This window comes from Trachemys scripta, chromosome 9 (assembly GCF_013100865.1).
Source record: "Trachemys scripta elegans isolate TJP31775 chromosome 9, CAS_Tse_1.0, whole genome shotgun sequence".
Lineage (NCBI taxonomy): Eukaryota > Metazoa > Chordata > Testudines > Emydidae > Trachemys > Trachemys scripta.
Genome location: NC_048306.1, coordinates 98,017,514 through 98,088,639, shown reverse-complemented (window position 1 = coordinate 98,088,639; position 71,126 = coordinate 98,017,514). Strand labels below are relative to the sequence as shown.

At 54.8% G+C, this 71,126-nt stretch overlaps 1 long non-coding RNA gene across 1 annotated transcript; it reads right to left on the bottom strand.

Annotated features, from left to right (window-relative positions):
- Positions 1-37,742: 37,742 nt before the first annotated feature.
- LOC117882694 lies at positions 37,743-44,925 on the bottom strand. The gene is made up of 2 exons (XR_004647088.1): positions 41,171-44,925; positions 37,743-39,042 (listed from the first exon to the last, which is right to left on the bottom strand). It is a non-coding gene; the product is annotated as an uncharacterized LOC117882694 (long non-coding RNA).
- Between the last annotated feature and the right edge of the window lie 26,201 nt (positions 44,926-71,126).

Genomic DNA, 71,126 nt, shown 5'->3' with positions numbered 1-71,126 from the left:
GGAAGAGAAATGGATGAGAGGAGCCAGGTGTATTCTTTGGCGCAATCCTGTTTATTTACAAGGAATGGACACAGAGGCTTTTTTCCCTGTATGCAGCAGGCAGTTTCCTTGCTCAGAAATCCCTGTGCCTACCCCTCCAGCCCATCTGTGCCCCCAAACAACTCCATCCCTCTGGCTTTCTCTGCCAGGGCTGTGCCTCCCTAACACCTAGCTTGCCAAGCAATCCTTAGCCCTGTGTTTGCAACCAGCTCCAGAGAAGCCCCTCAGAATGCATGGCTTAGCCCTGCTTAGGCTTTGCCATGTGGCCTACTTCCTTGGGCGGTGGCTTCTGTTGTGTCTGGCTATCTCCCTCCATGAAGGTGCTTAATTGCTCCTTTCCTTTAGCCTGGAAGAAGGGTGCTTAACACACCCATCAGCTGTAATGAAGTCTGTGATTGTCTGTAGCTCAAAGACCCACATGATGGCAGCCGTTAACTCCTTCCAGCAAAACAATATCATCTGATATGACACCAGCGCATGGGTAGGCCAGATTTTAGCAACTCCATTGGCCTGAAGCAAGAGGCCCATGTTTCTGGGCACCGCATTTCAAGAAAGATGTGGAGAAATTAGAGCGGGTCCAGAGAAGAGCAACAAGAATGATTAAAGGTCTTGAGAACATGACCTATGAAGGAAGGCTGAAAGAATTGGGTTTGTTTAGTTTGGAAAAGAGAAGACTGAGAGGGAATATGATAGCAGTTTTCAGGTATCTAAAAGGGTGTCATAAGGAGGAGGGAGAAAACTTGTTCACCTCAGCCTCTAAGGATAGAACAAGAAGCAATGGGTTTAAACTGCAGCAAGGGAGGTCTAGGTTGGACATTAGGAAAAAGTTCCTAACTGTCAGGGTGGTTAAACACTGGAATAAATTGCCTAGGGAGGTTGTGGAATCTCCATGTCCGGAGATCTTTAAGAGTAGGTTAGATAAATGTCTATCCGGGATGGTCTAGACAGTATTTGGTCCTGCCATGAGGGCAGGGGACTGGACTCGATGACCTCTCGAGGTCCCTTCCAGTCCTAGAATCTATGAAAAGTTATGCCTTCTAACTGCAGAACATCCAGAGAAGGGGGATCTGCTCTCCCTTGTCTGACATCTATCCAGCAGTTCAGCTCTTTCACTTCACACGTTACCATAGGCCCAAAACATACAGCAACTAAGCACAGGGAACTCTGGGAGGCAGGGGGGGCCTCCCAAAAAGAGGGTGACAGAGGGAGGTAGTGGCTGTGATTACTGCGAGGAAGGGCAGCGGCGGGGTTTCCTTTTGACCAGGGAGCGCTGAGATTGGTGGCGGTTCCCGGCTACAGGTCAGTGGCTGGGATGCCTCTGTCTCCTGCATCTGTGAGCTCACGTTTGAGGCTGATAATTGCAGGGAAAGGAGTGGGAGCTGGGGGTGTGGGGGGGAGAGCCATTGATACTGCTGTTTATTTTGTGCATTTCAGTGGGCTAAAAGAATGCAATTGGCGTGGCCAGTCTTTCGCCTCACATGCTAGTGGCTGCCAGGGCATTCACATGCACACCGTCAGCTCTTCAAGGCAGAACTGCCCCAGCTATCTCTATACAATGGGGCCCCGATAGCGTGACCAGATGTCCCGATTTGATAGAGACAGTCCCCATATTTGGAGCTTTTTCTTAGATAGGCACCTATTACCCCCCACCCCCTGTCCTGATTTTTCACACTTGCTGTCTGGTCACCCTAGGCCCTGAGCTCAGCTAAGTCCTGTAGGTGCTTCCCATAAGTAAGTAAATCAATAATTATTAACTTCAGGGGAAGGCAGAACTTTACCAAAAAAAACCCCTGTTAACTGATTTTTTTTTATAGTAACGAAAAAAATATTTCTCTCCCTGTTTGATTTCGTATAACCCCCATTTCTTGTTTCAGCCAACACGGAAAGCGTTGGATCTGTACAGGCATCCTTGAAGGGTGTTGACTTTTCCTGAAAAGGCCATGTCCAGAACCCAAATAGACTGAGCTTTATTCTCTCAAGACAGATTTTCCAGATCTCAAGTCATTCTTGTAGCTCTTTTCTGAACCTTCTTCCAACATCCTCTTTGAAGTGTGGACAGCAGAACGGGACACAGTATTCAGTCACTGTATTATCTCTGTCTGCGGCATTACACAACCTCTCTGCTCCTACCTGATATTCTCCTGTTTGTAATCCAAGGATCACATTTGCCCTCTTACCTACAGCATCTCTCCGCACTGGGCGTTCACGTTCAATTGGTTACCGACCATTCCGCCAAGTCCTTTTCAGCGTCACTAATCAGAGTTCCCAAGACAGCATGTTGCTGTCACTGGACAGCTGGGGTGATATCGTGGGAAGCTGTTAGTTCATGGATCTGAGAGACTCTCACCAATGGATCCCCAGGAGTTAGTGACATCCACCCTGATCGAATTGGCCCTGTTCTCCACTTGATGAGGTAACTCCCTTCTCTTCATGTGTCATTATATAATGCCTGCAGCTGTCATTTTCACTCCATGCATCTGAAGAAGTGAGTTTTTTACCCATGAAAGCTTATGCCCAAATAAATCTGTTAGTCTTTAAGTTGCCACCAGATTCCTTGTTGTTTTTGTGGATACAGACTAACACAGCTACCCCTCTGATACTTATCAAATAGTTCCACATCATAGATGTTCTCGGGCAATTCCTGCCTTCAGTAGACAGCCCAATACAATCGAGTACTCAGAGAATGGCGTGCTTTTCCTCTCCCCTTGTTTCCATGCTCATAGGCTTGCTTGAGAACATGCTGAGGGATCCACCCACACGGCAGGTGTACACGCACGGCTTCATCCTTGTAACTCACTTGGATTTTCATATTTTGCTGAAAGGAAAATCATTTTGTGGTTGCCAAGGTACAATCAATCAGCATTAAGGGGGAGAAATGACCTTCATTACCGCACGTCTCTCTCTGCAGGGCTGAGCCAGGAATTTGGGGAGAACGTTGGCTATTTCAGAACAAGTCTTCAGACGCCATGGCAACCGTCATTTCACTAATCAAGGCCAGCTGCAGGATGAAGGCACTTTTGCACCAGCCAGGGGAGCTATTTGTTTTTAGGTATCTATCAGCTTGAATCCAGACCACGTTTGGTTGCCAGCCTTTTGCAGCCGGTTCACCTTGCTCTGTGATCTTGTCCGCTCAGCAGGACCGGGCCAGCTCTCCACTTGGAAAGGAGACCTCCCAAGGAAAAGCCAGGTGTGCTGCAGGTGAGGGTCTGTTGTCTGGTTCAGGGTTGACTCAATGGACCACTCTAGCAAGGTGCTGGCTCTCCACTGAGACCTCTTGATGAGTTGTGATGATTGAAAAGTCCATGGCAATTTTCATAAGAGATGGGTGGGGATCTGTCCTCCAAGGGTCTGGCACCTGCAAATTCCATCTTGGTTAATAACATTCTGCCTCCCTGTATTCCACTCCCAGTTTCCCACAGATTCTTTTTAAACTCCTGTCCATCACTGCGCCATGACTGCGTGCTGCTAGACAGAAGTGGCTGCAGGTCGGTCATGAAATGGTGTGTGCGCACTTAGATGTATGTACGTGAGCATTTGGGGACTCTCATACTGAAAAGCGCTATAGAAATTAGCTATCCACTGCTATTGCTACAGGATAAACCTTGGTGTAGGCCATAAACTAGCCAACCGCCAGGGGTCAGGAAGAAAATTCCCGTCGACAGGTTATTCCATAATTGCCCACGAGATGGATTCCTGCACCTGTCTGTGAAGCAGCTGCTGCTGGCCACGGTCAGACTCATGGACAGGATGGACCCCTGGTCTGAGCAGTTCCGGAAACTTCTACAGTCCTATGATTATTGGCTGTGCCTTTAATTGTGTTTTTGATCCTGCACATTCCTCATTATGTCCCGAGGCTCCCCCGATGCCCACATCAAATCCTGCCTCCTTCCCCCATTTTCAAAGCCCTACATTTTAGCCCCAATCCTTTTGAAGCCAGGACTCTTTTTGAGAGCCTGATGGAGAAAGGTGTTTAGGGATGTAGAGAGACCAGGTGGGTGAGGTATTATCTTTCATTGGACCAACTCCTGGATGGAAGCAGTTAACAGATAAGAGCGCCATCTACTGGCCACTTAACAGACCCCATCAACTCTGTTCCTCGGTCAGTTGGAGAATTTTCTGATCAGATACTCATTGCTTTGCAAGTGAGCTAGCTACTTCTGCAGGCCTCCCATTCCCTCGAGACCCAGCGAGCGGGGAACAAGCGGCGGTGAAATCCTTCCCTTGGGCTTACATTTACCTCCATTGCAAGAACCTTGACGCGCTCCAATGATTTCGGTGTGGTTTCTCCGAGAAGTCTCATTAGCCTGGTATAAAAACACCCTGCCTTAGCCTGGTACCTCATCCAACAGACCTGACATTAACCAGCAGGAAGCCCTCGGCCTGATGCAATTTATTGCCCAAGCCATAATGAGGTTTGGATTGACTCACCTAAAGCAGCACCGGCTTCGGAACGCGTCTAAACAGAATGCATCTTTCATGGCATGTCACCCAACGGCTCGGGGCAATTTATTGGGCTCTGCCCAGTCTGATCCAAACCTTCTTTATCACCAATAAAAAGATAGAAATAAATCAAGCAACAAAAAGCCAGAGGCCACCCTGAAGTTCAAAGCCAATTTGCATACACCAGCCCAACCCACTGGTTTCTGGCTCCTACCTGAGGGCAGCCTCTTTGGATTTATTGTTATAAATGTCTACGCTCACCTAGCCCGGGCACCGATGGGAAATATTCCTCCTCCCCCAAATCACCTCTTAGTACCCATTTGACGGCTTGGAAGGTCTCAGAGGCTTTCGGCTCGGATGAAGCACCACAGATATAATTCTTCCCCACCTCATTTGTGAAGGGGGCCAGGCAAGGGGATAATAAACGCCTGCGATCTGCTTCCATTTGCCAGGCAATTACTCAAGCGCCAAATCAACAAAACAAAGGAAACAAAACGCAGCAGCAAATAAAACATATAATAATAAAAAAAAAAGAGACGTCGAGACATTTATAGCCCAATTTGTGCTCTGGCACTTTTCTCCCCATTGTTTTATACGAGCGTGCGGGAACGTGCGCAGACCTCTAAGCCAGGATCTGGGCGCAGGGCTCGAGGAGGAAGGGAGGCTGCTGGAGGGAGCAGAGAGGCTCTCATCTTTCCTGGCGGTTGTTCGCCCCAGGCGATGATTTAATGCTATCATTGCACGGCATAAAGGCGTCTGAATTTGTGCAGTGAATTTGCTGATCGCCTCCTGCCTGCTGCTTTGCAGGGTTTTTTTACAGCTGGCTTCCCGTCCTGATCCCCAGCACCCTGACTGGTTAACTCGAGAACCGGGGGGTGGTGGCTCATTATTTGTATAAGGAACAGCTTGGGGTGCTCTCGCACTGCTGAGCATTTCCTACTACTGCAGCCTACCCCAAATCTACAGTGTCCAATTACAGGAATCCCAACAGGAATGGGCAGGGAAAGAAGCAGAGAACAAGAACGCTCTGGAATCCGATTTAACAAACTACTTCCCACCACCCAGTCGCTACACTGCATGCTACAGCCCCTGTGAGCTTCGCAGCAACACCTGGCTAGAAGGCCACTCCCCCGACGCAATCTCCTACCCGTTGTGCTCAAGGAGAATCTCCATAGCAGTGCAGGGCCTGTGACACATGGCTGAGCATGTAGAGACTACAGGGACCCAGGCCACTGTGGTTGGGGTGAATGCAAAACTCGAGTGAAGTCTACACTACAAAATTAAGTCAACCAAAGTTACGTCAATGTCGCGCCACTGCAGAAGTCAAATCGGTTTTACACATCCACACTACGGTCCCTGGGAGCCCGGGTTCAGCTGATTAGCCACAACAACCCCCAAATCACTGCTTCCCAGGATACAGTCCCCCATCTTTGTTCCCAGATGTATATGTTTACACTTCCCATATTAAAATCCATATTGTTTGCTGGCACCCTGTTTAACTAGGGATCCAGATCGCTCTGAATCAGTGACCTGTTCTCTTCAGTATTTCCCACTCCTCCAGGTTTTGGGTCATCTGCACACTTTGTCACTGATGGTTTTGTTTTCTGCCAAGTCATTGATAAACATGTGAACTAGCATAGGGCCAAGGACCAAGCCTTGCAGCTCCTGCTCGATGACGATTCCCCATGTACAATTACATTTTGAGAGCTATCGGTCAGCCAGTTTTTAATCCATTTCATGTGGGCCCTGTTCATTTTATATTGGTCTAGTTTTTTAATCAAAATGTCATGTGGTACCAAGTCAAACCCCTTACAGAACTCCAAGTATATTATACCAACACTATTACCTTTACCAACCACATTTATAATCTCATCAAAGACATATATTGGTAGATCTTGCCAAACTATTTTCCATAAACCCATGTTGGCTTGCATTAATTTCAGTACCCTCCTTTAATTCTTTATTAATCGACTTCTGTGTCAGCTTCTCCATTATCTTGCCCAGGATCAATGTCAGACTGACAGGCCTGTAATTACCCTGGTTTACCCTTTTTTAAAATTAGCACAACATTAGCTTTGTTCCAGTCTTCTGGAACTTCCCCGGTGCTCTGAGACTTGTTGAAAATCAGTGTTTACAGTCCAGTGAGCTCCTTAGAAGCCAACTCTTTTAAAAGTCTTGGTTTCAAGTTATCTGGCCCTGGTGATTTGAAAATATCGGACTTTACAGGATGTTAAGCAGAAGCCACTAGAGATACTAGTGGAATGGAAAGAGTGTTATCACCATATGATGAGACTATTTCATGTTTTTTCCCAAAACACAGCACAGAAATATTTATTGAGCACATCGACCTTTTTTACATTATTATTGATAATTCTGCCATTCTACTTCCACAGACCAATACCACTTTCAGGATCTTTTTTGTTCCTAATATATTTAAAAAACTCCATATTGTCTTCAGCTTTGCAGGCCATAGAGTTCTCCTTAGGTCCCTTTGCTTCCCTGATCAATTTTCTACAATTCCTAAATTCTGATTTGTATTTGTATCTATCAGCTTCCCCTTTCTTCTATTTGTTATTTGTTTTTTTATAACTGCCTTCACTTCCCCTCTAAACCAGGTCTTTTTTTTAACCAGCACAGCCTTCTTCCTCAATTGTGGGATTGTAGCTTTTGGGGTATATAGGAACGTATTCTTAAATTATTCCCAATGATCAGTCACACTTTCCTGATCAATATTGCCTCCCAGTTGATTTGGTTCATGGTTTATGATTAGATCCCTGGAAACCTCCCAATATGGATTCATAGAAGTTTCTGACTTTGTTTTGCTCAGCCCACTTAGCAGTGACTCATAACTTCACTCAGTAATTCATAAATTCCAGAGCTAGAAGGGACCACTGTGATATCTTCCTCTTGCTTCTTTTTCATTTCTGGAGGGCATTTTTCTGTGATTGGTAAAGGAGTAAGTACTGCATCTAGGAAACCTGTGAGCAGCACCTCCTGTCTACACTCTTGCTGCAACTTTTCTGCAGTATCCCCCTAGCGCCTATGATTCATCTAGCCTGTCAGGCAACCCTGCCATCCAGTCATTCACTCTGTTTATCTGTATGGATTGACTCACATGGGTCCCAGGGACCTGTCATTCCATGCTTTCCTCTCACGAGCCAAGTGAAGAACAAGCAAGCCAAGGCTGAAACCATGTGAACTTCCCATCAGACCAGCATGTGTCTCTGAGAGCAGCCTGTGTCTTATATGTTTCAAGGGGGGATAGCTCAGTGGTTTGAGCATTGGCCTGCTAAACCCAGGGTTGTGAGTTCAATCCCTAAGGGGGCCATTTAGGGAACTAAGGTAAAGATCTGTCTGGGTATGCATCCTGCTTTAAGCAGGAGATTGGACTAGATGACTTCCTGAGGTCCCTTCCAACCCTGATCTTCTATAATTTAAGAAAAAGGTGCAAGAATCCCCCATTTAGAATTATGGAATAACCTGCTCAGGGGGTAGTTTCTTCATAGCCCTGTCAGATATTGGTTCATTTATACCCCAAATGTGAGGGCTTATGTACCTTAGATATTTTCCTCCTAGTCTGTGTGAATGTTGTTCAGACAAGTGTCTAACCCTTTTTAAAGTCCTGCTAAGTGCTTGGCCTTAATGACATCTTAACGATCATAGAAATGTGGGGCTGGAAGGGACCATCTAGCCCAGCCCTACACACTGAGGCAGAACCAAGCCTATATAGACCATCCCTGGGCCGCAGGCGTTTGTCCAACTTGTTCTTTTACAACCCTCCAGTGATGGGGATTGCACAACAATTCATCCCTCGGAAGCCGGTTCCAGAGCTTAACTACCCTCATGGTTAGAGCATTTTCTCCAATATCTAACCTATCTCCCCCTAGCTGCAAACTAAGCCAATTCCTTCTTGTCCTACCTTCCTGGAGAACAACTGATCACCCTCCTCTTGATAACCACCATTTATACATTTGAAGACTTATCAGCCCCCCACCCCCTCGGTCTTCTCTTCTTTCCTCATAGGTCATGTTTTCTAAACCTCTTATTTTTGTTAGTTCTCTCTAGACCTGCTCCAGTTTGTCTACCTTTTTCTTAAAGTGTGTCCAGTGTGGGGCACCACAGGACTTCCGCTGAAGCCTCACCAGGGCTGAGCAGAACAGTGACCCCATGTCTTACAGACAACACCCCTCTTTATACACCCCAGAATGACATTAGTTTTTTTCACCACAGCATCACACTGTTGACTCATCCAGTTTGTGATCCTCTATAGCGCCTAGGTCCCCTGCTGCCTAGCCAGCCACTACCCCATTTTGTATTGGGGTAGCTGATTTTTTCTTTGCTACACGCAGTCCTTCCCACTTGGCTTTCACTGAATTTCATCTGAGCGATTTCAGACCAATTCTCCCCTTTATCGAGGTCTTTTTGAATTCTAATCCTGTCCTCCACAGTGCTTCACCCCCCACTCAGCTTGTGGCAAGGACGGCGTGTCCCAGGCTAACGAGGCATTGTGGAAGAGGGGCGTCTCTCATTAGCAATGAGAAAAGGGGTGGCTTTGTTTCACAGAGCAGCACCTTGCTCTTGTATGAGAAGGGGGTATGTAGGAGCACCCAGGAGTCCTTCCCTCTGCTATTCTCTTATACCTCCGCCCTCTCTCTCCTTTGTCCCCTAATTGGGTAGCTCGAATGCTACCAGCCTTGAGTTATTCTCACTGCCCGACTGTGGACTCCCTTTATATTCCCACTGAAACAGGGGAGGGGAGGCAGAACTGAACCCAAGATCCCAGGCGGGGCATGCACCATGGAGCTATACAGAGAGTGCTCTCTTTCGCTTGTTTTCTAACCAACTAGTCTTTAAGCCACCTAGCACCAGTTTGCTTTCCTGGCTCCAGCTGCCTGGTTTGCTCTGAGCGATTGCAGTTAATCAAGCACTTGCACCTGCTCAGGGAGGCCAAGTAACAGCAAAAGCCAAGACTTGCTGCAGGCAACCCCAGCATCCCCTCCACTCATACCTACCCTCACAGCAGCTTCTCACAGCCTGCAGCCCCTCCCTCCTTTTATAGCCCCTCTCATTGCATTACTTGTCTCTAGCTCCACCCAGCCCCAGGCCTCCCTAATCCCCCAGCAGTCCCTGAGGGCACACACCTGATGGCTCAGCTCCAGGAGGGAGTGTGTTAACCCTCCCCTGGCCAGCCAGCCAACAGGGTACACTGCCTCCCTCTCAATACAGGAGACCAGCCGGGAATCCTGCGGCTGATAATGGGGTGATGGCTCGTGGATGGGGCGCATTGGATGCTGGTGGCATTTGTCCAATTATCTGTTTTGTGGATGCTGATTTCTGCTGTTCGACCAGCCCTAGCGTTTGTCAAGTAGCTGCTCCTTGGCTCACTGTACAAGCCAACTAGGTGGGGTAGGACCGGCAGGCCCTGGCCAGGAAGAGGTGGGGAGGGGACTGAGGGCGTCCGCAGGGAGGAGCCCAGGACTGGAAAAGCAGGGGAGAGGGGAGACTGCAAGTCGGGACTGAGGGACATTGGTGGAGCTGTGGGGGGGAAGCCCAGAGCTGGACCAGCAGGGGGTGCTGTGGGCTGGGAGTGAGGGGCATCAGCAGAGCTGGGGGGGTGTCCAGGACTGGAATAGCAGGGGGGCTGTGTGGGATAGGATGGAGAGGCAGCAGCAGAGTTTTGTTTCCCTGCGGGAGTCACGTCAGTCTCACTGTGCCTCAGTTTCCCCATCTGTATCACAGACATAATCCATTCTCAGAGCTGTGGTTAGAAGGAAATCTCCACACACATACACCAGGAGACTACATCTCCCCAGAGACATTTCCTCACAGGCTCAGAACAGTAACCCCCATCCCCCACTCCTCCCTGGGGGAGGGGGAGCGGGAGGAGGGAAGGGAGGCTTCAGGAAAGGACTCCGATTCTGCACGAGCCTGTTGAACTCACTGATAGCAGGGAAACAGCTGCTACCTACGCTGTGCCTGGCACACAGGGCTGAGCAGCAGCAAACAGCGCTGGCCCCAAGGCATGAAGGGGGGTGGATCAGCGGGATTCTCTTCTCCTCCATGTGACCTTCAGCACAAGTGAAATGAAGTGGTAGGTCTCAGTCAGGGCCTAACATTAGTGGCCAGCTTTTCTATAGGTCCTGAGTGTCATAGTTCAAGGCAACTGCCCCTAGAGTCCCCCTCTACGGTCCGGCCAGGGCACCCACTCTAGGCTCCCCAGCCATCACCTCTCTTGGGTGGAAAGATGCATCTCTCCCCCTCCTGAGCGGGGTATTTCCAGGCTGCCCAGTCCCATGACTATGCTGTGATATCCCCAGCAAAAGCCGGACTGCCTCAGCAGGCATGCATCGCTTCTCTCCTCAGAGCCAGTGCACGGGGTAATGGCACCCAGCCCTTTCTAAGCAAGCACATTTATTCTTAAGGTAAAAGCATTGCAGAGGAAACATATTAAAACAATGAGAACCTGCACGTCAGTTCATAAGCTTACCAGAGATCACCCCGTTCCAACAAGGGCTCGGGTTGGTGACTAGTTCCAGACGCAGGGGGGTTGCCTGTTGTCCCAAGTTCATCACCGCTTCAGCTCAGAACACAGCCCCTCCTGGCTCTGAGAATCACTCTTTTCACCCGTTTGGGTCTTTGAAGACGCCGTGAATAGGTCATCAGCCAGACAAGGGATTTCTGCCCAAGGCGCAGCTTCCAGAGGATGGACCCTTTGCATTCCCCTCCTCCCACGTATTTCCTAGGAATCCCCCTATTTCGCTTGTCTCCCACTGCAATTCAACGCCAGCGGCTGGCCAGCATCAGCTGACTCGGGCTCAAGCGACAGGGTTGTTGTCAAATGCGGGGTAGACATTTAGGCTCAGTCTGGAGCCCCAGATCTGGGATCCTCCCTCTCCAGTCCAAGTAGTTACATTGCGATTTTACAGCCCAGGACCCAGAGAGTCCTCTGAAGTGCATAACACACCCAGGGTTGGCATTAGCCATTCTTGCTCCTTAAAGCCGTTACTTCCAATCCCACATAGACAGTTACAACTGACACCACTGGGTGGGTCACACCCCAAAGCACCTGGCTGGGTCATTGGAAGTGGGACTCAAACCCGGGACCTCCGGTGCTTGATGCACGAGCCTGCGCTAGAAGGATCAGCTCGGTTAGCCCCGCCTGTAGCAGACCCATCAATCTCTAGCAGGCCTAGCCATTAGCAGGCAGTAGAGTGGCACACCATGCAGGCATGGCTTACAGACTCCCCATGGCCAGGGAAGTGCTGGCAGAGGCTTTCCAGTTCAATTCCCCTTACGGGCAGCAACTTATAACACTGGTGCCCCTGGCCAAGTCATCGGGAGCAAGGATCAAACCTGAGCTGAGCCTGCCACAGCCTTGACTGAGACAGACGAGTCTGTTAGTGGAGGCTCATGTGTTAAGAGATCACTGCTGCCATTATACATTTTGAATACAATGAACTTCTAAAATACTTACCGCAATTCAATAAGGTTAAACGGGCATCTTGCTGGACTGCTTTGTAGCTAGAAGAAGCAGTTGCCTGCCCTGAGCACTTGATTCTCCAGGTAGACGGGGCCTCGCTCCGACCACTAGGCAGCACAGGCTCCCATTGCAAATGCCCCAGCCAAGACGCGTAAGCGTTTGATGGGCTCAGTTCCCGAAGAACCACGCAGCACAATGGCCTCCTGGAAGGATGTTGATCAATTGGAGCGGATGCCGAGAAGAGCCCCGGGGATAATGAAAAACCTGGAAAACGTGTCTGAAAGCGATTGAGCTCCTGGAGTGTCTCTGTTTAATTTATGAAAGAGAAGCTGAAGGGGTGATTTGATTCCAGCCTACAAGCACCTGCGTGGGGACCAGATATTTGCTAATGGGCTCGTCAGGCTAACAGGGAAAGGTCTAACAGCATCCAGTGGCGGGCAGTTGGAGCTAGACAACTTCAGACTGGAAATAAGACGTACATTTTTAACAGTGAGGGACATTAACCAGTGAAACAATTGACCAAGGGTTGTGGTGAGTTCTCCACCACGGATCATTTTTAAATCACGATGTGGATTTAAAGCGAGAGGTGGATGCTTCTTCTAAAAGATCGGCTGCAGGAATTGTTTTGGGGGCCGGTGTCCGGCCTGGGTTACACAGGTCAGACTAGCTGCTCACAGTGGTCCCTTCTGGCCTTGGAATCGATGAATGGAAGAATTGTCACCCCAGAGGACAGCGGCCTCTCTGAAAAGCTGGGGAAACTGAGTCACGGAGCAGTCAGGAGACTGACCCAAAGGTCACACAGCAGCGTGGTGGCCGGAGCTGGGTATGGTGGCCTGACTCCTGCCGCACTCTTCTTGTTTTCGAACGAAAACAAAAGTGCCAGAGCCAGTCACCCCGCTGTGCAAATATGGCCGCTCCCTCGTCCTCCAGTTCTCCTGCCCTGCCTGCGCTCCTGGGGGAGGCGAGAGGCAGGGGCTTGAGGGCATTTGCATCATAACCACAAGGGCTCGACCCACCAGAGATCTGCTAAAATGGACACAACCCCAGCACTCCATAGACAGAGGATCTGGGCCCTGAACTGCCAGTCCCCAGAGTCACCACCCCAGAAGGGGCAGCTCTGGGCTGCACCTTGGAGTCGTGGGCCGGGAAAGACGGGTTAAAGAAGCCAGCACAGGACAAAGCCTCCGTCCGCTGCAGCCAGGAGTTGTCAGGGGCTAGGCTGGGCAGAGGCAGCAGGGGGTTCATCAGGCGCCCTGCGAGGTGTGAAATCCAATCTCTGTTGTGCGCGCGGGGGGCTGGTGCCTCCGAGGGAGCCGTGGGCTGCCCCAGCGCTCTGCCGAGCGGCAAATCAGAGCCCCTGCCAGGCCGGGGAAGTTGCCATGGAGGCGGGAGGTGTCACTTAAAGGCTATAACTCGGTTCTCTCTGCCAGCAGCACGGCAGGCGGGATGTCCACAGGACACCTCCCCGGCGGGTTTGTTTGGGCAGTGCTCATGCCTACCGGTGCTGCCCAGAGCCTGGCTGGGGGTGGGCAGGCGCTGGGCACGTTTCCTTTCAGCTCTGCCCATGCCCCTCAATCCCAGTCCTGCACCTAGCTCTGTGATGCCACTCGGTCCCAGTCCAGCAGGTTCCTGATACACAGCTCTGCCGACGCCCCTCAATCCCGATCTGCAGCCCCCCCGCCCTTCCCCCCCCCCCCCCCCACTGCTCTGCCAACACCCCTGAATTCAAGCCTGCAACCTCACATCCCAACCCCCACTACGGCAGTCCTGGATTCCCCCCCACCCCAGGTCTGTTGATGCCCCTCAGTCTTAACCCACAGCCCCTCTTCCACGCCAGCCTGGGACCCTCCCCCCACCCGTGCTCCTTAATCTTGACATGACTCCCCTTGCTAGTCTAGTCTTTCCTCCTCAGCCCAGCGAACCTGTCAGCCCGACGCTGATCCTGGACAAACTAATGGAACAACTGATCTGAGACTCGATTAATAAAGAATTAAAGGAGAGTAATATCATGAAATGCCAAGCCGCATAGGCTTATGGAAAACAGATCCTGTCAAACAAACGTGAGATCTTTTTTCGATGAGCTCACAAGCCAACAGTGTTGATGTGATAAACTTCTGTACGGCATTTTGATTCGGACAGTAGTACAATACAACATCAACCCGGCTCCCACGAGCTGGATTAAAAGCTGGCTAACCAACAGGTCTCCAGTGTAACTATACACCAGGAACCATCATCAAGCGGGTGTGTTTCTAGTGGGGTCCTGCAGGGATCAATTCTCGGCCCTATGCTACTTAACAGTCTTGTCAACGTCCTGGCAGAAAACCTAAAGTCATCCCTGATAGAGTTTGCAGGGGACACAGAGATAGGGGAAGTGAGAAATAATGAAGACAGGTCACTGATTCAAAGCAATCTGGATCGCTTGGTCAGCTGGGTTCAAGCAAACAATATGGGTTGTAATAGGGCTAAGTGCAAATGTCTACATCTAGGGGCAAAGAACATAGCCATACTTATAGGACAGGGCACTCTGTCCTGGGGAGCAGGGACTGGGGTCATGGTGGATAACCAGCTCAAGCTCCTAGTGCAATGTTGTGGCCAAACAGGACTAATGCAATCAGGGCCGACGAGAGGAGGGGGAAGCCGGTACAAATTACCGGGGCCTGGCGGTCCGGAAGGGGGCCCAGGGCCCGGCTTCCCCCCCTCTCATCGGCCCTGTTTAGCCAGTCCACCCTTGCTGGGGGGCCCGAAAAAATTCAGGGCCCAACTCCCCCTCCCCTTGTTGGCCCTGTTTAGCCGGTCCGCCCTTGGTGGGGGGCCCGAAAAAATTCAGGGCCCGGCTCCCCCTCCTCTTGTTGGCCCTGTTTAGCTGGTCCGCCCTTGCTGGGGGGCCCGAAAAATTTTTTTCACCGGGGCCCAAACCCGCTCTCGGCGGCCCTGAATGCGATCCTTGGATGTATAAATGGGGGAATTTTGAGTAAGAGTAAGGACAATGTATTACCTCTGTATTTGGTGCGATTGCTACTGGACTACTGTATTCAGGTCTGGTGTCCACAAATCAAGCAGGACGTTGAGAAATTAGAGAGGGTTCAGAGAAGAGCCACAAGACGGATTGAAGGGTTAGACAACCTGCCTTAGCAATAGACTCACAGAGCTCAATCTATTTGGCTTATCAAAGAGAAGGTTAAGGGGTGACTTGATCACTGTCTATAGGTATCTATGTGGGGAACAGATATTTGAGAATAATGGGCTCTTCTATCCAGCAAACAAAGGTCTAATGAGAACGGTGGCTGGAAGCTGAAGCTAGCCAGATTCAGACTGGAAATAAAGTGCAGTATTTTAACAATGCAGGGAAATAGCCACTGGACCAAATTTGCGAGCGGTGTGGTAGATTCTCCATCACTGGCTGTTTGTCAGTTTCAGATGGGATGTTTTTCCCAGTGATCTGCCCAAGAGCAAATGGAAAGGAACTGTCCCAGGGCCTGTGTTGTGCAGGAGGTGAGCCGAGATGGTCGCTCTGGGCCCTTCTGGCCTTGGAATCGATAAATCTGTTCAGCCGGTCATGCAGCCCTGCTGCCTTCCTGGTCCTAAGGGCTCCAGAGCGTATCACTCGAAGGCATCAAAGTCAGGGATCTAATGCAAATCCAGGAACTCGCATGTCACAAGCAGACTGTGCAGTGATCTTCAGGAAGGGTTCGGGTCAGTCATCCACAATGCCTGTATTATATATAATGAAATGCAAAGTCAGGAAATGCTGCAGGTGAAGGTGAACCCCACTCCCACAACTCTATCCCCTCCCGCATGTGCATTTTACGGGAACACTCCAATGGCCAGACCAGAGGGGCCATCTCACAGTGGCCAACACCAGATGCGACAGAGGCAGGTGCTGGCTACCCCCTAGTGGACAATTGGGGAATAACCTGCCCATAAGGTTGGTTGGCTAATGCCCTGAAAGGAAAGGTTTCAGAGTAACAGCCGTGTTAGTCTGTATCCGCAAAAAGAAGAACAGGAGTACTTGTGGCACCTTAGAGACTAACAAATTTATTAGAGCATAAGCTTTCGTGGACTACAGCCCACTTCTTCGGATGCATCCGAAGAAGTGGGTTTTAGCCCACGAAAGCTTATGCTCTAATAAATTTGTTAGTCTCTAAGGTGCCACAAGTACTCCTGTTCTTCTTTTTTTGAAAGGAGAGGGGGTTTATATACCTTGTCCTGGAAGGACAGCTGGCATGGGAGCCATGTTTCCCAGGCTGGGCGTGCAACTGGCACCATGTGTCTTTGGGCCCATGAAAATGATGATGTCTAGGGCTGCAGATTTGACACCGCAGTTTTGAATCAAAAACCACGGCGCCATCAGGGTCCTGGGCTTGGTGATTTCTGAGATCAAATGCCAGGGCAGATGAAATTCAACGATACCTCTTTAAAATCCTAGGCCAGCCTCCTTCTCCTCACCCCACTGAGGGGGCACCCGCTGCCACCTCACCCTTAATCCCAGCCTGGGGCAGAGGGGAGGGCCTGGATGGGGTCGGGGTGGGGGGTAGTTGGAGAGCAAGAGCCTGCCCCAGCTTCGCTCTCAATCTCCAGTGACAATTCCTGTCCTAGAGGGATGGACCTGGCTCCCCCCTTCACACTTAGCAGCCTGGCATACAGGTCACAGACAGAGGGGTGGACGGGCCTGCAACGCCTCTCAATCATATTTAGCCTGGCCACACTCACCTCCACCCCCAGGCCAGACCTAAGCAGTGAGGTGACTCCATGAGCCAGGTTGCAATGCCCAGAGTGGGGGGCCGGACCCAGACCTGCAGGATCCATTTATTAAAATCACAGACCCAAAAACAAGTCCCGGGCAGATGGGAAAATTACAGTATCCCTGAGAGTTCTCCCGCTGTCACACACCTGCAGCCCTGCCCATGACCAGCCCACCGCCAGCAGCAGAACCGTTCTCTGCTGTGGGAGCAAAGTCTGCAAACGAAGTCACATTTCTCTCGCCAGCAGGAACAAGCTGCGATTATTAGATGAGCGAACGCAGCTCCCCGGCCCTGGAGGACTGGATCCAGAGCGCTTTGTTCACCAGCCTTTCAGCCTCTGGAGGTTTTTCGCCTTCCTCCGCAGCATGGGGCAGGGATCTCTAGCAGGAGGGTTTCTGCCGATTGAAGTCACCTAAAACAGGATTGGGGACTTCAACAGCAGAGTCCAGGGAAGGGGTAGGGACGGTTTTATGGCCTGCAGCATGCAGGGGGTCAGACCAGATGATCATAATGGTCCCTTCTGACCTTAAAGTCTATGAGTCTATGAGTCTATGCCAGCGTCTGTCACAGCCCACCTCACTGGACTGATCATGCCCAGTCATTCATCCCGGCCTGCAGCAGAGCCCCTGTCCTGGGGGCTGGATGGGGGTCATTGCACACAGAGGTTCGAGGTGCCGGCCTCTGTCGTTTATAGTGACATTTACATGAGGAGACAGCCCCAGGCCTGGCCGCTAGATTAGCTGCCACAGGCCCCCTTTGGTGACACCCACGGGGTTCAGGAGCAGGGTGACCAGCCGAGGGCAATTCCCTGACTTGCAGGGCATGGGTGGTCTGAGCATAGGCTGCCCACAGCCGAGGCCAAGCGGGGCTGCGATGGGGTCCAGCAGGGGCGAATGCCACAGCCGCACTGCACTGCTGAGCAGACTCCCGGCCAGGGCAGAGAGGTGCCCTGCCTCTGGGATCATCAGGGTAGGGCAGGGCCCAAGCCGGGATGTGGATTTGAACAGCCCCAATGGCTGGATCCAGGGTTCCCAGCCAAAGGGTCCTGCTGCCACATGCAGATCCAGTTCGGGGTTCCCCTACGGTAGCCGGCGCTGATCAGCCCCAGCCGCCCGACAGTCAGGACGTGCTCCTCTCTCAGAGCTCTGAGCACCTGAGTGGTGGCTGGGAAAAGGGCCTTGCATCCTGACTGAGGGGTGGCACTGCCAGGGCTCCACAGGGAACCCACTGGGCTCCACACAAAATGCCCCCATATTGTCCGACCTGGCGGCTCCCCCAGCGAGCGCGAGACACACCCATCGAGCTGGCCAGGCGGGAGGGGCAGTTTGTCTCCCAGAGGAACACTCGCTGGAGAGGCAGCGTCACCGTCCTGCCGCCGGCACCCTGGCCTAGTGCATACGTAGTCCCGCAGACACGGCTCATGCAGGATCTCGTCACGGCAGTGGGGTCGGGTCAGCGTTCAGAGGGGAGACCCGACCAGACTGCCTGGGAGGCTGCAAGGCATGGGGAGATGTTAGGAGACTGTTGGGGACGTTAGGGTGCGTGAGAGGGTGTCTTTCAGATGAGACCTGTCGACGAGGTCCTGCCCACACATGGTCGCTAGCAAGCCTGTGGCACTTCCTGCCTGAGCTGATCACTCTGTTTCCTGGCCCAATGCTAGCAGGATGCTGCCTCCCTCCGTTCCCCTTACAGCTGACATTGGATACAGTGTCCTGGGAGTGCCCGACCGCAAAAGGGCAGAGTCGTGGGGACGCTGGGCGTGCAGCAAAGACCAATTCTGGTTGCTCGTGTCTAATTCCCTTTGGATTCCTCCTTCGTTGCAGCAGCAAGCTCCAGGGGGTGGGGACTTGGGCCAGTGGTGCCTTTCCAAACGCATATGCCTGGCCTGCTGGCAGCCTGCCCCCCCAGCACCCATCAGCGATGGTCTCGAGATGAATTCACTGTTGTCCTTGTCACCGCTCTGGAGATCTCCCCACAGAACCAAACGGGGGGCGGTGGTAATATTTAAGATGCAATAGACGTTCAGAGGCGCACACTAATTAATAGCTCCAGTCCCTTCCAGCCATGGATCTCACAGCACCTCTGTTAGACAGGGCTGCTCTCTGTTTCACATAGGGGGATACTGAGGCACAGGGAGGTTAGCTGACTTACCCAAGGTTGCAAGACACAGCTAGTCTGTGGCAAAGGCGGGGCTGGAAACAAGGTGGTTCCCCGTCTCTCAGCCCTGCTTTGCATCAATTCACTCATGCTGCCCAGAGGCAGGGGGCGGGATGGGGAGAAATGGATGCAAGACCCTACCACTGCTTCGAATTAAAACCTCGATTAGAACTGTAGCATCACATTCCTGTATTAGAAACCCAGCTCTGTTTCCGTGCCGGGCGGGAGGTTAGGAACACAGGGATACTAGCAGCCAAGTCCTGTGCAATTAGTCCAATAGCAGCATTTAGCATTGAGGAGAGAGGAGCGAGAGATTTCAGGTTGCACCTGGGGGAGCTGAGTTTGCAGCCTTTTCCACTCACGCTCACCCTGCTCCGAGACAGGGTAGCAAGCAGGCGCCAGAGACCCGCGGATGATCCAACTCCCGCCTCGTGTGGGAGCTCAGTGCGTTGCTTTCGGCTCAAGCCTGCCTTCTCCAGCCCCTGCCTTCACCAGCCCCTGCCTCCTCCCCAAGCCCCTTCCCCTGCCTGATGGCAAAGGATGGCCCCAGATTACAGGGTCCCCCACCCTGGCTCCCATTTTCTCCTTCCAAAAGAAAAGCTCTTGGGGGGAGACCCCTGCCGGAGCCAGTAGCCCATTGGGTAGGGTCCCCCCAGCACTGCCATTTCTGGGTGCCTCCTAACTTCAATGCATTGCTCAGCACAACATCCCTAGGGGACAGGGCAGATTTACAGCTGGGGCCCAGAGAGACGAAGGCCCAGCTCCCCGAGGGGAGTTAGGCTCCTGACTTCCTTCGCAATCAATGGGAGTTAGGAGCCTAAATATCTTTGTGGATTTGAACCTAAGTGACTTGGCCAAGGTCACAAAGGGAATCTGTGGCAGAGCAAGGACTAGACCCCAGTTCTCTTGAAATGCACGATACTGCCCTAACCACTGGGCAATCCAGCCGCTTTCTACTCAGGCCAATGATCCTTCACGCCTCCCTTCCAAGGCACCTCAGAAATAGGAATGAATTTAGCATCACAACCCCGTGGGCAGATTGAGCTGATTTCCACTGTACAGATGGGGAAACTGAGGCACAGAGCGAGTGGCAGGGGGCCATGCCTGGCTTAAGGTCACAGAGCGAGGCTATGGCAGAGCTGGACAGAGATCCCCAGGGTCCTTGCTTCAACCACCCCACTTCCTCTCTGGGAGAACCACCTCTGCCGCAGAAGGAGGACATGTCTCAGCACAATGAGATTTGAGCTCACAGCAATTTTTCATGTCAGGAGTGACCTTCAGAGAGTGGCCAGAGACATCAGCACAGAGCTGGGCTTTGACGTGACTTATCGCTGGGCCTGGCTCTTGGCTGGGCCGAGTGGAGCTGGGTGTGCTTCACCTGGGGGCGTATGTCGCCTCCCCACGCCGGCTGCTCCCAGGCCGAGCTCCGGGTTGCTGCGTCATCAGGCAAAGATCCCCTTGCTGCCCTGAGAATCTCCTGGTGCACGTGTGGCAGACGCTCAGTGGGGAGGGGCGAATTTGCCGAGACGAAGCCGTTCTCATTTCTCGTCAGGGCACTGTCACAGCTGCAGGGAGGATCCAGGGCTTGTGAGGCCTGGTCTAACCATTACACAACACTGCCTTCCCCGTGTCAGTCAGATCACTAGGATTATTATTTAGTAATTTCTAGTCTAGTAGCACCCAGAGGCCCCAGCCAAGCACCTCAGGGCCCCGTTGTGCTGGGTGCTGCACAGACACGCAGTGAGGATGTGTCTACACTGCAGTCTGGAGGTGTAGACTTGTGTCTGGGCAGCCCCCAACACACTGGGGCCTTGCGCTGTAACTACACCACCCCCCTTAATTGCTTCTGCATACTGAGCAGAGAGAAAAATCTGATCCGAAAGGCAATCAAATGACAACAATGAAACCACAATGTGTTACAGACTGACACCCTTTCGCCAACCACCAATTCTGCCCGCTGAAATGCAGCCCTCTCTGGGGTGGAGCATGACTGCTCTTTAACAGCCAACAGCAACATACTGAAGGAAGAAGAATCTTGTACTTGGAGGGGGATGTTAGGGAGGCAGAATAGGGTGAGCCAAGCTGAACAAGTTCCTCAAAGGATGACTTTCGGATTGGAGCAAGTGGGATTCTTGGCAGGATGGTGACCAAGTGCTGATTTCAATGCAGCTCCTCTGGTAACTGGTGGGAACACCTGGTACAGGCAGCAGGCGAGAGGGGGCCAGGTCTCTGTTCTTAGCCGGATACACCAGGGAATTTCTTCAGAGGGAAAGGTTTCCTTTAACCCTGAGAGATTAATCTCAGCCTTTTCCCTACAGAGACCCCGACCCCCTTCCAGCCACTCCTCTTCAGAGGGGATCCACAAGCGTTTGCACCGTTGTTCCCTTGGCACTTTAAAGGATACGTGCACACGGATACTCCCAGTCAGTTCCAGTGGCTGGCTCAACCTGAGGCCAGAGACAGGGAATGGGAGCTGGCTCAGGGCTCCCAGGTAACGGGGACGCCAGCCCAGAGCTGAGACCCGCCGCTTCGAGTGCAGCTGTGGTCAGGAGAGGGAGTGCAAAGAAGTGGGACCTCCTTCCCCAGCATCCCTAGCACAGCTGATCTGCACTGCAACTGAGCAGGGGGGATAGCTCAGTGGTTTGAGCATTGGGCTGCTAAACCCAGGGTTGTGAGTTCAATCCTTCAGGGGGCCATTTAGGGAACTGGCGCAAAAATCTGTCTGGGGATTGGTCCTGCTTTGAGCAGGGGGTTGGACTAGATGACCTCCTGAGGTCCCTTCCAACCTTGATATTCTATGAAACCCCAGCCGGGTACAACTCCACATGGAGGCTAGCAGGAACAGGGTCCTTCCCCCCAGCAGGCCCAGGGCTGTGGGGCAATCTGCCCCCCACAGTGAGACCATCCTTCCCACAGGGTTTCCCAAAGACCAACCCTGCTGGGGACCCAAGGGCGCGAAGGAGAACAGGCAGCCTTTTGTCCTAGTCTCTGCTGGTGCCTACAACCCACATGGAGCTGCTGTCTAGGGTCGGATCTGGCCCTCTCACCTGTCTAGTGCGTTGACTCCTTGGGGTGTGCAGGATGGGGGCAAGCCAGGCTCTCAGGGCGGGTCACTAGCCTCCCGCTGCAGGCAGCGAGCTGATGGAAGACAGGGAATCAGAGCATTTTATTGCTCTCTCTGCTTCGAATGCCATTTCCAGCCCCGCCCTCTGCTGGGGAACGCGCCAAGGCGCTCAGCCCCGCCCGGGAGTCCTGCCAGCACAGGCAGGAAATAGGACAAGCTCCACGGACAGCGGTCAGCGATGGCCAGGCCTCCGGGGAGTGGAGAGGGACACGTGTCACAAAGCACCTGCGCTGAGCTGGCCTCAGACAGCGGCTGGACTCTCCCATCCCTGCTGTGCACCCTGGCGGCTTCTGGTCTGGGCCCCTCCTGCAGTACAAAGGGGTCCAAAAGCAGCTGGATCCCCGCAGCAGGTGGTGCGGGACCCACAACACCCTGGCTGTGGGGAAGGGGCTGTGTCCATGGATGGAGGGGGCGGCTAAGAATCAAGGCCACTGGGTTCAAATTTAGTCCCCCGATGGGTCTTCAGGGGCTCGATTTTCCCCGGCATCCGGTCCCTGCTCCAGCCTGCACAGTGGGATACGCCCCCTGCAGAGGCTGGGCCGGGGTCTCACGAGCTGGCCAGGCTCCATCCTCGTGATCAGACCGAGCTGTAACAGACAGGACTCCAGTCGCTTCGGGCTGCGGTTGTGTAGGTCCAGGCCCGTGGTGTTCAGCAGCAGGGAGTCAGGCACTGGCCTGGGAGCCAGAAAATTGGCCTGGGTGCTCTGGTGGCGTTTCGCACGCCAGACACCGAGCAGAGGCCTGGGGCAGCTGCTAACGAACCTGCACCACAACCACAACCACACTGGCTGCTCGATAGCACGGCGATGGGGAGATCCGATCCAATCCACCAGGGGGTTAAAACCCCTCACAACTGCCCTGTCTGCAGGGTGGAGGCTCCGGACTAGGATCTCGTGCGGCTAGCTGCTCTAGGATGTCCCCTACTGGTTGCATTTGTGCACGATTCCCCACCCCATTAAATCGCCCGTTGCTGTCTGCCGCGTCTTAGCTCCCAGCTAAGCCCTGCACCAGCAAGACATGTTTCTATCTTTAAGCCCCAGTTCAGCTCTCATGCTGCGTTAACGATCAAAGGGTGGGTTATCCGAGCCTCCTTTCCGAGCCGTCGAGCCAGCGTGCAGGATTCTCTGAGCTCACCAGCCAGCATTCAGAAGACATTAAGCTTTTCTGGTGCCTTTCGTCTAGCCGCCTCCAAAAGCAGTTTGCAAACGATTTGTGGCAATCGGTCACGCGCCACTGGAATGCAGGCACTTCTGGGGAGGAGCGCAGCACGGCAGCCGTTTAACGGCACGCCGCAACGCTGAGAAGCAGCTTGAGCTGGGAAGAGTCGGATACGCTGCCCAGCGAATTTATGGAGGCAAATAGGTTACGTCCCCCGGCGCCTTAAATCAAAGCACTTAAGCACAATTGTGAGGCCGAGACAACGCCGAATGTTACTGATCGTGGCTGCGACGTGTGAGTAGCCACACGGCACTCGAGTCCCACAGTCCTGCCCCTGCATGCACTGGGCTCACTGGGTCAGTCTCCTCTTGGGCTGGTAACGAGCTAGTGCTCAATGCCATGGTGATGGGCACTACACTCGAAGTATCTTAGATAGCTAGTCCTGCTCAGGGCTCGAGACGGGATCTGCCCCAGACCTTGGAATTGGAAACTGGCTGGAGCAAAGAGGAATCACCCGACTCTTGCTAAAAAGCCGGCCATGGTTCACAAAGCATCAGGCCCTTGGGCTTACATCTCGTCTGAGAGGCGGCACCGCCTGCCCCCCCCCAGCTGCATAGCGCCCCCTTGCACCACACCTGGGCATTGCTTTTAGTCCTCCTGACACCCTCCTGTCTCCCCCACCCCACCCCCGCGGTCCCTCAGGGCCCCGCACCCACGGACCGACCGGACCTGATGCTGATTAGAGGCTCACACACTTGCCTGCTTCTGAAGGCCAAGCTCATTGCATGTGCCAGGGGACGTCTTCTGCTGCTCCATTGGTGTCCCTCAAGCAACCTGTGTGCCTCCCCCTCGAATTCAGGGACTCCCCGCAAACCCCACCCCCGTCCCCTCCCAGGCTAGGGGCTGCCTTCCTCCCCAGGCCAGGCCCCCCATTCTCAATGCCATGCTGGGGATCTCTGTGCACCCCATTCCCCTGCTGGGGTCCCCTGTTACCCCACAAACACACACCAGGAGTTCCATGTGGCCCCCATAGCAGGATCTCCCATTCTCCCCCTCAGGCCAGGGAGCCTGTGTGCCCCCCATTCTCCCCATGCCAGGGGCTCAGTGCGTCTCCCTTCTCCCAAACCAGGGTCTCCCATCCCCCCAACCAGGGGTTCTGTGTGCCCCCCATTCCTCCATACCAGGGTCCTCCCTTTTTCCCCTCTGCCAGGTGCTCAGTGCCCCCCCATTCCAGGGCCTCCCATTCCCCCATGCCAGGAGCACGCTGCACACCCCCTTTCTCCCCATCCCACCCCCGCCCCCATTCTTAGTCTCCGTTCTTTCTTCTTTCCTCTCTCACTCAGGGGGTCACGATTGTTAAACGATTGGGAGGAAGGAGGAGGCTGAGGGGGTGTTACACCGGGAGGTATCAATAGCTGCCCTCAGCCAACAATTGCCGAGGTGGTGGAACGGGGGTGGAGCGTTCCACTGACCGGCTGTCGGGGGCTCCATCTGTCTGCCCGGTTCTTCCCTTTCCGTTTGTCCGGTTTGTACCCAGCCCCACAGGGCTCGGGCCAAGAACATCCCATGGGATTTTGCAATGGCCCAGGACAAGAGACGACCCCCTACCCCCCGCGTTTCTCTCACATCCTGGCACGGACACAGCGACCCCACTGCAGCTCCGGAGGCGAGCCGAAGGAGTCCAGCCTGTGCTGCCTGCAGGATGCAGTGTTTCCAGGAGGCCGGCGCTGCCTGGTGTGACACCCGCTGGCACTGGGCATATGGATTTAACAGGCTCTGGGCCGGCAGTGGCCGTTTTCTCGGCTCTCGTGTCATTATCTCCTGGGATTTTCTGCATTTGCTCCATGGCGTTATTTCCCTTCCCTGCTAGGATGCAATAATCCGTGCCTGGGCACTTGCTTTGTTCCCCTCCTTGCCTGGACCTTTCCTTTTATTTCAAAACAGTGCCAAAAAAAATAAATCACCTTCCACTCTGGATCCTCCCGAAGCGGCTGATTCCTGATGGAGATTTCAATTTGAAAGGAAAGATGCCTGTGACGTGCTGGGGAACATGGCCTCCGTACAGAACTAGGATTGTTCTTCAGTGTTTATGTTAGAGAGGCCCCCGGGCACTGGGGAACCATTGTGCTGCAGAAGTGAAGAGCCAGGCCCTGCCCACTGGTGGGAACAACGGAGCCACAAAAGTATTCATGGCCCGGTCAAGTCCCGTGGGCTGCTGTGAGAGGAGGACTTGGCCCTCAGCACCTAGCTTCCCTGACTTTCGTTGGCCTTTAGAGTGGAGGGTGAACACCCATCAGCAGCGAGGAGATGGAACATGCCGAGGACGTGAGTATCGTGTCTAGGGACAGCAAAACTGGGACATCTGGAATGATCCTGCGCCCACAAAACTGGACAGCCAGCGGTGTGTCGTGAGCACCTGGACAGCTCCCTTAAACAAGGGACGATCCTGGGCAGCCGTCACCCTCACTTGCGTCTTTAGCAGCTGGGCCGCACCACCCCTAACAGCCTTTGACAGCCGCCGGCTCACAAAGTTACTCCTCTGCGCTGTGAACGCAGAGATCCAGGGTTCAAGCCCTGCCCATAACCCCTAAGGAGGCTGTTGGAGCAGCAGCCGTGGTGGGGTGGAGTCTGTTCACACTGCGAGGGTGCTATGCAGACCGTCGATTACATCAGCAGGGCCAGGGACTAGAACCCAGGACACGGCACTCTCAGCGACTGGCTTCTCCATGTCAGCGCCTGCTGCCGGCCGGCGGGAACAAGCCCCCACCTCGCTGCTGTGCTCTCGGGAAGGGATGTGAGGTTTCCTTGCCATGCCCAGAGCAGCGATCGCAGTGTGGGGAGGGGGCAGCCCCTGCCTACGTCCTGGTTTAACTGCCCTGTGCCCCCTGCTCTGGGATCCCTCTTTCTGTGTGTGACACCAAAGCCATGGTTGGGTCGGTGCCAGTGTACACAGGCAGGTAATAGAGAAGGCGCCATCTACTGGCACACGGGGAGATATAACATGGTCAGGGCCCGGGAACAGCTGCGTCTCTGCCCGCTGAGCCAGCCAGTCCCCCAGAGCAGGCCTGGGTCGTCCGTGCACCAACCAGCGGCTTCAGCATCTGCCTCACGCCCGTGGCACCACATCCCCTTCTCCTGTCCCTCGCACGGGGCTCAAGGTGCGGCGTGGCCACCGCACGGTTGGGGGGGGGGTTGCAGGCCAACGCCCCCCGTGACAGGAACGAGGCTGTGGGTGGGGCTGTGACACCCCAGGCCCTGCCCAATCCACCATGGCTGCCATTAGGTGCCGGCCAGCCCACCTCCAGCTGATTTATAGCGTCACGGGCAAGGCACTCTGGGTAATTGCGCTGTATAAAGGACCCAAAGCAGTAGCCTGACCTCCCCTACCACTAGGAGGCGCTCCAGGGAGATGAAACATGGCAGATGGAGCTGGCTCCAAATGCAACCTTAGGGCCAGGGAGGCTGGAGCCTGGGGGCTGCACTGAAGTTACATGGGTGCCTCCCTCGGGGTGTGAAAAATCCTTTTTTCCCCAGGCTCTCTGCAGACACAGGCAGGCATCAGTTACACTCTGCTCTTGTTTTCAAGCTTGTCTTTGCATCTGCGAGGAATGGAAACAATTGTCTATGAAATAAGCGCTGAGCTATCGAGTTCCTCCGGTGTCTCCGGGAGCGGGAGAGACTGCAGAGTGGAGAAAAGAGCGAACAATATACATCTGGGCCAAGGCCCAGCGAAGGAGGCAAGGGCTGCCTGTTATTATCCAGGCAGGAAAAGCATCATTTAGTTGTTACTATGATTTATTATTTGCATGGCGGTGCCAGGATGCACAAGGGACTGACGGGAGGTGAGCACCACGGAACGGAGGACAGAAGCGAAGCTGCCAGTGGCAAAAATGGGGGGGGGCTCCTGGGAGCTGGGTATCCCAGGAGAGAGGTAGGATGCAGCACCCTCAGACCTTCATCCTGCTGTAGGGAGGAGGAGGATGGACAAGACTCATTCTCACTGGTCAGAGCTAGGTCTCCATGGTAACTCCTCCGAGGGAAAGGGTGACCCCACCTGGAGCCAGCCCAAAGGGCAGAAACAGAGCTGCCATGTACCCCCCCCAGAGTCTCCCATGCTCACACACCCCAATCCTGGGCCTCACATGCACACCCCCACACCCCCTCAAGTTCTGGGTTTCCCATTCACACACATACCATTATCCAGGATCTCCCAAGCACATAGCCCCCCCAGTCCAGGGCTATGCACACAATGCCCCCCCCCAATCCAGGGTGTCCCATGCACCTAGGGCCTCCCACATCCCCCCAGCAGCTGTAACCCATTGACTGTGTGTGCTGCATGTCACAAACAGACAGTACCCAGGCTGTTCCGAGCAAGCCCTAGCCAGGGGGCTGATGCAGAATGAAACAGAGCGCGGGTGCAGGGAAGCAGAGCCCGTTACAGAAAAACGCCTGTCCATTGACAGTCCCAGTTGGGGGCAGCCATCCTCAGCGCTGTGCTGGGGGGGGGGGGTGAGAGAGAGCCACATGCACCCCAAGGCCCGGGTCTCTCCAGCCTGGGACGGGGAGCTGCACTGAGCAGGCGCTGAGCTGAAGCTCAGCAGGAAGGAAGGAAGCGACCTGTTAAAAGCAGCCATGGAGCAAAACCAGAATCTTTCATCCCAGTGGGTCTCCAGCTTTTCCCTGCCGGGGTCTGCTCTCCCGCGTGGCTGGGATCTAGCCGGAACATCCCGCCTCCCCCAGCACTATGGGACGGGCAGGGTGGTTGTGAGTGACCCCGACACCTGTTCACGACCCCAGGTCGAGCACCCCGACTTAGCCAATAAAACAGAGACTGGCTCTGAACTGCCCCTGGTTTGGGGTCTGTAAAGCCACCGCTCCAACCAAGCCCCTTAGGGCACACGCCTGTCTGTAGGGCCCCACGGGGGCGCGGGCGGGGGGGGGGGGGGGCGGTGGACATGGATCCCAGCCTCCACCTGGCCAGGAAATGGCTTGTGCCCCCAGCTGGCATTCAAGTGGTCCTCATTGCCCACTAGCTGGGCGCACCATCATGGCGCTTTGGTTCCCTCTAGTGGAGACACGTCAAAACTACATCGGCCCAGGGAAAGGCTGGGTTCAGCAGAGGCCCCACATAGGCACGGGTCTCTCCCCAAGAACGAGCCGTGGTGGGGCTTGCCCCGCAGTGGTCCTGGCTACGATAGCCCAGTCCTGGGCTCCCATCCCAGGGATGGCACAAGCCGCATACCCCTGCCCAGGAACAGCCTCCACTCTTGGGACCTGACGCTGCCCTGTCCGGGGATGGATGGACACAGCCGTGAACTGCCCAGTCTGGAGACGGACGCCGCCACGATCCACCCTGCCCACTCCCCTGTGGTCACCGCATGCTCCATCTGCACCTCATTATGGAGTCTCAATCAGTGCCAGCTCCCTGGGCTGTCCCGGCTCCCGACATACTGGGGCCCCTTTTCACAACATCCCTTGCGTGGGATCCTGCCGTGCTGGTAAATGGCCAACGCCTAGGAAGGGGCCTAGATTACCTAACCTGCCTGAGGCTAAAACCTGCCTCCTGGGATGTGCCCATGCCATTAGCTGCGCCCTGCAGCTAACCCGACGCTGCTCACAAGCCCCTGCGGCGCACCAGGCCTCTCTGAGAGTCTGGAATGGCAGGGAAAGCGCTGTGAGGACGTACCCCCGGCCCCGGCCCCCCGCCTGTCTCTGGGGAGGGGCACAGCAAGCTGCTCACATTGGCCAATGTCCCCGGGCAACTCTGCAAAGCCTCCGCCCCAGCCTCTTCTGGAAGCAGGGTCTGTGCTAGACGGGCCTCTGTGCGGACTCACGCCCTGGCACCCGTCTCAGAGAATACCCCAAGGAGAAGGGCTTGCCCCTTCCCGCTCTGATCCCTTTCCCACGGCAATAAGCTGAGGCGCAGAAGGCAATGGTTCCTCAGCCCTCTGAGCGACACGCCAGATGGGCACAGGGGTGGGCAGAGTGCCTCCTAAACCAGCACCTCTTTAACCGTCTGTGCCCCAGCAGCAGGGCCACCTTTGAATGGGCCAGGGGCCGGGGGCTCCAGCCCTAAAACCATGAGCTTCTAGCACCAACTGGACCTTTTGGTACCTCAGCGGAGCCGAACCCTCCTGAAAATTCCAGGCTTAGTGGCCGATCAGCAAACAAGTCTAGTATTGCTACCAGCGAATGGAGCTAATCTCTTAGCTGACAGGCTAGAGGGTGGCTCACGGGTTTAGTGCTGAAGCCCCCGTGTTCAAACCCCACTGACGGCTCATGTGGGAGGTGGTCACTGACAAACTGGAGAATTGGTCCGAATTCAACAGGACGACATTCAACAAAGACAAGTGCAAAGTACTGCGCTTAGGAAGGCCCCATCAAATGCACAGCCACAAAATGGGGAAGAACTGGCTAGGTGGTGGTACTGCTGAAAAGGAGCTGGGGTTATGGTGGGTCCCAAATTGGATCTGAGTCAACTAGACGATGCAGTTGTGAAAAAGGCTGATATCAATCTGGGGTGTATTAACAGGAGCGTTGTAGGGAAGACACAGGAGGTAATTGTCCCGCACTACTCGGTGCTGTTATGGTCCCAGCTGGAGTTCTGTGCCCAGGTCTGGGCACCGCACTTCAAAAAAGATGTGGACAAATTGGAGAGAGGCCAGAGGAGAGCAACAAAAACGATCAAAGGTTTAGAAAACCTGATGTGTGAGGAAAGGTTAAAACAACTGGGCCTGTTTAGTCCTGAAGAAAGAACACTGAGGCGGGGACCTGATAACTTGTTAAGGGCTGGTATAAAGAGGACCACGATCAGTTGTTTTCCATGTCCCCTGAAGGCAGGAGAAGAAGTCATGGGCTTAATCTGCAGCAAGGGAGATGTAGGTTAGATGTTAGGTACAACGCTAAGGGGCGTTAAGCTCTGGAATAGGCTTCCAAGGAAGGTCATGGAATACCCACCATTGGAGGTTTTTAAGAAGAGGTTGGACAAACCCCTGTCAGGGATGGTCTAGGTTTACTTAGTCCTGCCACAGGGGGCTGGACTGGATGACTTCTCCAGGTCCCTTCCAGCCCAACATGTCTGGGATTACATTTGCTTAGCTCAGATACCCTGATAGCTGCTCGGGATGCACAAAGCAAGGCAGACATCGGGAGCCCCTCTGGAACCGGCAAGGGGAAGGCAGAGGCGCAATCGAGTCCGGAGGTGTCTGATTGCCCAATCAAGGAGTGCGGGGAATGAGCGAGAGCTGGAAATGACCCTAAGGGAGCTCAGTCCGTTTAGCTGATGGAGAAGAAGATTGAGAGGTGACTTGATCACGGTAGATAAGTACCTTCCTGGGGAGAAAACACCGGCTACTCAAGGGCTCTTGTCTCGAGCAGAGAAAGAACAAGAACCAATGACTGGAATTCAAAGCCCGAGAAATTCAAGGTAGAAATAAGGCACCGATTTTTAACAGTGAAGATGATTAACCATTGGAAGGCACTGCCAAGGGAAGCAGTGATTTGCCATCTTTTGACGTCAGATCAAGTCCGGCTGCCTTTCTGGAAGATGTGCCTTAACCAAACACAAGTTATTGGGCGCAATCCAAGGGTGCCTGTGTGAAATGCAACGGCCTGTGGTGTACAGGAGGTCCGGCCAGAAACGGTCCCGTCTGGCTTCAGACTCTCTGGATAAGTGACCGTGTATACAGGCCTCGTGCACATAACCTTCAGAGATGCTTCTCTTGGCTGGAAAGTCAGTTCCGAACGGCACGACGCACACAGATGAGGCAGGGCAGGACGGGAGATGCCGCACATCGGGAGTCCCTGCGAGGCCACTAATCTTCCAAACTATCCTTCCTCCACTTGAAACCCCAGGAGAGCAGGGGGGCAGGAGGGCCGGGGGGAGGAGAGCTTGGGAAGGAACAGATACAGCCGGGCCCACACATTAACAGGGTGCCTAAGAATTCAGCCAGAGGGCTTTGGGTAAGGAAGGTGCTACGTGAACGGGGTGGGGGGAGAGGCCCCAACACTTTTTACCAGCCGTAAGGGCAAGCGATGGGGGAAACGGAGCAGAGAGGAGTGAGTGGGGGGGGGTCTTGGGGGTAAGAGGCAGCGCAGGTGCAAGGCCTCAGGGGAAGAGGCAGTGTGGGGGCGGAGCCTTGGCAAAAAGGGGCGGTGCTGGGGTGGGGCCTCAGAGGGAATGGGCAGCAGGAGGATGGGACCTCAGGGAGAAGGGGCGGGGCCAGGCTGGCCCTTGTGGGAAGGGGCAGCGTGGGGCAGCGGGGCCACAGTTCGGGAGCTGGTGCCCCCCTCCACATTTAGGGAGCTTCCCGCCGCTCCTGACGTGAGTGCTAACTATTCCTTAACTGATCACAATGGTTCCTTCTGGCCTTCAACTCTCTGAATGATCATTATTAAATTAATTCTATTAAGGCTGGAGGATCCTAAAAACCCCAGTATAATAAAGCACCCAGGCCCAGATCGTCCATGGATTGATTTCAGTGGACGTTAGATCCCCAAACACCTGTGAGGACTAGGCCCTAGTGACTGGAGAAAAGGCGAATACAGACTAACTGGCTTCCCAAGAGGCTGCTCGGAGATCTGAGGTTAAATAAAACTCTCCGGGGGAGGAGGAAAACCAACCCAGAATCCACAGAGTCAGTTACCGCTTGCAGGGAAATAATAAGGGCAGTGAAAGCCCAGCATGATGGCCACAGAGGTTAACGGGAATCAGCCGTGCTTTTACAAACCCTGCAGGGGGGAAGCAGTGCATTAGTGGAGGACGAGATAGGTGAAAGTAACTGTGGGGCCAGCACTGCGGAACTTTTTTAAAGCCTGCCTTTAACCAGGGAACTAAAGAGCGGGCGTCTGAGCGCTCAGGAAGGACACGTAACTATCAGTGAAAGCGGAGAAGGAACTGCTCGGAACATCTGCACAAAAAATCAGCCCCTCCAGATGTTAATTACGTGCAATGCCCCCTAACACATTGTGGCTTTTTGTCTCCCTCTAGTGGCAACACCACACGAACGGGTTTATGAACACTTCTGGCCATGGTAATGGGGAAGGTTTCTTAGCCCAAGTTGCGGAGGCTGAGCCATGCTTTAGATCTGGAAGGGCAAGGTTCGGGCCAGACGGGTGGCACGCTCAGTGGCATCCTTACGCACCCCACAACACGGGATTGAGGCCGTTACATCCTGAACTTTTCACGCCATTGATGATGATTTCTCAGATCTGGGAGACTGGAGAAGATCGACCGTGGAGTCTAACTTGTATCCCGGCAGGGGGAGGGGGGGACAGGGACAGTGCATGGGGCCCCCAAGTAGCATGTATTTGTAACGGACGGATCTTTTCAGTCTGATCGCTGTCTGAGCCAGACTTGCAAAGTGAGCGGCTGACGGGAGAGCAAGCAGTAGCTGAGCGCTCGTTGGGTCTCAGGGAGTCAGCTGCAATGTCGCTGTGAAATCATCCTGGCAACGCTCATCCCAAACTGGCTGGACTGTGGAGTCAGAACGCTGCTCCCACAAGCATCTCTCTCCTGTCACTTCAGCTGCTCTCAGAGGCATGTCACTGGCTCCCCACCACACTCAGCATCAAGTGGAAATGCCGATTCTCTCCTTCAAGGCAGTGCATGGCGCAGCCCCCGCCGACATCTCTGTCCTGAGCCCCTCTCGTGTTTCCCCTGTCCTCTCCATTCTGCCACTGACACCAGCCGGGCTACGCCAGCCCCTCCGACACGCCATATCCGATGCTACCACATGGGTGCCTGGCTGCTGTTCCTCCCCTCTCGCCTCCTTCCAGTCGCTCCTGCAAACCCACTCCTGCAGCACCACTGACCCAAACGAGCACATTCACGCTTAAACGACGGCCCACGGAGCCAGGAGGCCATGTGCCAGCACCAGCCCGGTCCCCTGATGGGATATCGCGGCCCTTTCCCAGTGATGCCTATCCCTGGTCTCTCAGTATATGGTGTTGTACTTAAACCTTCAGCTCCTGGAGTCAGGTGATTAGGTGAGGCGCTCTTTTAAAAACAACCCCCCACACACACACACACACACACGTACGTTTTCGACCCTCATGACTTCAGGAGAAAGCTTGAAGATGTAACCTAGCGGCTCCAGATCCCCAAAGCAAAGAAACAGAACCCCACGTGTATTGTTTTTAAGTCTGATGACTTTTAAGAGGATCTCACGATTCTGGGGGGCCTGGCTCCTGGTTTTTGAATGCTCAGGGCGGGGGGTAGGGTGCGTGTTACCTGCTTAACGCTGGTGGGGGTGCAGGGTGGGAGAACAGGGTGCCTGTCCTGTGACTCTGCCCCGTGCCCGGGGCTGGGGGTGCAGGGTGGGAGAACGTGGTGCTTTTCCCTTTAGCTGGAGCTTGTGGGGAACATTTCTTCAGAAAGTGGGCAGCTACCAGAGTCTGGCCACTGAGCCGGCTCCGTGGTGAATACACCCCGATCCTGGCTGTTACCTTGGCCGTCTCCCCACCCCACGGCCCCTTTCTGTTGTCCTAATCCTACATGGGAGGCAGTGCGGCTAAGTGGCTAGTGCACTGGAATTGGTCTATCTCTGCTTCTGCCACTGACTTGCCGGATGACCTTGGCCAAGTCTCAGTGCCTCCGTTTCCACTCTGTATATTGGAGGTGATGCTGCAGATTGGTCCTGGTTTGAGCAGGGGGTTGGACTAGAGAGCTCCTGAGGTCCCTTCCAAGCCTGAGATTCTATGGTTCTATGACCCCCTCTGTAAAGCACTTTGAGAGTAAAATCGCTTCACAAGAGCTAAACCGTGTCCTATTATTATAATATTCTGAGCCCTCACTTTACTCACATGTGCACGGCCCCCCCGACTGGGGCCTCTGGGTGCTACCCCCAGTCTAATCCATACAGCACCTGAGCCTCAAATCTTGTAACGAGAGGGCCTCCCCCCTGCTGCCTTGTGGCACTGCCCTGGCACTAGGATGCCATCCCGACCTGGGAGGGGCACAGCGGCTCAGAAGTGCGAGCGCATTGTGAGCTCCTGGAGATGACGTGGGAGGGATGGAGACGTGTGGATTGAAAAGACCAGTTAATCCCCATGGAGGCCACTAGATGGCAGCCCCTGCTCCTTCTTTGAGGGCCGCCCATAGGTGCCCCGCTCCCATGTGCTGGAGGGGCCTCAGCTGGGGGCAGTGCCGCTCTCCCAGATGGCCTCGAGTCGTCTCCGGGGATGGCCCCTGACTTCATCTCCAAATGGGGCCGGCCTCAGTCCTTGACCCCCAGGCCAGCCACTGGGATTCCAAGAGGGACTGGACTTCCCCATCCCCCGCCCCCCAGCGAGCAGCTTTGATTCCAGCCATCTGTGACCCCTTTGGTGTTCATGATCCTTCTCCCCACCCCATCCCACCTCCCAGCTGCTGGCCATCAGGCAGAGGCCTGCTACGTCTCTGCGCCCGGCAATGTCAAGCCAGCGCTGTGGCTGCTTTCCTACCTGGCAGGTGGGGGCCCAGGGAAGAGCTCCCCATCGGGATCATGAAGGTAGGGTCCCAGGGATCCAGGCCTCACCTGGACGCCACATGAGAAGCTGTGTGCTGTGGGGAGGTTTTAGGGGAAGATCCACGAGACATCCAGCATGGTTCTCAGTCCAAACTCCCTGGCCCCCGCTGGCTAGAGCGCTGCCGACCACAGCGATGTCCAACCCTGATCCAGGCCCTCTGATGTCATCATCCTAGTTGTGACCTCACAACCATTGCCATGGCGATCAATTATGGCCCCAAAATATACTCCTAGATTCTCAACCCAGCCCCTGGTTCCTCCCGCCTCTATTCAGGGGAGCGGCCTGACTCGATAGGGACAGAGCTCCCAGGGACCGAGGGCTGGAGCCGGGGGAATGGGGGGCAGGACTAAGGGGCATCAGCCGAGCTGTGTGTCATGGGGGGAGGAGCGGGACTGTCATGGTGTGGACAGGGGCGCTGAAGACTAGGGGCTTTGGCAGAACCAGGCCTAGGTTCACGCACGTCCCTGCAAGTCAGGGGTGGAGGAGGTGCGTGCCGGACTGCGATAGCTGCAGTGCATTGGCAGAGCTGTTCTCACCTGGCTGCCCATCCCAGCCACCCTCTGCCCCGCGGAGCCCTGCTCGGTCGGGGCTAGAGCCCTGCCATGAGCCGCCATGTGTAGTCACTCATGCCAGGCCTGTTGCCCGTCATCCTGCCCATCACCAGGCAGTGTCCCCATGGGTCAGCACCATCCCCCCCACCCCTGAAGCCAGTACTGGCGTCGGGAGGGCCAGGGATCCTGGAGGGGGTTCTGGTAGAGCCAGCTGGGGTGTCTGGGGTGGGGAAGTGTCACCACTTTAATATCCAGATGGGAAAATGCAGCCTGTAGTAAGATGAGGTCCTGAAACATAAGTCCTTGTATCAGAGGCCCGGTCTGAGGCCTAAGGCTGGAGCTAAAGTAATGGTCACGACTTTGCTGCTATAAAACCAAGTTAAGCTGTGAGCAAGAGGCAGGCCCTGCTCACCGAATCTGGCACGAAGAGGGCGGATGCTGCAAAAACACACATACCTAATAGGTACTGGGCACAAGTGATGTAAACACGTGCCAGGATGGTACCAGGACCCTCCAGCACCAGCACATTCCACACAGATAACAGGAATGTGCTGACCCATCCGAAAGACAGGGTTAAAAGGATCATATGATGGATAGAGTTGTTTTGCTCGAACCAACATGTACAAGGTAATAGGCGGCACCTTGACACGTAGAGGGGTTGTACCTCAATATGTCAGGAGTGAGGTGTAACTTGTTTGTACCTGTGTATAAAAATGGGGTTGTCTTTGTCTGGCCTAGGGAGCAGTGGTACATCCCGCAACTGACTGAGCCGGTCCATTGTCAGGGAGCACGTATGTACTCGCAGCACTGTAGACATCTGATCCGGGAAGCTAGCGACTGTGTTTCGATGGCAATAAACCTGGCCGGGTGCCTTCGTACCTTATCGGAGTCTGTGGTCATTGGGGGCTCTCTCGGGGTCTGCTGTGCCAGCGAGCTGCAGAGCCGGGGCAGCACGCACAGGGAACACACGCACGCAGCTGACTGTTATCAACATTGGACAGAACAGAGCACCACACCGCTGACGTCTGGCGACACAGCCAAGCCTCTAGGAAAGGCCATGGCCTCGGCTCCTATAAGCTAACCAGCCTGAAGGCTGGTCTGTATGTGCCAGGCAGGCCGCCTGGGCTGGGGGAGTCTTTCCCTGGGAGTCGGTGCTGACCCCAGTCCGCTGCTGGGCCGTGCTGTGCTCCTGGCAGTGCCATCCTTTCACTCCTTGTGGCCATTCCAGACCCGCTGGCACTCTCTGAGGCCGCAGCCCTGATATCCTGGGTGAATTCCACTCAGCTAAATCCATCCTGCCTCCCAAACTGCCCCTGCAGCTGCATTTGGCAATGCTATTCTGCTTCGCTTCCTGTCCCGAACTCTCTCTGGGTGGGTGCTGTTAAACCACCGGCACGTTCCCCCTCAGAACTGGCTGCAGCCTACTGGGCCGTGCAGAGCTCCCCGCTCTTTATTGTGGGGCCGTCAGGAGTGAGGAGTGTCGCCAGCTTCCCCGACTGGAATAGCTGGGAATTAGGGCGGAGGCCTCATGCTGCCTCCGCAGTGGGCTGTGCCACCCCTCCTCCAGCCATGCCCACCCGGGCAGATTTCCCTGTGTGCAGAGCATCAAGTGAGGCCCTTATGGCCTCTCTCCCCACGACCACCCCCTGAGTCTCTTGGGCTGCCTGGTTCGGCTGACACAATAGCAGAGGCACAGCCCTGGCTAATCCGGCTTGGTGGCTAGGGAAGTCCATTGGATTTCCGATTAACTGGGCACTGCCAGCCCGCAGCTTGGTGACCGAGCTAAGCCGCCCCGAGACCCAGCTGTGCAGATAAACCGCGGGCCTGGGCGTACTAATCCAAAGAGAACGAAGGAGGGAGCTGGGAGCCAGCTGGGCCAGGGAAGGGAGGATGAAAGGGAGCGACGGGGGACGGACGGCTGAGACTCCAAGCTTTATCCCCGAGCAGCTGGCCGTAACTCAATGGGCTGGGTTGCTCTGCGGGTCAGGAAGCCATTGCTGTCCGGCCGCTAGACAAACGCCAGCAGCATCAACATCCCCTGTCCTTGCACTGGGCTGTCCCCGGGGCCCTCAGTGCAGCCCACGTATGCAGCAATCTCGCAACTCCCCAGGGCCCGGGGGACTTCCATGTTCCCTCGTCTCCCCTGCCCTGTAGACAAAGGATAGTTTTGTGGCTAACTCCCAGCCCCAGCAGCCAGGACTCCTGGGTTCTATTCTTACCTCTGCCACTGACTGCCCAGGCAGCCGCCTCCCCTCACCCTCCCTAGGCTTCGGTCAAATGGGGTGGACCCTGCACCTAGCAAGGGGGGCTAATGCGAGTAACTCCTGAAAGTCCTTTGGAACGCCATCAAAGAGGGGTCGCGGCGCCAGGCGTGGTGGGTGATCACGGCAGGAGCCCTCTACGGCACACTCCACGTATGTACATTGCCATAGGAGCAGCAGGAGGGGATGTGCCCAGAACCACCACATGCACTTACCCCCATGCGCAGGGCTGTGCAGCAAATTATGATCGTGATATTTTTACAAACGACACAGTCCCCAGTGTAAACGGAGTAGGGAACGGCCGGTTTTATTTCCTGCACTGAAATAACAAGTTTCCATCTTGACGCCAATGAACAATTCGCTGGAGTGGATACAGCAGCTCCTGAGCTTACGTATATGTGCGTTACACCTACCGTGTGCTTGCGCTTCAGCCTTGGCCTGCAGTCAGGCCACTGTGCTGGGATCCCAGCTGACCCCATAAGCTAACCACTCAGGGGAGTATTAGACTCCTGGGCCACCCCCAAGGAAAACGCCAGGCTGTGGCAGGAAATGTGTGATTCAGTGGGGGGCGCTCTTCTCTCCTAGACAGCACCTAACCTCCCTGTGTTGCTGGGGGTGCTGTGCTGGAGGAAGTAGTGTGACTCAGTAGGGGGCGCTCTCCCCTCTAAGTCAGTGCTGACCCCAGTGTCGCAGAGCTGTGCTACAGGGCACTGGGCTGCAGGGTGCAATATACATGACTCGATAGGAGGCGCTCTCCCCTCTGAGTGGCCGCTGACCCCCTTTTCCCAGGGTGGTCTGGGAATGCTGCACTGCTGGAATCGCTGTCATCTGGGTGAGCTGGAAAGGTCCTGTATGTTTGAGACCATTCAGGGTCCCACCCATGGGTGTTTTGGTCAGAGGCGGCCCGTAAGCTCCCGCATCCTGACCAACCTCCAGTGCAGAATGCTTTGTTCTGCCTACCTAAACTCACCCCGCACTTTCCACCGGATACAGGATCCTTCTTCACTTCCTGTCCTGCACTGGTAGGTAGTGTAGCTTTACCCTTTGAAGCCTTCCTGCCCCTACTCCACCCCAGAAGTGGCTGCATTTCAGTGGAAGGGGGGTGTTCCCTGTCAAACCTTTCCCTATTTCAAAGGGACGGTGTGTGAGGTTTCATTACCGAATCTCCACAGAGCGCTTTGAGATCCCAGGCCGGAAGGTGCAAAGCATTAGCCAGAGCGATGATACTGCTAAAGTCACCGTGTGTACCCCACTTGGCCTGCAGATCCCCAAATGCTGCAGTTAGCTGCTATGACGTTAAGCTAGGTGGATGCCCCACTTAATCTAATGAGGACAGATCAAGGCCCCAGGTGACTTGTGCTGTTAAATGGATTATATGCAGTTAAGCCACGTGCACTTAGTGGCTGGCATTCACTATCAGACACCTTCGCTGGGGCTCTCCAGGGGTTCCCAGCGGCATCCGGATCTCAGACTCCAGCGCTTCTGCGACCCCCAGCTGTCAGCTTGAGAGGGTAACTCATGCCTCTCTGTTTAGATCGGCTGGCGTTCTCTCTTGGTTCTGCACATGCTGGTTCACCACGACCTGAATCCAACCACAGTGACTGTTGGGAGTTTACACCGGGGCTTGCTCAGCACCCCAGAGGGCAGGCTATAAATTCAGGTGTCGCTAACTGTCCCGCCCCCCACCTGTCCCCGTGGGAAGTTCGGGGTCCTGCGTGTTGTGGGACAGGATGACTCTAAGCTGCTAACACCCTCTTGCACGGCAGACTATTGTGATGATCGGTCATTCATCTCCTTTCTCTTGCCTTTCCCAGTGCCCGCCCCCAATGCGCCACTCTCCCCTCCAGGCCTTACATTCCGTCCTCCTTCCTAAGCAGCGATCAGATCTGCAGCTGGGATAAGGGACCGTGTCCCTGCGCTACGCTCCCCTGCGGGTCTGTAGTTCCACGGAATAACCTCTGTGACCGCTCAAGCCATGTGGCGTTCAGCCTTCAGCATTTGGGGGAGCCAGATTTGGTTCCCCAGTCCTGGTGCGCTGCATTGCTCTGGATAGATCTCAGGAGTGTCTTGGCAGACTCTAAAGAGAATCTGGTCCAGGCCTCCTTTGTTCTAACTCCAGTGGAGGGCATAACACAGAGGACGGCGCTGTGATTAACCCAGCTGGTGTCTTGCTGAGCATTTCTACTGCAGATCTCCAGCTGCAGCGGCTCACAGGCTCCGTTCGCCATACTGAGATTTGCTGCCGGTATCTTTCCATTAAGACCCAGCCTGAGGCTTTCCCCAAACATGCGACTGGAAGCTTAATCGGTGGGGTCCTCAAAATGTTTCCTGTCTCCTCATCTGGGCCAGGGCACCACCTGAAAGACTCCTCCCACTGGATTCTCATACGCTAGCCCCGCTGAACCCCTATGTCAGCAAAGGGAGCTGGTGCTCACTAGTTTAACGGTCCAGTTTCCAAACCAAAGAGGTTTGGGATAAGTGGCTCCGTAGCTAAGACTTTCATGCTTTAAGGCAGAACCTCATCAAAGCCCTCGGGGATGGAGGGTGGAAATTGTACTGATTCATCTGATAAGATTTCAAAATTAGACATGGATTCCAGCCACAAAATTCAGATACAGAACACGGCTCCCGGGATGCAGGGGTTGGCTCAGGCCCCATCGCTGCTAAGGAAAAACCCCTAGTCAGGGAAGTTCTATTGCAATAATATTTTATGTGTCTGTAATACCTTCTGTCTCAGAGCACTTCCCAGGCTCTTGTAAGGAACTGGCTAATGTGCATATACACCACTGCCTTCTACTGGAGAGAATCAGAACTACAACTGTGATTTAAAGGCCCCATCCTGCTAACAGCTAATGAAGATTCTCCCTTAGATCAGGTGGCGTTGGGAGCTGAAGGCGCTGAATGCTAACTCCGCTGTTGCTATTATGTTCTAAGTGTAAGAGGAGCTGGGCCATGACTTTGGGAGACTTTCAATGAAGCTGTGGGTTTGCAAAGAGCGCTGAACCAAGCCAGCCTGCCCTTGCTACTGCCTGGGGTGGTCAGCCCAGAACTTCCTTCCCCCAAAACATTTTCTCACCATCCTAGAAACCAAAGGTAGAAAAGCTTTTCTAGGTGCCATCTCAGCCCTTGGCCTGGACAGGATACTTCCAAAGTCCCCGAGGCTTTGGTCTTTCAGCTAAGCTATCCCAAGGCTAGTTCATGTGAGTAAGATGAGCTGTCACTCACAGGAGGGTGGCTACTCCAGTGCCCACCCTACATGTGGCCTCACTCAGTATCACTACGCTGCCGGTTTGCCCTATCTCTGTCCATCTATTTAAGAACCTACCATCTGCCCATCCTGGGCAGCTCTCACTAAGTAGCTTTGGCTAAATACTCTGGTGGCAGAAGCAGCTAATCCCAACATTTTACTGGCCTGAGGGATCACAGGACGTGCTGGGGAGAGTCTGCAGGCGAAACGGGACAGGGAAGGTCAGTGCAGAAGGTGAGGGGAAAGTTTCACGAAGTGATGAGCAACTGAAAAAAGGGGGTTGGAGTGGTAACTATCTTGCTACCTTAGCTACAATGATCACTCCCGCTATGGACCATCCTCTGGCAACCCCACTGCCTGACCGCACCCCACATGTTCTATCACCCATCTGACATGCCCTCATTCCCCTCACATATGGACTATCCCCTGTTGCCCGTCTCTGACACTCCCTTGTCCCACTCACCATTCGAGCTGGGCAGGAAAACTGTGACTGAACCATTTACTGTCAGCAAGTGCAGCTCCGTCAAAATCGAAATATGTTGCAGAATCGTGGCCATTTCGCCAACTTTCATTCTGGGAAAAAAACAAGTTCTGACAACGCTGAAATGTTCAGTTTCCACATTTTCGGACTGAAATGTTTTGATTTCTTTTAAATGACTTTTCATTTTGAATTGATTTATTCTGTATTTTATATATAATGTAATATAATGTAATATAATATAATAACGTTGAAATCGAAATGTTTCGATCGATCCCAAACCATTTTTTTCTGGAATTGTCCTTTGTGGAGACGTTCAAGTTTTCAGGTTTCATGCCATTTCTAAATGAAGCCAAACTTTGAAATCTCAGAGTCCTTTGTAAAACAGAACCTACTCTCAGTATCAGTTTGGTTTAAGAATTCCTAATGCACTCTTTATCCTAATATCCGTGACCCAATGTTCCACGTCTAGTGTCCCTCTGATACTCCAATACTCTAGTACCCTCAGACACTCTAGTAGTACCTATGACTCTAGCATTTCTATTACCTCACTCATGCTATAGTGCCATTCTTACCCCTCAGATACTCTAGTACTAGTACTTGTCTGATGCTCTACTGTCCCTAACACCCTCTGATAATCTAGTACATTATTCCACATAAACTAATGCCTCTATTCCCTCCACCCTGATACTCTAGTACCTCCAGTACACCCTGATCCTCTAGTACCTTTAGTATACCTCTGACATGCGAATACCCCAGTACTCCTCTTATATCTCTCTGACTCTCTAGTGCCACTCTGAGCTTCTAGTACCTCTAGTAGTACTCCTTGGACACTTTAGTATCTAAAGTACCGCCTGGCTCTCTAATACTCATCTGATACTCTAGAACTCTCCACCACCACTCTGACTCTGATAGACTAGTATCTATAGTAGTACTTTTGATGCTCTAGTACCCCTCTGCTAGTCTAATTTTTCTAGTACTCTAACACCACAATACTGATACTCTCATAGCTCTAGTAACTCTGAGATAATCTCTAGTATCATTGTGACTCTAGTCTCTCTAGTACCCCTCTGATACTCTAATGCCTCTGATACACCTCTGGCACCACAGTATTGCTCTGAAGTTTTAGTACCTCTAGTAACCCTGGAATATTCTACCATGTCTCTGTGACCATAATACTCCTCTGGTACTCTGGTGTCCTCTGATCCTCCATACCCTTCTGACACTGACGCTTCTCTTGCTCTTTAACTGCATTTCCATATCCCACCCCCATCCCCTGCTCTCTGACCCAGGGGTCATCCGTGTAATCGAGGGTCACCGTGAAGGGCGGCAGAGCCAGGCTTCCTGTCCCACATGAGGGCTGTGCAGCTGGACGTGTGATGCGGTTGCATTTTGGGAGCTGGTTGCGCCCGCCACGCTGGAGCTGCCAAGGGGCTGGGCCGGCTCAGGCGGCTCCATCTACCTCCCTCCCCATACCGCCAAAGCACCAGGGCTCTCGCTCAACCCAGTCTGTCTCCATGGCAATAGTGACCTCATGCAGGGACAGGCAATCTGGGCCAGTCGCCGTAGCAACCATCCCAGTGACATCAAAAGCCGAGCTCCTGTTCCCAAGGCAACCCAACCGGGCTGGCTGGGCAAAAGGAGCTATTTGTGTCCCTGGGATTCGTTGCCAGAGCCATGGCGGGGGGACGAGGAGTGAGACGGGATGAGGGGTGCACCCCCCCCCCCCCAGTCAGAGCTGCTCTGGGCTGGTGGGCAGGCGGTACGGAAGGGGATATGCCCAGCCTTCTCCACCCAGCATGGATGCGGCTGTGCCCATGGAGGATCAAATCCTTGCAGGGGGTCGGGCCAGACCCCCCCCATTTCCTTCCCACGCACACCAGGGGAGAGGGAGATCCTCCAGTCCTGCCCCTTGGGATCCTGGGGGGTGTCACGGCATCACGGGGGCTGGTTTATGCCCAGCCTGGAACCTGTCTCCCGGGAGTGAGCCCTTTAACGGGCCAGGTCCCCAGGATCCACACAGCTCCACAGGGGCAGGCCCGTGGCCTCCACGACACTGAGACCGGGCCATCGGCACCAGCCATCCCTGTCTCTCTCTCTCTGGCTCCCTGCAGCGAGTCTAGACTCCTGCGGGAGGCTTGTCCTGTAGCTCGTTAGGGGCTCAGTGCTCCCAGGGAGCCGACACAGCCGGGGCCTTTTCCAAGCAGGGCCACCATTCCTGAGTCACCTCGCTCCAGTCTCTGTGAGGCCTTAAGTCAGCAAAGCAAGGCCGAAGTTAAGCCCTAGCCCAGCCGGTGCTGTGACGAGCCAGACAAGCTACTGTGGGCTTCATTCCTGGGCTGGAGCTCTCTGTCTTTCGTCCGCTGGCGCCCAGGTGAGAGCAGCCAACGCCCTCCAAAGCCAGCCCTTCTCCTGGTCACCTGCCCACTTTTCCCTTTATTCTCCAGCTCAGTTCAAGTGTCCCACCTGCTGGAGCTTCCTCTGTTGGGTGTTGGTTGGTCAGTCCCTGGGGCTCTCTTTGTCTTGGTTGACTCTCTGCTGATTTGGGTCAGTTTCAGCCAATTCTTGAATGACTCTATTCATTCCACCCGGAGCTAGGTGACACAAGCACACTTCCTGTCTCCTGCACTGTTCCAGGTGCGGTGTTAACCCTTCTGCACCCACTGGGGAGCAATGCAACAGACATGGGGAAACTGAGGCACACCTAGGCTTCATACAACTATTACAGATAATTTCCACTTTCTCACGTAGGGTAACAGGACCCCATGTACATATACCCCACCCCATGGGAGATCCAGGAATTCAGTGCCGCCAGTGTAGCCAATACACCAGCACAGGATGGTTCCAGGCCCTACCCTGGTTTCCTCTGGAAACTGGGAGCTTTACCTTGGCGTGTTATAGGAGCTCAGGTAGGATGTACTGAAAGGGAGTGAGCCCTGAAGAGCTGTCTTCATTTGTGCTTCTGTTTAACAGGGTTCAGGACCTGCTCCTTCCTCCCCCCACAGCAGGTCTCAGGGGAGTGCTCAGATAACAGTAATTTGTTACCCCTCCGTAGTGTCTGATATCTGAGAAGCTCAGAGTGCTATATATATTCTTGGATTGTTTCACAGCTCCCCTGGGAGGGGAGTGTGCATCAATATCTCCATTACATGGATGGGTAAATTGAGGCACAGAGCAGGGCAGGGACTCACCCAGTGAGTTGATGCCAGAGCCAAGGATAGAAGCCAGGGGTCCTGACTCCCAGTCCCCTGCTCTAACCATGAGAGCACACTCCCTCTGGCCCATGTCAGCCCTTATAATAGGAAGCTAAAAATATAAATAGCCACGCTAGGTATTGCATACAATCCAGCAGGCGCAGACTTCAGCTCGGGGGGTGGGCAAAATCCATCTGTGATAGAGCCAGGATGGCTGCCAGCATCTAAAGCAGGCCTGCCCAAAATTTGCCCAGACAAGGGGCTATATGAGCAGCTTGCCAGAGGACAGACGGGTGTCAGCGCCCTGATTTGTACAAAACAGGGCAGATTGCAGCTGCCCTTATTTCTCTGTAGAGGTGCGGTCCAGAGAGACGATGGATCCCAGCATGCCACCTCTCAGACCAAGATGGGACACAGGACCCTCCAGGGGTCACACTGTCTTACCTATGAAAGGCCACACTGGGCCAGACCAAAGGTCCATCTAGCCCAGTATCCTGTTTTCCAACAGCAGCCAATGCCGGGTGCCCCAGAGGGAATGAACAGAACAGGTAAGCATCAAGTGATCCATCTTCTGTTGCCCATTGCCAGCTTCTGGCAAACAGAGGCTAGCGACACCATCCCTGCCCATCCTGGCTAACAGCCATTGATGGACCTTACTGTATGAGAGCACGTCGTCAAATACCATGCGCCTCCTTCAGCCAGGCTGCACCATACCCCCTTGCCCTCCAGTGGAGTGGCTTCTGATCTAATTGGCAGCCATTACCCTCTGAAAGATGCCAAGTTCATGATGATCTCCTAACCATGAGGCCATTGCTACATGCGGACGCGATTCTATTGAAACAGGTTCTGGAGGGACAGTCCCTAGCTGGATCCAACCTGGCTCCACTCGAACAGGTTGTGGAAGAACCATCTGGAGCTGGATGCTGACCCACTTCCAGTGGAACCGCCCGTAGCCGGACACTGATGGGGTTCTGGTGGAACAGCTTGCCCTCTAGTTACCCTGCTATCCAGCTGCTAGAAGCTGGCTTCGCGCTGCCAGAACAGGCGGATGGGAACCCCTCCTGCCTTTGTTCGCACAATAATAATGCCATCTGCACACTCACAGAAGGAGGCTCTACCAGCCGCTGGGGCTTTGCACAGCCCCACACGCAGCCCAGCAGTGAGATGAAGTAACAAAGGAGGCCATGGCATGTCATGGGTGACACGCCAGCTCCCTGTTTTGTACACATGTCTGAGGAGACGGGCCCGTGGGCTGTAGCTGAATTTCCACCTGTACCTTCCCATCACCTCCCACAGTGCTCTAACAGCCAGGAAAACGATTGAATAAACTACATCAGGGGCTCCATGGGGAGTTCTCTGCTGCAGGGCTCCCCAGGAAAGGGTTAATATGGAACATATTAAACATAGTTTAGCAGCTGCTAAGATCAGTGCCCTGCCCTCAGCCTACGATCAACCAGTGAGAGTGTCTCGTGATGATGTAATGCTTCAAGCTGGCCATGTCATTGGCTGGGCACACTGTCCCTTGGCATCCTGCTGGAGACTTTGGGGGGAGGAGTTTGGTAAAAGCTCCTCCTCCTTTAACCTTTTAAAGGCAATGGCCTGAGCCCTAGTCCACTCTGTGTCATTTCTGGGGAGGGGCAATCAGACCTGACCGCAATAACAACAGGGGCTGGGCAGATGTGAATGACCAACAGGCCCAGCTCCCCAACAGGGAGGAGGCCAGCAGCTTCCCAAGGGAAAGGATACGCATAAGGGGAGGCAGAGGTCTGGAAGTTAAGCCTTAGAAAATAATCAAGATGAAGCTTTAGCGATTAACCTCTTCACTACTGACCTCTCCAACCCAGCACGTCCAGTGCAGGCAAAGGACTACATATACTAACAATTCCACTTGTAGCAACCAGGCGCAGGTGAACCTGTAACCTCTAGAGCAGCAGGTTCAAATCCTGGCTCAGGACTGAGGAGAATGCATCATGTTGAAAAATGTGTTAACTAACATGATGTTAAGCCCTTCATTTGGACAAGGACAGTATCAATGACCAGCTAATGTATTTTTAAACACAACCGTCTTTACCCACATGGGCCATGTTTACACAAGGCAAAATTGTGTTTTTAACACACATTAAAATTCTAGCATCAGCAAGGCAAGATGTAGTTTTAACACTTGTTAGCTGATCACAGTAAACCCTATGCTCCTTGCTAGAGCTGTATTATAATCCAAATTGCCCCATCTACGCTAGGATTTTAATACATCAGCTAAAACCACACACCTTTCTTCCTATTAAAAATGAGTCCATTAAGAGTCAAGTTGTGTTTAACATCATGCTAATTAAAAGGTGTTACTTAACCCGTTTGCTAACAGGATGCCTTTTCGTCAGTGTAGACAAGGCCCTATGTGACAAAGGAAAAGTAAGTGTTGTGCTTCTCATACTAATTAGCATCAGTTCTCAACACAAAATCACTACAGACACTAGCAATCAATTCATTATCTATCTATCTGGAAAGCCCAAGGTTTCTTTTCCAGTGGTTTGAACTCCAAGATGTTGCTGAATCTCTGAGTAAGACTAGAAGAATGAACACAAGGCTGACAGCCTGGAGCGCCTGACTTCTAATCCCAACTCTGCATGGCTCCTCTCTCTGCCTCAGTTTCCCCTCTGAAAAATGGGGATAATCAGACACTCTCATCTCCTCCCAGGTAGGTTGTCAGGCTCAGCTCATTAGTGTTTTCAAAGGGCTTGGAAGAAGTTAAAGGTTAGTGTTCTTTCTTATTTATTAAGTAAAACTAACCACTAGATAGCACTGTTGCTCCACATACAGACAGCTGAACAAGCAGGTATTTGGCAATAGAAAGCCTGGATTTTAAAGGCAGCCTACTCACCCGGCACTGCCCACCAGACAAGATGCGACGCCAGATGGGATCCACTGCAGTCGCTGGAGCCCGGCCAGACCTCCACTGCCCACAGCAAACCAAAAAATAACAATAGCTGACAATTACGTGGTGACTTGCAGTGGCAAAAATGATTTAAAAAGTCATATGTACAGGTGTCACTCCACCCACCATTGAAATGCAGCCACCTCTGGGGTGAAACATGGCAGTTGCTTAACGGCAACACAGCAGCCGTTTGGAATGGGGAAAGAAGACTATATCTAATCAGCACTGTAGGGGGAATTAGGGAAGCAGCATGTAATTACCTGAGTTGGAATTTAACCCAGCCACCAGGGTAAATGCCCTGACTATTATTTGAGGATCCTTTGTGACCAAAAGTGGCCTGGAGTTTGGGCTCACATCTTGGCTGAAATATGGCACATCCAACAGCTCTGCACCCACTAATGGGGCCCAGGGTAAAGGACTGACTCAGAGAGCGCCTCCTACTGAGTCACCGTCAGAGGCAGAGCCAGGGGGTCTCTGGACTTTTGCATGTCTAGGAAACCCAAGCGGTGTGTATCTGCTGTTAGAAATTCCCCAGATACACGGATCCATTGCTCTCTATAGCTGTGACTCATGGTCTCCAGCACCATGTGCACAGAGGGCGTTTTCTGTTTCCTTCAGAGGCAGTGGCCCATTCAGAGGGACTCAGCTGTTTGCATGGGGTCTCAAGGGACCCTTGGGACGTCTGAGAGGCCGAAGAGAACATGTGTATGCTGAGAGCTCTCGAGCATCCATTGGATATAGGTCATTTTGTATATCAGACGCTAACTGCAGCGTAAGGCACTTCACGGAGCCCAAGGCAAAGGTGAGGCTGGCCTGACGGGGCCGTAACAGTTCCTCTTGGCATCGTTCCTCGAAGGGGCACCTGCTTCAAAGAGCAGATGGGCACCTCCCACCATTCCGGAGTGCTAACTGCCTCAGGCCCCTCCCCTGCCACTGTGGGGGCAGCGCCCACAGCCTGCAAATCCCCATCTCCTTCCTTCCCAGATGGGTTTCCACCGGCTCTGGCAAGCTCTGCCCAGTGCTCACTGTGTCATGCGAACCGTCTGGGAAGGGATTCGGGGGGACCCCCCAAAGGGGGGGGGCAGTTGGGGTGAGGGCCTGCGAAGAGATGGGGTAAAGAGCAGTAAGGACGAGGCAGAGAAAGGGGGCAGGTTCGAGGGTGAGGGCTGTGGGGTGGGACTTAGGCTGGTAGCCGGTGGGCAGCCCATGAGGAAGGCCTTGCGCTCTCTGCCCTACTGCTTCCCCTGCCCGACACTCCGCAGGGGCGGGGGGGGCTGGGCAAGGCGGTCCCATGGTGCATCTGTGCCCTTTGAATCCCATGGGAATGTGGAGGTAGTAAATGTCACCCGCTGGGCCGCTGGGGCCAGGGCACTCGTAAAACGCCTTTGTCTGCTGGAGAGGCTCTTTGGGCCTGGATAAAGGAGCCGCCGGGCAGCCAGGGTGACCTGAGCTGTGGCAGTGATTCCGGCTGCCATACGCCAGTTGCCCTCGCCCCTGGCAGCCCCTGGGCTGGACCCCGCTGTAGAGCCCAGAGAGACGTCAGGGAGCCATTTCCAGTATAAAGAGGCAGCTTTGCCCCTGGGGGAGGGAGTACAGATTGCCCGGGTATTTAAGCAAGTGTAGTTGGGGATGAGGGAGTGGCACAGTTAATCTCCCTGGCCCTCCGCGCAGGCGCAGGAGCACGTCTGCCCCTCTCTGCGGCTGAGCCGTTTCAGGGCTGATTGTGCCAGCGTCTTTCCCTCTTCCCTTTTGCTTTTCCTCTCCCTCCTTCCTGCTTTCTCTGCAAGTGGGAGCAGGGAAACCACCTACCGGGCCTGGAAAGGGCGTCAGCGCTGTGGCAAGACCAGGGTGGGGAAACTCAGCCGGGCGATCAGGATGCCACTCCCGGTGCCAGGAGTGGAGGCTGCGGAGTAGTGGCCCAAGGGGAGCTCTGGGAGCCCCACGGCCTGGGAGATTTAAAACCTAGCTGGACGAGGCCATCCTGCTCCAGTCCCCATGAGGGTGGGGCTGGATGGGGCTTGGCAGGGATTTTCCTGCCCTAATGTCCATGATTCCCCCCCACACACACACACACACTCAGGGCAGCTCCCAACTGTTCCTGGCAGAAGAGGCCTGTCCCTTTAACAGGGCTGGCCTGGGAGCAGAGCCCAGCCTCATCAAACATTCAGGCTCAGCCCCTCCATTAGGGCCTTTTATGGCCATTAGCTCATGGAAGTAAATTACTGCTGAGGCCTGCAGCTGCCTTCTGGCTGCCTGGGGTGTGCCCAGGGCAGGGTCCCTATTGCAGGGAACAGGCAGGGGAGAAAGCATCCAAGTCAGACACCGCAGAGCTACCGGCCTTGGCGTGACTGTGCACTGAGACTGGCCTGTTCTCCGCTGCGGTTCTACTCCAGGGCTGGCCCCTACTCAATTGCCAGCATGGGTATGGGCCTGCCTCCATCACAAGAGAGTGTGGCCGGGACCATGGGCTTACTAGGAAGGGGAGAGGGGACACCCTGGTGCAAACAACGAGATACTGACTGATCCCTGGCTTCTGCCTGCAGGAGCTCTGTGATCTCCCAGGGCATGGACCCCATCTTTGCCCAACAGGACGGCTAACCACAGCGGGTGCACTTGGACAGAAGCCCCCACCGGGGTGTCCATGGGAGGCAAGGCAAAGAGTGGAGAGACCCTGCCACTCACCCATGCCCCAAGCCTCAGAGGCTGGACTGGAGCATTAGGGCAACGCGGGCAGTTCTCTCACTCAGGGATGTGTGTGAGGGGCTGGGTCCTACAACTGCTGAAACCCAGCGCCGGGGTGGTGGGGTCCCACGACTGCAGGTGTCGGCAGGCACCGAGCGTCGGCCAAGCCCTTGCCTGCACTGCGCTTGCAATGTGCCTTCTCCCCCACCCCGAGCGTGGCTGTGTGCACCCAACCCGTGTGTGCCAGCTGTGCCCTGGCCAGGCAGGGTTCTATCCTAATAGGGAGCCCATCCCAACATGCTTCTCACACAGCAACACATCTGTATCACTCTCCCCTTTTCACAAGAGGGGAAACTGAGGCACCGAGAGGGGAAATTGCTTTCCAGAGACCACTGAGAACAGGTCCCACTTCTGACTCCCACCCTCCTGTTCTAACCACTAGACTACCCCATGTGGCACCTCTGCTCACATCTCTCTGCTTCCCTCTCCTTCGCTCCATCGCAGGAGGGCAACTCAGACTCAGTTGCATCCATTCTTCCCCGGGTATCCACATGCCCTGCTAACAGCTCCTTTCAGGGCCTCTACCAATACCACACACCGGATTTGACCATCCAAAGCAATTTCCCAGGCTTCTAACCGGACAAGGGTCTTGAGTTAAGCGATGCTGGTAAATATATTCTTGATAATTGGAGGCGGGATGCCCCCCATTCTCCTCTCCCCCACAGTGTACCCCACCCACCTCCCCCGTGCTGCCCCCAGCTGTGCCAGCACATGGAGCAAGCAAACGGCACCGGGTCCCTCTTGTGGTGTAACCGACTACCAAGCCTTTTCTGTAACGCTCAGTGTTCCCAACATCTCGAGTCTGCACCGCGGGGGAAGCCCTGCGCTCTGCCACATCGCCCGTCTTTCTGCCACAGGTCGCCGGCTGCCTCTGCTCCGGTGAACCCGTCACCTTCAGCTTTCGGAGGCTGCGCGGCCCCGCGGCCCCCAAGAGCCACTGTCACAGGGTTCCGGAATAATTCATGGCTGAGCAAAGACTGGGGAGGGCACTATGACATGCTGCTGCATCAGCGCAGCATGGCCTGCTCCACCCGCCAGGAATCCCTGGGTGACCCGCAGCCACTCACTCCCCAATCCTTCCCCATCACCGTCCCCTCGGAGGCCCTAACGTCCATTATCTTAAAAGATGAAGCAGGTAATGGAACCCTTCCCGGTGCTCGCACAGTCTTTATTCCCTGGTCGTGGGTGGCACTTCCGTGAGGCCCATTAGAGTCATCCCTTGGGCCTCCAATGTGTCTGAGGTTTAGTTCGGCCTCTCATCTCTTCAGGGCACACAAAGGTCATGCTCTGAACGTGTCCTGCACTTCCAAATGCACACGCAGACACTTCCTCAATGCCTCTCTGCACACCGGTGCCCTGGCTACTCCAGTAGAGTGAGGACAGCTTGCACCCAATGCAGGCAGGGTGGATTTGATTTAAATCACTAGTCAGGAAGACTCGATTTAATCATGGATTTCTACATAAAAGTGCACTTTATATATTCCCAAATTGGGTCTCTTTTACGGCCTGCTGCCATTATAGGTTTTCCCTTCTAGTGAGAGAATGGTATGGTAGATCTCAAATCAATGAAGGCTACACTCAGAAAGACCTCGAGACTTCTGGAATATGCTGCTCAGTTTCACTTTTGTTTCTACTGCCTGTCCCTCCCGTCTCACATTTATCTCCAGCCTTCTTCTCCTTGTCCAGATCTATTCCGCCCCCACCAATCTTCTATTCACTGAACTTTTTGAAACTTTGCACTTTTAGAGAGAGGTAAGGGATTGACTCTATATACACAAATTTGCAGAGGGACAATAGGGTTGAGGTCTGTTATTTCTCACCTCTATATATTTATTTATTTAAAAACATTTTTGCTGTTAAGAAGCACGTTATCTCTGGAGACACAAATCCAGTTTGAGAGCTGCAAAACTAAGAAGATGGTATCTTCTAGACTGAGCACTGAGTCCCATTGGGTCGATAGAAAGATTAACCTAAATAATCTATACAGAAGCCCCTGGGACCCCATAAGATTGGGTCCCTAATCCATGAACTATTGGGACTCCTTTACAAAACTTTTCTTACACAGGACATGAATATATTGTCTCACACTATAGAATTAGAATTGAGAATCCCTAGTCCATGATCTTTGAGCTATAATGTATCTTAATTAAAATGATCTTTAAATAGGTTTTTTCCTCAAAAAGCATTTTATCAAAAAAATCCGATTTAAATAAAAAAAATCTGATTTTTAATTTTTTTTTTTAAATCATTGATTTTTATCCACCCTGAATGCAGGATTCTTCTCCACTTCCTGTCTTCATCTGTTGTGCTAAGCACTGGTGTGCTCCGCCCCAGAGGTGGCTGCATGTCAGAGAGGGGTTAAGTGACCCCTGAGTGTACATATAATGCGCTTAGGAATGGTTCTTGGAATGAAAAGTGTTACTGTAAACACCAGTAATTATTCCTCCGGCTCCAGAGCCTAACCTCACACACTGCCAGAGCAACAGAACAGGTTCTGTAGCAAAGACTGGGATGGGGAGAGGCCGGGACGGGAGGGGCTTGGCAAGCTCCATTCAGTGTGCAGCAGCAATCCGCCCAGAGCATTCGAGATCCATCTGTGCTCGTGGAGTACACCGGTTCCACTCCAGTGGCGCCCGCCACCCCCCACGTCCTCAGTAACTCAAGGGGAACTGGGGGGGCTCAGGACATCGAGGTGGGACAGGAGCTATAAGTCCTAAACTAGGTCTGCCGTGATGGAAAATCATTATCATGGGGTGGCCCCTGGATGGAGAGAGCCGGTGGGCTGTGGTCATGCTCCTAGTGCATGGGTGCCCACATCACCACTGGCACTGAGCGGCTTCCTGGCTGGCAGCTGCCGCTCCCACTCCCCTCGAGAAGGGGCCCCTCAAGGACATTGCTGAGCAAGGGCGAGGAAGGCTCACCCCGCCAATGGCCAGTCCCCTCACTGGCTCCACGTCCCCCCAGGAAGGTGCTGAGAGGGGCTGCCCACGAGCCGAGCACCCACATCCGGGAGGGCATCTGCCAGCTGCCAGCACCACTGGACAAGGCCTCAGCCACAGAGCAGCTGGCCCAGCTCGTCACCCGGGGCAGGGCTCCTCCCAGGGCAGCATGGGTGAGGCCCTCGGCAGCCCACGCCGCCAAGAGGGTGCAAGGCTTTGATGCAGGCAACACATGACAGGAGCTGCACAGAGCTCTTGCCAGGCTCAGGGAAGAAGCCAATAGCACCCAGGCGCTCGAGCAGATTAAGGATTGCAAGGCGCTGGTAATTGCTTTGCAGTATAAAAATAGGCCCTCTTTTATCCCTCGCCCTGATCTCCCACCCCCTACTGGCCCAGCTCCCCTCCCCGCACCGGCTGACAGATGCCACTTGCCCAGCCCCTTCCGCCAGGAGGGGGGAGGTAGGAAGCAGCTGCCACGGTTGGGATGGATCGGTCATGCCCAGTGATTTGGGGGGCGGTGGGTGGGGGCGCTCCTGCAGCACGGCCACATCTCCTGTCGGTGGATGAGCGTGCAAATGGTGCAATTCAGGTCACCAGCGAGGCTAACACGAGTGGCTCAGCCTCGTCCTGAATGGATGGTGGCTGACCTTGCAAGACCCCCGAAGCTCTGCTCAGGAGAGCGACGATAGGGGGTACCAGGGGTACAGGCAGAGCTGGTACAGGGAGCCCAGGGCTGGCAAGTACCCTGTGGGGCACACCCGGGACTGACACAGCAGGGCATGCAAAGGTGTCATATTTCACAACTGCAATTCCTTAGCCCAGAACTCAGGGCACGTGAGGCTTTACACCAAGAGCACAAACAACACGTGTTGCAAACTGGATCCCAGCAGCTGGGCCTGCCTGCCCCGAGCTGTGTTCCACAGCAGGGCCAAAAGGTGCCCAAACAAGAATCCCACTGTCGTCTCTCCAGCTGCCATGGGAAGGAGCCAGTCCCTGCAGTTCTCATCTCCCCTGCAGAAGCAGCGCGCCCTGCATGAAGATCAAAGGGGAGCAGTTCCCGCTGAGACCCACAGTCTGGCCTTGGGCCACAGCTACCACGGGACACTGTGGGTCACATTTAACCCCGTAGGCACCACGTTCCCCACCCCAATCTACCATCAAAAACCCATCTGTGTGACAGGCCTTCTGGGGAACAAAGCTGCAGCCGGTACAGCCAAGAACTGCCAAACCAATTCTATTTACAGAGGGACAGCTACAAAAATAAACAGAAGTGAGATTAGAAAATATCTGCTTCCCACACACTGCAAATGCCTCGGGTCACTGCGCTGCCTCTATCTGCGTTCCCCACATGCGGGGCTCCACTGTCTCTGGTCTCTCTGCACAAGGGGCTTCCCTATAAATAACCAGAAAGAAAGAGGTCACCCGGAGTTCACTGGGGGGCCGTTCACCTAGTGTTGTCCCTCTGCACAAGGATGAGTTTTGCCCTGCAGGTCGTGTTTCACGACTGGGTCTCCAAGTTCACTATACTGCAGTGTTGCTATATCCCCGTTCAGTACAAGTGACCCGCTCCTATATTGACCGTGCGGTTTGGGGTAAAAAGGAGGTTCTCCTGCTGCATCCTATCTCCATGTTCGCTGGGAGCGATGATTCACTCTTGAATCTCACTCTCTGGGCCCTGCACTATACTGCCGTTCACTAGAAGGAGCAGAAGGTCACTAGCACGTCTGCAAACTGACTGGAGCCCTTGGGTTTGCTCTGGCAGGCCCAGCTAGAAACGGGGTTACAGGCAGAGCACATGCCTCTCTGTCTTTTCGTGCTCTTTCCATAACTTGTACCCTAGCTGAAAATGAAAATATGCTAACCTCTGCACCCAGCACGCCCCGTCCAGTCCACCGCCGCTCCCACCCACCCCCAACTACCCCTCCCCCTACACCCCGTCCTCAGCACTGCCACCTATAGAACTACCCCTCCTCATACACCCCATCCTCAGCACTGCCACCCATACAACTATCCCCTCACCTGCTCCCCCAACTACCAACTTCCCCTACATACCCTCCTCTGCACTGCCACCCATAAAACTACTCCCTCCCAACTACCCCTTCCCCCTCTATACCCCATCCTCAGCACCACCACTTATTCAAGTACCCCCTCACCCACTCCCCCAAGTACCCCTTCCCCCTACACCCCATTCTCTCCATCACCACTCCCCCGCACCCCCTCCGCTCAATGTCACCCCCTACACACACCTATCCTGCACTCACTTCACCCCCTCCCCATGCACAACTACCCCTCCCCCTGTGAACACCCACCTGCCACAGCCCCCCTCCCCATGCTACTCTGCACCCCTTCTCCCCCCACACCCACCCACGGCTGCCCCCTCCCCCCAGCATTGCATGCGCCGGTTGCAGCTCCCCCCCTCCAGCCATGTGCCAGGGTGTGTGACCCACAGGGCTAGGGGAGGCACCCGGGCCACCGCCTGACCACCACCCCATGCCCCAGGTGTAGGGACCCGTGGCGGGGGGCTGGAGGGTCAGGCTGCTGGGGGGACAGGGAAAGAGGAGGGTCAGGGCCGGGGGCAAATCTATGTGTGTCCCGCCCCCGACTTTAAATGGCGCTCGGGGGCCTCTGCTGCGCCCCACTCCGCGGGGGCGGCCGCAGTCCAGGCTCGGAGCTTTGTTTGCCCCGTTGCCCTGGGCACCGAGATCTCCCCCCTCCCGGTGCCGGGCGCCGCACCCCGCTCCCCCCCCCCCCTCCCCCGCCCAGCCATGCGGGGGGGGGGGCGTGTCCCATCCCCCTCCGGGGCGGTGCTGCTGCAGCCCGGGCCCCCTCCGCTGCTGGCACATGGCGCTTCCCCCCCCCCCGGAGCCCTGACTGTATTTTTCCATTACCCCATCCCCGGCTCCTTTGTCCTTTGCCCCGCCCCCTGCTCCCACGTGCGCCGCCCCCCGCCATGGTCCGGCGCGTGTGTGGGGAGGGGGGAGCTCCTGTGCGCCCCCCTCCCTTTCCCCCCCGCCTCCATCCTGCAAGCCGGGCGGTGGGCGGCTGCATGTGGCCCCTGGCAGCGTCCAGCTCTCGGCAGCGGGGAGATCCGGCGCCTCCCTGGGCCCCAGCTCGAGCTGGGGGGGGACACGGGACGGTCGGGGTCCGGGGGTCTATTGATCCGAGCCAGCGCCTGCGCGGGATGCTGCAGCCCCAGCTGAGGGGCGGGGGGGGGGCGCGAGAAGCGCCCCCCCGGCCCCTTTCCGAGCCCCCCGGGGACAGGCGCTAACGCCGCCCCCTGCAGCAGAGCCCCGGGCCCCCGGCGCGGGACCCGCGATCCTGGCGCGGAGCCTTGCTGCAAAGCCCCGGCTCCCCGCGGCTGCTTGGAGAAGGGGCCGGGCGCGAAGGGACCCCCGGGCGGCTCGGTGCCCGCGGCTGGCCCGCTCCCCTGCTCATGGGCGGGCAGTGCATGCACGGGGGAGAGGCGCTGTCTGCTCTGGGGGGGGCTGCTGCTGGGATCCCCTCCTTGGGGCTGCGCTCCCCTGGGGGCAACTGGCCCCCAGGCCGGGCAGGTCCGCCGCCTCCTCCCGCTCTGTGTGTCTCTCTCCCTGGGGCTCTGCTTGCCTTCGTATCGCTCGCACTCCCCAGGCTGGTCTCCTCCTCTTCCCGGAGCTCTGCTCCCCTCAGTGGTGCTGGCTCCCAGGGCTGGGAGGGGAAACTCTCCCCCTGGAGTCCGGCTCCCACAGCCCGGGCTCGCTTAGCTCGCTCGCTCTCTGGCTGCTTCCCTGTCCCTGGCTCTCTGCTCCCCTCAATGCTGCTGGCTCCCAGGGCTCTCTCTCTCCCCCTCTCTCTGTCTCCTCCTCCTCTTCTTTCTCCTTCTCCCTCTCCCTTTTTATCTGTCTCCTTCTTCCCTTTTCTCCAGGATTTCTACCGCAGCCCAAGCCACCCCAGATCTCTGCACCCCTGGGTGCTGCCTGCTGACCCCCCTCCTAGATCTCTGCACCTCTGGGTGCTGCCTGCTGGCCCCCCCTCCCAGATCTCTGCACCTCTGGGTGCTGCCTGCTGGCCTTCCTCCCATATCTTTGCACCCCTGGGTGCTGCTGGCTCGTGGGCAGAGTCGCTCTCCCACCCACTTATCTCTCTCCCCACACACACGTGTGTTGTGCCAGAAGGGCTCTCCTTGAGACGCCCAGTCAGTGCGAGCTCAGCAGCGCTCCAGCCATTGCTGGAGGGAGAGGGTTGCATTACCCTGCTCTCACCCCGGGGGTCCAGCCTGGGCTGCAGACCAGCCAGGCAGTACCAGTCCTCCAGGGGAGACACACACTGTGCATGGGAGATAGGAGAGGGGGAAGCAACCAAACCAGGACAGCTCCAGCGCCCCCAGCTCAGCTGCTCATTCTACAGAGCAAGCAGCCTGCCCACTTGTCCCCCTCCTGCTGCCTACGGTGGCATAAACCTGCGCTCCACACACAACACAGGCCGGGGGGGGAGGCAGGTGTTGCTTTGCCCCAGGGATGGCCTGTTCTGTGCTCTGCCCTATAATCCACAGCACCCAACGACTGTGCGCATGTACTGCATACACACCAGCCTGCAACGGAGCGACATTGAGCAGGCAACAGGCTGCCCCAGCGACGGCCTGTTCGGCGGGTCCCAGTGTGTGACGCACTCTGTTCTATACACCACAGAGTTCAGGGCGCGGCAGAACAAAGCCATGGCCTCCCCAGCTGTCACTGCGCTGCACAGCGCTGGCCACTGGGAGCGTCGCAGAGACGGCTGGGTCCAGAGGCCAAATATACATTCTGATGTAGAGGAGGCACAAGTGGGAGGTGGGTTCTGTGGACCAGAAAGCGCCACATCCCCCCCAGGAGGAGAGGAAGGGTGGCCCTGTGGTGAGTTGCAGCTTCTGGGAGAAACATGTTGGAACGTCCCAGTGCAAAAGGGGAACAAATGACCTGGCCAGTTTGCTGAGGAAGGACAGCCCAGAGGCCAGGGCACCATCCTGGCATTCGGGAAATGGGCATTCGATTCTTCCAGAAACCCGCTGTGTGACCTTAAATGGGGACGAGGGTCCTGACTGACCTCCCAGGTTTGCTGCGAGAATAAAAACATGATTTCTTTGTGATATGCTTCGATACTACAGCACTGGGGCCATGTAAGTACCGTAGCTAGATAGATAGCACATGTGGAGCAGACCAGATAGAATGCCCCCACTCCAGGTTCTTTAGCCACTGTCTTAGTAACCCGTAGATGCTTCTAGTGGGAGCCAGGACAGTGTTATATAACTCTAAAAGACCCCTACTAAAGATCAGCAGCAGGGCTTGAACTTGGCATCTGCAGCACCAAACCAGACTCCTGCCAATTGTGCTAAGGGACTACATTAGCTAGCAGCAGTAGCAGGTTGTTATCTTCTATACAGACCAGCCTGTGAAGTGGGACAAGCTGCACACTGAGCACGCCTGTTTCATAGCCATGTCAATGAGCCTGTGGTTTTCACTCTAGTTGGTAGCACCTACCAGGTCTCCTGCAAGGCCCTAACATTCCTGACCGGCTGACTCACTGCCAGGAGGCTGCATGCGCAGCACCTGCATTCGTCTCCTCACCTGCACACCTTGCAGAGGTGCCTGTCAAACAACCGCTCTCCATGCTGGGGCTGTCAGAATATTCTCAGGCCTTGGACGCAGCAGGCGTCAAACCCACCTGACTTCATCTATCAAACTGGCTAGAGGAGGGACTCTTGACTCTGGTCATGGGGGATTGGGGTTGGGCCGGGGAATTTCCCAGCGTCCTGCTCTGGGCGACCCAGCCTACCTCTCAATCAAACGAATTTGCCTTGCAAATCTTCCCACACCAATGCCTTACTGAGCAGCCAATCACCTCTCTAGGCTCCCCAATGCCAGGCATCTCCTAGCCGGGCTGGTAGAAGGGCAAGGATTGCTAGGCATCCAAATGTCCTCAACCCAATGACCCTGAGTGGGCCATGGAGAAGTTCCAAGATGACTCCACTCCTGCCTCAAGTCCGGCATGTACGATTCCTCCAGCTGCCGAGATGACTCATCTGTCCCCGGCCCACTGGTTTGGACCAGAGGGGGCCCCATATACTAACACTGTCCATGGCAAAGGACCAAACCAGTATGCGGGGAAAGGGGAAAAGAGAGACAAAATGGCCTCTCCCCACCCAAGAAATCCACCTTTTTAATTTTTTGCATGAATTTGGTGATGTGCTGACAGCTTTGGAACCTCAGACCTCCACCCCCAGAACTGGGGCAGCCTGGTTATTATCAGCAGGACAAGCTTCAGCAATGGTTCACCTATCAGCTCATCGCTGTCCCGGGGCTGGAGGACAGAGACCCACCGACCTCATTCAGTGCAGGGCAGGCGATGGCTGGTCGTTGCTGATCTGGGCTGGGTGCAAACCAGTGAGCTAGGGTGAACAGCTCCAAATCTCCTCACCAGTCCCCCCTTAGAGCACTTTGTGCCCCATTCAGAGTCCCTCGGGCCCTCCCACAACTGGTTTTGGCAGCCAGGGCTTGTGTTCGTGGTCTGTAGGTCCCGAGAGAGCTGCCCGGACAATCCTATAACCGCCTATGGGACTGCTCAGACTGCATCTTCTCTAATCCCCCTCAGGTCTGCTGATGAAGCTACAACAGAGGCCAAGGTATGAACGAGTCAGCACCTTTCCCCGCTCATCCGCGCTGGGCTCCACCCCCGCGTGTTGGGGGCCTCTGCAGATCACAGGAACAGGGCCAATGAGGACAGCCAGAGGCCTTGGGAAGCAAGAGAGCGGGCAGGGGAGGAAGAAGGCACAGGCTCGGGGCAGATGTAGAGTTAGTGGGGCCCTGCGCACAGCTTCATTTTCGGGGGGCCCCCCCCTCGGGACCCAGCCAAGAAAAAACGTTCTTATCTCCCCTACCCCTGGTTTTTCATTCTATTTTTCTTCATCCTCCTCCTATATTATAAGTAATAGGAAGTAAATAACAATAAAGTGAAGTACCCTGATTGGGGCAGGGGGTTGGGTTTTGGGAGAGGGTGCAGGGTGCGGGCTCTGCACTGGGGCAGAGGATGTGGGGTGTGGGAGGAGGTGAGGTGTGCGGGCTCTGGGAGGCGCCACCCCCACAGCTCCCATTGGCTGCAGTTCCTGGCCAATGGGAGCTGTGGAGTCGGCGCTCGGGGCAGGGACAATGCACGGAGACACCCCCCTCCCCCCAGAGGCCGCAGGGACATGCCGACCGATGAGCGGTGCGGTGTGGAGGGAGGGAGGCAATGCCGGCAGCCTTAGCCCTGCTGCTGGCACACCTCTGCATGCCCTTTGGGGGAAAGAGGGATCTCCGAGGGTCTCCCTGTCAGCTTCGGGGAGCGGCGTGGGGCCACCGGCCACGGAATGCAGGCAGCCTGCCTGCCTGAGCCCTGCTTCGCCCCCGGCAGGGACTCAGGGGCAGGTTGTCAGATGAGATTTATCCTGCATTTTGAGGGGCCCCATCATTGGGGGCTCCGTGCCACCGCACTGTTTGTTGCATGGTAAATCTGCCTCTGCACAGGCTGTGGGGTGGATTTCGAAAGTCCTCCACCAGCCTCGTCACATGAGTGAGCATTTCCAGGGTGGAGATCCCAGGGAGCAATGAAAGAGGCCAGCCGGGAACATAGGTGCCGGAATTAGGGGCAGGGTGGATAAAAATCAATGATTTAAAAAATAAATAAATAAAATCAGATAGGGATTATCAATTCTAATTCTATAGTGTGAGACAATATATTCATGTCATGTGTAAGAAAAGTTTTGTAAGTGAGTCCCAATAGTTCATGCATTAGGGACCCAATCTTATGGGGTTCCAGAGGCTTCTGCATAGATTATTTAGGTTAATCTTTCTATCGACCCAATGGGACTCAGTGCTCAGTCTAGAAGATACCATCAGAGATGCTTAGTTTTGCAGTTCTCAAACTGTGGCTTCGTGTCTCCAGAGATAACATGCTTGTTAACAGCAAAAATGTTTTTAAATAAATAAATAATATAGAGAGATGAGAAATGACAGACCTCAACCCTATTGTCCCTCTGCAAATTTGTGTACACAGAGTCAATCCCTGACCTCTCTCTAAAAGTGCAAAGTTTCAAAAAGTTCAGTGAATAGAAGATTGGTGGGGGCGGAATAGATCTGGACAAGGAGAAGAAGGCTGGAGATAAACGTGAGGAGGGAGGGACAGGCAGTAGAAACAAAAGTGAAACCGTTTAAGCAGCATATTCCAGAATGAACTTTTATGTAGAAATCCATGAATAAATCGAGTCTTCCTGACTAGTGATTTCAATCATGATTTAAATCAAATCCACCCTGACTAGGGTGCTGGGGGTGCTACTGCACCCCCTGGCTTGAAGTGGATTCCAGCATATGCAGAGTTTAAAGTTTGGCTCAATGATTCTCAGCATCCCCACTATACAAATTGTTCCAGCGCCCTGTTCGGGAGCGGAGGGCCTGGAAGGAATGAACCTCCCAGCTAATGAGGGGCAGGCAGTTGGGAAATGCACGATGCACCCTCTCCATCCTTCAGAGGCTGGCCCAGGGAGCAGCAGAGCGGAGCAGCCCGAGCGATGGAGGGCAGCTAAACCAGTGCCAGCACAGACAGATGGCCCAGCTAGCCCTGCCCATGCCCTGGGGAGGTCACGCTAAGGCCCTGGGCATCTCTGCTGCGGGCCCCTTTGGCACCATTGTCATGTGAACGCGTCCCTGCTGGAGGCTAGGCCGAGACCCTGCTGATTTCGCTGCACAATTCTCCAGTGGCAACGACTTACAGTCCCCTGGGCTGGATCTGAACTGATCAGTGAGAGAGACAACAGGCTCTGGCATCCTGTCGCCCGTCCCCGAGCGTACCTCCCCCTCCCCGCCATCAGCACCACTGGGTTCTCTCCTTAACTTGCTTTTAATGCTGCCGTTTAAGGCCTCCCGTCTGGTGACTCCCCTGGCACAGGGATGCTGGGCCACACCCTGGCCGTTCACACCCCTTTGTCCCCTCACTGGCACTCAGCAGCGGTCGTAATGGGCAGCCACAGGGGGCTCTGGTCCCACCGCCTGCAGCCACGTGCTGCTCCCATACAAACACCTGGTAAGGTACCGCCACACAGGAACACGGCGATGTGGGGCTCACACAGAACTGCATTAGAGGCACATTCCCTTCGCCAGGTCATAATGGCGCCTTTCACCCAATGAGCTCAAAGCCCTTTAGCTGAGTTTATTTGTCATAAAACCACCCAGGTCATTTTGTCCCAGCGTAAGAGATGGGGAAACTGAGGCACGGAGACGGGCTGGGGCTTGCCCAGAGTCACACAGTGAGTCAGGGGTAAAGCTGGCAATAGAACCCAGGAGTCCTGGCTCCTTGTTCGAGCCGCTTGATGACAGGCTGAGAGCGTGTGCCCTTCTACCCAGTCCTTGGGAACGGCCTAACGCACAGCCACATATCTGGTCAGATCGCCGCCCGGCTCAAGCCTCCCTCGACCCTGACTGAGCTTGAGAAAGCTCCTGCCCCCGGAGAAGGGAAACACAGCGGCAGGTTTGGCTCTTGTAAAGTCCCTGCCAGCAGAAGGGCTCTGCCCAGCTCTGCAGAGGGCAGAGAGCGGGTGGGAAAGAAAGTATCTCCCAAGGGGGCAGCGTGGCAGATCTCCGATGCGATAAAGCTAAAAATAAGCCGGCGTGAGCTTAGCCGCTTTGTTGCTGACTACAATGGCTGGATATATTTTTAGCTGTGGTGGACTTTGCTGCAGGGCTGCTCGGGATCTCCCGGGGACCCCCGTGATCCCAGGAGCTGCAGGGTGGCTCCAGGGATGCTGTGGAAACGGTAACTTTAGAAACTAAACACAAACAGCACGCTTTCCCTCCCTGGCTGACTCACTTCACATCCCTTCCCTCTCTCCCTCTCCCCCCGCCTCCCAGTGTATCGCTAACCCCAAGCGTTCCAAACCAGGAGTCAGCCCCAAGGCATGAGGTTTTCAAACGTATTAAACGCTGGTTTCTGTTGATTTCCCGCCTGCTGCTTGGGAATTTACAGGTCACTTTTCCCAGCTTGTCCCCTCCACTGCGAGGGCTAGAGAGAGAGCATCTCTCCAAATCACAGGACTCCCGGAGCTGGGGGTTTAAGGAAACTCCCAAGTGCCACAAGACTAATGACGAGATTGTGGGAGCTAGCAGCGCTGAACGCCCTCTCCGTCTCATTGCCAGTGGCTTTGCCAGCATGACAAAGCCCTTGCACATCTCTACCAGAGCTCCGTGTCTGGGACAGGCTTCCCAGGGTGAAACCCCATGCCCGTTTGGGACTTGGTGGCCCAGCTCCTGTCACACCCCTTCACCTGGACCAGCAGCATTTCAACTTGGCCCCGTCAGCAGGCTCCTCTCTTGCCTGAACTAGAGGGTTAACTCCACTGGTGGGGAGCAGTAGTTGGCTGTTGTCCTGTAGCGACAGGGATGCATGCGGCACACCCTGGGCTGGCGTGGGTGATGCTGCCAGGGGCTGCAGGGCTGTTTCGGCGGCTCACTCAGTCTCCCCTCCTCCAGTCCCTCTCCCTCCCCTTCACTCTGTGTGTCTCCTTCTTCTACCCCTCTTCTCCTCCACCTCCCCCTGCTGCTACTATCTTCCCTGCCTGCTGCCTGCCCACGCACTCAGCGGGGTGTGAGCCCACCGCGGCCTGGCAGGGGCAGGAGGCAGGGCAGCTCCCGACTAGCTCTGCTTGGGAACGGTGCTCATCTTTCCCAGCCTCGCCTGGCTTCAGAGTGACCATGGCCCAGCCCCACAGAGCTAGCCTGCTCTCCGTCTGGCTGAGCACCGTGGCTCCATTCCCAGCACCAGGGCCATCTGCAAGGGGAAGGGCCAAGAACATTCAGGATAAAAATAGCCGGTCTGGAGAAGGAGCTGGGAGCGCGGCTTTTAATAACAAGGGTGTGTCCCTCTTAAAGGCACAGCACACGGGCTAGGCATGCTCCCCTGGCCAAACCCCTGTCCTGTCTGGCTCTAGGTGCCCACATCCGACACCAGAAATGGGAGAAACCTACCAGGTCCTCCAGTCCATCCTGCTGTGTGCTCCATGTGACCGGAGGCTGGGGGCTCAGACAGGGCACAGACGTGTTAGTAGCCAGCTCTGTCATTGACCCCCCTCCCCCGCCCCTTTTGTGGCCTTGGGCAAGTGAACGAGGCTCACCATGCCTCAGTTTTCCTCTCTGTCAAATGGGGATACTGAGAGCCGCCCTCCTTTGTGGAGTGCTCTGAGAGCCTCTGATGGGAAGCAACAGAGCAATGGAGCATATATTGTGGGGGGAGGAGGGAGATTTCAATGCCACTGTATCCAGGACCCCCATTCACATGATCCCCCAAGATCCAGCATTCGCACACATGCCCCCCCACCCCAGTGAAATGGTTTGGCCCAGGCAAATTGAGAAGAGGGGAGGAGTGGGAAGCTGGCCAAACCATTGGCACTAAATGGGGTCTTTCCTTCCCCTTGGGAAGCGGCGGAGGGGCCCATCTGAGTGGTGTTGGGGGTGGAGAAGGAGTGGGAGGAGGGGTCTCCCTGGGATTGCTGGGAAGAGGAATTTGTCCAGGGGGGCTGTGGGGATTGAGATGGCGCGTGTGGCACGCTGGGCCTTGTTGTCTCCCCGGCCCACTACTGGCGAGCTGCAAAGAGCAAACCTGGACAATGGGCACGTCAGCGACCCCTCCAGCAAGCTGGCTTGGGGCCAAAGAGGGGCACAGACGCCATCCTGCTGCGTGCTTCCTAAGTCCACTCCACCCCCACCCCCAAAGCGCTGGGTGTTCAGGGCACCTGGCAGAAGCCTCTGAAGCCTGGCAGCTGCTGGGAAGGAGGGAGGGAGCTTGGAAAGCGGAGCTGCCATTGAGTTTTGTTAAAGGGCAAGGGGAAAAAAACAACGCAGCTTCTACTCCCTAAAATAAGGTAATAGCCAACATCCCCTCTGTGGGGGTGGGCAGGCCAGTCCTCTCATATTTGACTATGTTAGGATGTGCTCTGTTTGAGGGCAGATTACGCCGGGGTCAAGCATTAGGGAACGCCAGCCATTTGGAGCCGCTCCCAGGCATTTTTGGCCATTCCAAGGCACTTCAGCGCACACTGGCCCTTGTTCTCCAGGTAGTGGGAACGTCAGATACTAACCAGACTCAGTTCCCTGCCCTTGAGGCCAGAAACACCTCCACCCCCCCGCCAGACCCGCTGTTCCGCCAGATGGTCCCTCTGAGTCTGGATTGCAGCGTGGTACGGTCCATGTTGCAATGTAGCGGGTTGGGCTGCTGACAGGATTCTCTCTGCAGTACAGTTTGCTTTCGCATGATAGAAAAGTCATCTCAGCACCTGAGCTGAAGGACAGCCTAGTGGTTAGAGCGGAGTGCCGGCTCCAGTTCCCTGGCTCCGCTACTGATTCCCCGTGTGCCATGGGTAAGTCACTTAGCCTCTCTCTGCCACAGTTCCCACCTATCAAATGTGGATAATATTTCCTTTGCTCTGTAAGCTCTTCAGAGCAAGGATTGTCTCCTCCAGCATTTTGGGAGGGCCCTGATCTCAGACGGGACCTTGAGCCCTCAGAGCACTGGGCTTTTGGGCATCCTCTTGTGAAGATTTCAGCCTGGCTTGTCATTCCCGTTCTTGTTTGTGCACTAACATTGGTCCTGCTCAGAGCGGTGACTTTCATTTACCTTCCCCAGTCAGGGAACAAAGGGTGAGTCTGTAAAACCAAAATCAGTCCGCAGGATCTACGGGACATTCTTCCCCGGATTCTAAGCTCTGCAATGCCCCGGAGCTGGCTCGGAGTGACTGGGCAGAGTCTCTTTCAATTGTCACCCCTAAGCCTATAGCAGGTAATAAAAGTAACACCGAGATTCTGGGGGCACGTCTATGCTACACAGCGTAGCACCATGGACGGGAGGGGCTTTTCCATCGGTCTGGTTAATCCATCGCTCGGAGAGGCGGGAGCTAGGTTGATGGAAGAATTGTGCTGTCAACCTAGCTGCGTTCCGGGGTGAGGTCAACCTAACGATGGCGCTCAGGAGGCAAAATTGTTCACAGACCTGTAGCTAGGCCGATCTAAATGTTAAGTGTGAAGCTTGTGTGTGTGTGCCTGTGTGTGTGTGTGTGTGATCTAAATGTTGTGTAAAGCGTGTGTGTGTGTGATCTAAATGTTAAGTGTGTGTGTGTGTGAGTGATCTAAATGTTAAGTGTGTGTGTGTGTGTGTATATGTGTGATCTAAATGTTAAGTGTGAAGTGTGTCTTTGTGTGTGTGATCTAAATGTTAAGTGTGAAGTGTGTGTTTGTGTGTGAGATCTAAATGTTGTGTAAAGCGTGTGTGTGAGTGATCTAAATGTTAAGTGTGAAATGTGTCTTTGTGTGTGTGATCTAAATGTTAAGTGTGAAGTGTGTGTGTGTGTGTGAGATCTAAATGTTGTGTAAAGCGCGTGTGTGTGTGTGTGAGATCTAAATGTTAAGTGTAAAGCGTGTGTGTGTGTGTTCTGAGGGGGTGGTTATCTGGGTGTGAGTGTGGGGGTGTATGATGAGCTGGTGTGCTGTGTCTGGGCATGCCTTTTGGTTTGTGTTCATGGGTGTGTCTCCGGCTCCTGATTTGAGTCAGAGAGCTGGGGTGTGTCGAGGGGTGGGGGGCATGTGTGTGTCTGAGACTGAGTTCCGGGACGGGGGCTGCCCCGTGCTGGGGTTTTGTGGCGGATGGCGGTGGCTGTGGCTGTGTGTGCTGGAGCCCGCTGGTGCCTGCGTTTGAGGTGTGTGGCGGGGCGCGCGGCGCACAGGCCAGGGGTGTGCTCCACACAGGACGGGCCTGTCTGGGAGCCCGGTCTCGGCTCAGCCCGCGGCGTTAGTTCCTGCTGATGAAACAGACACTTCAGCAGCCAAGGCTGTAACTGTTTCAAGCTGGGACGAGGGTGCGGCTGGCAGAGCAATGCAGCGAGGCTGAGACAAGGCCGCTCCCGGCCCCCGAGCGCCTGGGCACGGACAGGTTTAAATTTAGAACGCTGTTTGCCTCTCGTTGCGAGGTAGCCCAACGCGCTGCGATCCTCCCAGCCCAGCCTGGCTCGCTCCCCCACTCCTGGGCCAGCAGCGGGCCACGTTATCCTTTCCCAATCCCTTCCCAGCTGCCAGTCAGTCCCGCCCCCCCCCCACACAGGGCCTTGCCCCCCACACCAATGACCCACCCTGCTTTGTTCTCATGCCAAACTCCGACTTCTGCTTAAGAGACTGCCTAGGGCAGGGGCCAGTAACCTACGGCACACGTGCCAAAGGCGGCACACGAGCTGATTTTCAGTGGCACCCTGCTGCCGGCGTGGGGTTCCGTCCGCCGGCCCTGCTCAGCCTGGCCTGTCTGGATGGACGGGACCCCGGGGCCGGCAGCGGGCTGAGTGGGGCTGGTGGCGGGGATCCCGGCTGGCAGGGGCCAGCGGCCGGAACCCACAGTGGCAGCGGGCTGAGTGGCTTAACCCGGCCCGCTGCCAGCCTGGGGTCCCGGCCGCCGGCCCCGCTCAGCCCGCTGCCAGTCTGGGGTTCCATCCGCTGGCCCCTGTAAATGTAAAATGTATTACTGGCACACGAAACCTTAAATTCCAGGGAATAAATGAAGACTTGGCACGCCCCTTCTGAAAGGTTGTCGACCCCTGGCCTAGGGAATCCCAGGAGGTCCTTTCTTGTACTAAAGATTAGCTACCACCGGGGGCACTCATCTCACCAATCCTCGCACTACAGCTCACCCTAGTTTGCTGAGGACGAAACGGTGGGGAGACCTCAAGCTAGGCATCTGAATCCATACACAGGCACGCCAGGGCTGGACCCCCAGTGAGGGCGCTGCCTGCAACAGGGGCCTCGTTCGGATTCTATGGCCCATGCGACCCTTGGCCTCTCTTCTGAGTCCGCAAAAGGGGGACAATTTGCACCAGCTGTGACATGGCATGTGGGTAGCAGGAACTGGACTATCTACCTTGAGGAGGTATCTGTCCCCCATTCCTGTACTATCTGAGCATCTCCCAGCTAATGTATTTACTCCGCACCCTTGTGAGGTAGGGCGGTGCTGTTATGCCCACATCACAGATTGGGAAACCGAGGCAAGTGATGTGCCCAAGGTCACACAGGATGTCTGTGGCAGAGCAGGGAATTGACCTGAACCAGTGCTCCTAAGTTGCAGGCTAGTGCCCTAACTTCTGGGCCATCCACCCTCTCCAGAGGTCCATCAAGTTACTTCACATAAGCCACCGAACGACCAGCAAATATTAACAACTTTTGGATACCGCTGGATTTAGCGTTATCTGTCGCGTAGCCTATATCACCCCACCGTGCCTCCCCAACACAACCCACATGAGAAAATCTAAATATAGACGCTCCATAAAACAAAGCGTGACACACGTCTCTTCACACTGAATGTCGCAGTTCAGTCGCGTTGCTTTGTCTGCACACAGTCTGGTTTGGAAGCTAATCCTCCAGGGAGTCCCGGAGTTCACAAACAATGATGCTGGATGACTTTGCAAGGCAAGAGACTTAAAAACAATAAAAAGAAATAATGTGTTACTATTAGTAATGATAACGTCTGGCTCAGATCTGCCACTTTTCATCAGCAGACCTCAAAGCACTTTATGAAGGAGGCCAGTATCATTAGCCTCATTTTACAGATGGGGAAACCGAGGCACGGTGACTTGGCCAAGGTCAAACAGAAAACCAGAGCTGGGAACTGAACCCAGGTCTCCTGTGTCCCAGAATGCTAGCCACTAGATTAACCTGCCTAGTAGAACTCATTGCCAAAAGATGTCTTTGAGGCCAAAAGCTTAATACGATTCCAAGAGTGATTTATATACAGAATGAGAACATCCACATCTACATTAGCTAGGAGACACACACTCATGCTTCAGGGCATTAGCTAGCACTAACTGTCAGGGGTCAGGAAGAAACCTTGACGGCAGGTTATTTCATAAGTACCCACTAGGGGGCTTCTTCATCCCTCTGAAGTATCTGGTATTGGTGAGGCAGGCTGCTGGTTTGGATGGCCCACACCCAGCCATAGGAGCTGGCAGGGTCTTCACAGCTTTGGCCCCTGATGGGATGGCGCCTATTCTGTGCTAATTTATTGAAGGGCAGCAATACACTTGGTATTGAATAAACATGTCAGAAGACCTGGCCCCTGCTTCAAGGAACTTGGCTAATCCTGCAGTCCTTACTCAGCTGAGTAGACTGTACTCACCGAGGAGTGCTATTGAAGTTAATGGGACCACCCAGCTGAGTTAGGGTCCCAACATTGGGCCCTATATGAGACCCAGACAACACAGGCCACCAATTAGACTCAATGTAGATGAGTCAGACTCAATGCAGTGAGGAAGTTCTTGAATGCTGTCTCCTGAGGCAGACAAGGCCCACAACCATCACCCCTTGTGACTCCCCACCCGAGAAGATGGCATGCACATTAGCTCTAGGCAGTAGTGTCATCCCTTTTCTTTCTCACCAGCTTTGTTCAGTCATGAAACAGTTCACCATGCTGAAAACTAAATGACCATCAGTAGGCTCCAGAGTTAACACAATGCAGCAATGAATAGGGGCTGTTCACAGCTCTCTAAGCGGCTCCTTCAAGCTGCCTGCAGACTCGGGCAAAGGGCCTGGCACTGATTTGCTCTGTGGAGGTTTTCTATAAAGGCTGGAGACTTCTTCTTTTTTTAATGGATGCTGAGATTCGGGAGCAGAAGACGGAGAACTGGCTCTCTGACAGACAATGCAACAGTCCAGCTCAAACCTTTACCACGGGTCACTAATGGGTCGCCCATAGGCCAACTAACCACACCAGCGATTTCCTCCTCCGCTGCCCCCTCATTCTCAGGACCTGAGAGCACTTTGCCACTAACGGCGCAGCCTAGCAAGCCCTGCTATGCAGCCGGGGAGCTCTGATGGCGGAATGGCCTGGGACCGGAACTGGAGGCAAGCCACTGGTGTTCTGTGGAACCGGGCATGCTGGGAGCTGTGGTTTCTGCAAGCCACATACACTTCCACTCTCAGGGCAGTTGGAGACTGCCCCAGTTTCTTTGCAAACAGTGGCCCTCAGGTTCCCCAGGTGGCAAAGATTGGGCGCCCTGTTGCGTACAGGAGCATCACTGTACAGGATGACCACGTGGCTCGAGGAGCGGGTCCCCCGCCAGCTCCTGGGGCATTGCACGCCCCTCGCGTTGCTCTGGCTGGCTTCCCAGCAGCAAGCCTCCTGCATGGTCCATCGTGTCCAGCCGTTGATCAATATCTCTGCCACCACGGCACTTCCCAGCCTGTCTCACACACCAAGAGAGAGTGGGGCATTGCAGCTGCACTCAGCAAGGCAGATTTGTGCCGAATGTGGCAGAGAGGCAAATGGCCCTGAGGCTGGGGCTTTGGGGAATTAATTCCTTTGCCTGTGGCACTCGGTGGAAGGTAAAGGAGATCGCATGCCTTTATAGGTGAAGGATGTGTGGGAGTAAACACAAAGTAGAATATACAGGACTGGCTTTAGGAATAATAGGGGCAATGCTCGGCCCAACACAGCCTCTTGCTTTGTCAAAGTGTTGCATGGACACCAGCCCCACCTTGCAAGGCGGGTCAATGTTATTATCCCTATTTTGCAGATGGGGAAACTGAGGCACGGGGCGAGGGGAGGGATTTGCTTAAGATCACACAGCAAGTCAGTGGCAGAGCCCACCTGGGAGTCCTGGCTCCAGTCTTCTGGTGTGACCACATCACCTTTCTCTTTGGGGGAAATTCTAGCCAAATTAGTTGTGAGGCTCCCCAACTCACCCTTCACTTCTTCCCCAGCCACTACAACAAGCCTGCAACGCCCACAACTACCGTGATGGAGAGCTGGAAAGGGGGATCTCAAAAATGCCTCGGAGAGGGATGAGTGCCAACAGAGGAGCTGGCACCTGGGCTTCTCTTCTGCCACACACACACACACACACACACACACAGATACTGACCTGTCACTCTGCCCCAATCATGTGACAGGGGCCATGAAATAAAGTCCAGTCTCTCCCCAGCACCCTTGCGTGTCAGTAGGAAATGAATGGAACAAATTCAGGGCTGCCAGCGTTCACAAGGTTCGGGGTTTTTTTCTCTTAAAGCCCACTGCCTGGAGTTCTTTTTAAAAAAGAAAGTTTCTAGCCCTCGTGCTGGTGGAGGAAAGCCGGTAAA